Raw genomic sequence first — 72,089 nt, 5'->3', positions numbered from 1 at the left:
CAACTGGTGAGCATCATTTAGTATGCTGAACAGAGAAGATCAAACCCGCTTTCCACAACTTCTATAGTCTCTCATACAACACCCGTCCCTTAATTCAAAAGGCATACGCCTTACTTTCTGACATACAAGGCGGGTACCTTCCTTTATAGGAATAGTATGCACAGCTAGACTGGGAGGAATACCCCGAGTTTTGTCATAGCTCCAAGCAAAGATATCGTAGAACTCTCGAATTAAGGACACATAATCCTCTCTTTCTTCCGAACTGAGCATGGACCCTAATTTAATTGGCCGCAAATCATTTAGCATACCAAGATCTAGCTCAATAATGTCCGCGTCTCTTATTCGATCATGAGGCTCTATCAGCTCATTCAAGGTTATCTGATAAATATCCTCTGTAGTGGACCCTTCCTTAGATCCATCGCTCGATGACGTCTCACTACTAGATGGATCATCTATTGTTTCTAGTTTAGTGGAGGATAGTGGAGCTCTCTCACTCTGAGGAGACTCAGGGTAAGCATCCACTATTACACGATGGGCACTTCAACCTAGAATCACTCAACCAGTAAGTATATCGACTTGATAGTATGTTCGTAGAATCCATGGCCTACCTAGCAAAACTCAATAGCTAGGACATCCTACAAATCTTATCACCCTAAAGTCCAGATAGCATTCCATGCTCACAACTGTAACGTGGACCTTAGTAATGCAACCTTCTGGTTGTCTTAGACTATCATCAGCCACATCGTAAGAAGTGTGGAGCCGTCTTTTTGGATCTCTAGACCTAACCTCTTCATCAAGTTTGGACTTATGATATTGACGGAAGATCTAGTGTCCATGATAGCATGCTCCACTAATATTCCATCCACATATGCTGGAACCCTAGGTCAATGCTTTTCAGCATGATCGAACAAATCTTCCCCCACTCTAGCTATGCCCAAAGGTTCTACTATATACCCTATACGCAGGATTTTCTTGAATTCCTTGCGTACTCGTGGAGAAAGTTTAATCAATTGTAGGAGACTTACATTTGGTTTGACTTCGCAAAGGGAACTTGCTAGATCAAAGTCGTGATAATTAGCCAAAGTTCTCTTCTCTCTTCAAACCATTCTCTCCTTTGGTCTTTCCATCGTCTTTGGTGCCTCTTTTTTAGTCTTTACCTTCTTTCTTGGCAATCCTTTATCCTCCTCGGGATCGACTTTACTACCAACAGGTCTTAACGGTCCACCTTCCTTATCAGGATTCAGGACTCGATTTTTCCTAGCATCTTTCTTAGGGCTTCCCTCGATAGGTTTTACAATTCCTTTGTCACCCTCTTTAATATTTTGACCTCTTGTTACGATTCATAGAAGATTAGAAGTTTCAGCATCATTGGCACGTACAGCCTCAATAAGCTGACTCCACTACCATGAGGTAACTCCTCTACAATAGCCTTTCCTCTTTGTAGTATTTGCCTTGGTCCATCGTCTTGCTAGAGATTATTCCCTTGTGTGTGATGGTTAACTGGACCAGGTTGTTTACTCCCTTGTTGGAGAGAACTAATCTTACTCCAACAGGTAGCAGCTAAGTGGCCAGACTTCCTGCAAATATTACATTTGACATTCGAAGGGAAATGTTGGCCCCCACACCATGTATAGCTGAATCTTGAGGGGACACCCTCTTCAAGGCGTCGGCTCCCTATCAAATTCTGTTGCTTCTTAAGGAAGTTGACATCCATAGCTATTTGTCGATACTGTTCAGAGATCATATCAGTGTAGTGCTTCATCATGTCCTTAACTTCACCAAGGACACTAGAAGCAAGGCAGTGTCGATATCGGCCAAAGCAACACTACTCAACTACACTTGGATATTAAAATCCAATCTATGTAGGAAATATTGCAAATGTGCAGCCGCTGGAATAGGAATATAAGCGTTAAGTTTGCAAAGAACTTGCTTTAGTTTCTTGGCATATGCCTGGACATTCCCATTTGTCTCTTGGCATGTTACATTCAAAACACGCAACCAATATTGTCCACCTTTCTTAGGGGCAAACTCCCTATGGAAAGCCGTAAAGAATTGGGCACTGCTAGTTATGCTTTCGGCTTCTAGACCGTGATACCACACTGTCGCTCTTCCTTTTGACATCATGTTGAAGAACATCATTAGGTGTCCTTCGTCTTGGATTCGATAATTGAACATGAGCGTTTGAAACTCCTTAATGTGGAGTTCTCCATCTTCTTCTGCTAACCCATGGAAAATGGGCAGCGATGCTCCTAATGCCGGTAAATCTGGTGTATCTGCTGGAATTGCGATAGGTTGTGCCATGGCTACAACCGGATTGACAACAGGAGTTTGTGTAGGCAACACTACATCCCCACTTCTTGTGGGTTGATTAACTGGAAATAGGGAAGTACTAAGACTTCCACTTGCACTCCAAGAGCTACTCGTAACACCTAGGTTACTATAACCACTCCCACTTATGTGTAACGGGCTACTTCTTTGAGGAGAATAGCATCTTACAATCTCCAACTGCTGTCTAGCCCTCTCAGCACGTTCTGTTTTTGTATTTCGGCTTGACGGTCCTTGTCAGAGAACATAAACCAACTATTTAGTCCCTAAAAATCCTAGATTGGAGAACCACCACTTGTTGGCAGCTCCCCGCAGACCTACCACTGATGGGACCTAAAATGGGCCGACACTGGCTCTGGCACTAGCCAGCGGACCTCATGCATACGACAGACAACCCCACCACACAACCTCGTGGGCCAGGAGCATCTAAAACTCACTTTGCACTAAATGCTTATGACGATTTTGCGTTTGTATCCCATATGTAGTCCAATGTTCACCTTTCCTTCTCCTCAGAGGGAGATCCCATAACATATAGGCATAATGCCTCGTAATACACACATAGGGAAGCACCTCTCGGCTGATTGCTGCGGCTCCACTGTGACTCTCCTACACCTTGGGGATTGGCCCCAAGATGCCTCGCTCCAACATATAAAACATAACGCAAAAACTCCACTCTTTCATAATTAAGCATTCTTCCAGGAGATTTTTGATTTGCCTCACAAAACTTTCCCCAACGGAAGCACCCATCTAACCAACAGCTTGGGTTTCCTATCCTCTCAGCATTGGTCAAAGTTTATCAATCAATTGCAATGCATTCCAAGAGATACCACGTGACATGCTTGATGCAAGGTGTATGAAGATTGTGCACAACCATTTTATGATTAAAAAAACCAGCCATGTGAGGTGCGGAAAACAACCCTTTCATGAATTTTAACTAAGAGTTACATGTTGCGCTGCTTTGGGGACTAGCACTGGAATTTCCATGATACTAGTCGCCTATATTTAATTATGGAACGATCCCTAAATGCTATGCACAAAGAGGAAAATCAGAATTTGTATCTTTTTAGCAATTAGATCATCGAACAAACTTTATCTCCCCCTTACCGTTTAGGTGTTGTTGCGTTGCATAGGTGTAAATGGTTGTTTTGTATCATTTTTGTATGTAAAAAACAAGTTACTGCCCCTGGAGATGCAGATTGCAAATTATGGCATCAACGATTTGCACAATCCGATTTTGCCAAAATTCTTAATCTTCATCGTCATGGTCTTGTGCAAGGTATGGATCTTAAATCTCATCCACGTATGGGAATATGTGAGTACTGTGCACTTGGAAAACACCATCGTTCGCCTTTCCACACTTCTACTTCATCACATTCCTGTGCTCTCTTGGATTTGGTTCATACCAATATTTGCGGTCCTTTTCCTGCCTCAAAGTCTCAATATCGATATTTTATAACTTTCATTGATGATTTCTCACGGTACACACATGTCTATCTTCTTCGACATAAGTCTGAGGCTTTATCTATATTTAAACAATACAAGATAAGTGTGGAGCTTCAAACTGGATTCTCTATAAAGACGCTTCGCAGTGACAACGGCGGTGAATATGTATCCAATCTATTTGATGACTTCTGTAAGGATCAAGGTATTCATCATGAGTTTACAGTTCCTTATTCTCCTCAGCAAAATGGTGTTGCTGAGCGCAAAAATCGCACGATTCTTAATGCTATACGTTGCATGCTTATACACTCTGGTTTGTCTCGAAAGTTTTGGACTGAAGCACTTTTAACAGCTGTTTTTATTCAAAATCATCTTCCAACTACTGCACCTGCTGGTAAAATTCCTATAACAATTTGGACAGGGAAGACACCTTCAGTCTCTCACTTTCGCACATTTGGCTGTATTGCTTATATTCATGTGTCCAAGGACACTCGACATAAGTTGGATCCTCCAGGTTTGAAGGTTATTTTTCTTGGTTATTCAGATCATTCCAAAGGTTACAAATTTTATGATCCTTCTTCTCAAAAGGTTATCATTAGTCGTGATGCTATATTTGATGAGAAGACTATGGGTGGCACATGGTCGTCAGATGTTTCAGATGATACACAATCTTTGCTTAGTGCATTTCCTTACTTGCTTTATGATTCTATTAATTCTGATGATCATAAACCTCCTTCACCTCCAAAGAAGATTGATGAAAATTTGGAGATCTATGTTGATCTTCCTATTGAGATAGAGCATGGATTCTATTCTATTGAATATGATGTCTTTGATGATGCTATGTCTGTCCAAGAGGATCCCATATCGTATATGGAAGCTATCAATTCGTCTCAAAGGGATCAATGGCAAGAAGCTATGCAAGCTGAGTACGATTCTTTAATATCCAAAGGTACATGGATTCTTACTGAACTCCCCCCAAATCGTGTTCCTATCAAATGTAAATGGGTTTATAAAACCAAGACCAAAGCTGATGGCTCGTTTGATAAGTTCAAAGCACGACTTGTTGCAAAAGGTTACTCACAGATTGCAGGAGTAGATTATCAAGAAACATTTTCTCCCGTTGTGCGCTCCACAACTGTTCGTATGATTTTGGCTTTTGCAACACTATTTGATCTAGAAATTCACCAAATGGATGTTAAAACGGCTTTTCTCAATGGAGATCTTGAAGAAGAAATCTATATGGAGCAACCTGAAGGTTTTATGATTGCAGGAAAGGAGCATCTTGTATGTCAGCTTCATCGTGCATTATATGGATTAAAGCAAGCCTCTCGTGCTTGGTATATTAAGATTGATCAGTTCCTCACATCTAAAGGTTTTGTTGCATGTTTTGCTGACCCAAATCTTTACATCAAAAGGGAGGACAAATATTTTATTATTATTGCTCTATATGTTGATGATACTATTCTTGTGTCAAATAATATTGCTTTCTTGGATGCTATGAAGAAGCTTTTATCGACTGCATTTGAAATGGTGGATCTTGGTGAGATACATTCTTGTTTGGGTATTCACGTTCAACGACACCGACAACAAGGCATTCTTCTTCTTCGCCAGACAAAGTTTATTAATGATATTGTTAAGAAGTTTGGGTTGACAAATGCGCACTCTGCTAACACTCCCATTCTTTCAAGCTCTACCAAGGGTACATCTACAACACGCAATGAAGAATCAGCCATTCATCAACCTTTTGCTAATCTTGTTGGTTGTCTTCAATTTATTGGTTTAAACACAAGACCAGATATTTTATTTGCAGCTAACTTTTTGGGACAGTATCTTTCTTCCCCTTCCACTATTCATTGGAGTGCTGCAAAACGTATTCTTAAGTACCTCAAGGGTACTAAGGAATTTGGTCTTATTTATCATCATCGAGAGGATTCTTCTTTATCTTCTTCAACTTCTCTTGACCTTATTGGATATATAGATGCTGATTGGGCAAGTTCACACTTATCCATGCGATCTACAAGTGGGAATTGTTTCTTTGTAAATGGATGTTTGGTTTCTTGGTCCAGCAAGAAACAACGATGTGTTGCGGTTTCTACAACTGAAGCCGAATATGTTGCTGCATCATTAGCAGCTCGCGAGCTAGTTTGGCTTCAACAACTACTTGCAGATTTGGGATATCCTTCATCCTCTAGTACACCTCTTCGATGCGATAACCAAAGTGCTATTAGTCTTACCAAAGACTATATACAACATAGTAAATCAAGGCATATTGCTATTCATTATCATTATGTTCGACATGAAGTCAAGAAAGGTTCCATTATGGTGGAGCATTGTCCCAGTGATCAAATGGTTGCAGACATCTTCACAAAAGCTCTTAGTGAAGCTCGCTTTAGCTCATTAAGACATGAACTTGGTATTGTTCCAAGTTCTTGTCTCACTGATTGAGGCATGTATCATTGTATTCAAGAAAACTTTATAGTAAATCATTTTTGTATCGTAGGTATGTGTAGGGGCTCGGGTTTTTCCCTTGTTCTCCCCAAGGGTTTTTTCACTCGCAGCCAGAGACCTTTGTTTGAGTGGGGATGTTACAACTATATATATCATCTCTCACTTGACTTGGGTCTCACCTATATATACTAACTCTACATCAATATGAATCATTCTTTGGGAGCATGTCTTGTGTATCTCTCTCGTACTCTCTCTCTCTCTCAACAACATCCACGCACATAAATCTTTTTTTTTCATATTTTTTGAGCGCGAAAACCCTACTTTCCTCTATTTTTCACTATTTTTTCCTATTTATTATTCATGAAAAATAGGTATTTTCTTATTTATTTATGTTGGATTATTATTTTGATTGAAAATTAACATTTTCTTTGAGTTTATCTCATTTCCACTCCTTTTTCCCAACTCAAAATCGAAAAAACCACTAATTTCCATTGAAAATTGACATTTTGCGAGTTTTAAAGAATTAATAACGGCTCTAAATCATTACGAGTTCTGCATTTTTGTAGTTACAGCCCTCAAACATTATGTAAAAAAGATTCAAACAAACATTCATTGCATATGAACAACATTTGGACCATGAAACAACAAAAACAAGAAAATTTCTTTATAAAATTGGAGCATACCGTGTGTCTTGCGTGTTGCGGGTTTTTTAATGATTATTCTGGGTAGCCCATAGACCGCCGACCAGCAACCATTCTTCAGTGCTGAACCTCTTTCCTCAGCCTCCTCTTCATCTTGAAGCAATCCGGACAAGCATTCTTCAGCCCCTCTTCTTCTTGATTTCTTGCACATGAATTGCCTCTATGCAGGAGAGAGAGGGAGGAGAGAGAAAGACTGGTTTTTTATCTCTTTGCTTAGTGCATCATTCCTTGATCCATTTTGGCGATGGAGGGTGAAGGATAGAAGCATCTAAGGGCTAAGAGGATTCCTCTTGCCTCAGACCGATCAGAAAATGATAAAAAATGGGGCACAAAAAAGTGACGCCCCCCCTCCCCCCCAACAACGTTTCATTTCGTGAGCTTCTTTTAAGCTCTCAATTAGAGCTTAAGCTTAAAACCCAAATTATCTAGTTCATGACTTTTGCTTTCACACTTCCGGCAAGTGGTTTTTTTGCTTTTGGAGGGGCAAACGACATCAGATTTGAGATCTATCTGGATGGGTGGTTCCGTGGCATCGAGATCTAAAAAACTCGTGCCCATCACGCTCTTCTCAACTTCTAGATCCAGTAGCTGCTTCACAACCCCGAACGTTGCAAGGATTAAATGGGGGATCAAATGACCTTGGAATTGAGATCTGAGACTTGCGTTGGATTCCTGATGTCGTTTTGCATCTAGGAAAAATCCATCTCGACCATCCGCCATCATTTGATTTTCCATGAAAATTAGCACTAACACTTTAGGAACTTGCCACTTGAAATCGTACTGATTGCCACTATCACCTTCGACAAAGTCTATTTTTTCCCTGAAATTCGTAATTTTTGGCTATTTTTAAGCTCTTCTCGGCATCAAAAATCATTTGTCAGGATGTTTGCAAAGTTCCTTCTTCCATTGAAGAGGTTCTACAAGAAGTTCATCCCACAATGGCAGAAACACATTACCATCATGATGCAGGCTCTATGTGGTGGACTATTTCCTCTTCTTATTGAAGTAGCATAAACTTGCATCTTAGTGGAAAATTGTTTAGGAATAAACTAAAGTGCAAAAACGAAGAGAATGACCATCTATGGAAGATTTGGCATTCATCAAGAAGTTTCTAGAAATCATCAAGTGGGAGATCGTAAAGAAGCTTCAGGAGTCGTGGTTAGTGGAGGTTCACGAAAACAAGAAAGAAAATAGTTGGAATTTATTCATGGATGCTCAATAGTATGACACGTGGGATACATGTTGACAATCTCCTATTTGTTCAATTAGCAACCCAGTGGAAGTTGGTGGATACAGTATTCTTCACAACATACACTATTGAAACCATCAGAAGCTGGCATTATTATAATGATGGCATAGCAAGGATCCTCAAAAGAATAAGTTTTGATACCTTCAGAATGGAATATCTCCCCCTCTGTAGTGGTTTGAAAGCTAAATTGAGAGACATAGAGAAAAAGGAAGTAGAAGAGATATTGGCTAGAGTGCCCTCTAGAGACTGAAGCCCCCTCTCATTCTATTCTGTTGAGTACATACCAACTAGCTCGAGCCAACCCCCCTGATAAATGACGTAATCAAGAGGCAAGCACTAGAACAAGTTTAGAGGTACGTGAGAAGAGAGAAGGCAAAAATCAAGGCAGAGAATGAGTTTGCAGAGCGGAAGCCTCTTTTGACACCTTAAAAGCACTCTTTACAGAAGTCCCCATGGCAACTCAAGGTCCCCTTTCTAGTCAAATTCGTCCTACAAATATTGATGACAGGCTAGCAAATGTAGTCCCATTTCCAATTTTTAAAGCAGAGTACAATGAAGACCCTGATCTTCATGTAGTAGAGTTTATGGTAGCATGTGTGGCTAACAATGCCAGAATCTCTAAGCATTGGTTAGCGATCCCCGCCACTTTCAAGGGTGTGGTGTTTCAGTGGTATGAGAGACAAGTACTAGGAACTTTTGGCACATGGGACGACCTGAAGTTGGCCTTTCTCACTAAATTTAGTCGTGAAGGTTTTGAAGAGCAGATAGGAGAGGAGTTCATGAGTCCTCTGGAGAAAGAGTAGAAGCTTATGTCTCGCAAATGGAATCCATCCTGAAGAAATGGACCAATCATCATTTTGATGAAAGCATCCAGAAAGAAGTGTTCCTCTTAGAGGCCTACAACCAAAAGTTCACAAGTTTGTGGAATTGAGAAGACCAGTCAATCTGCAAGCTGCAATGGAAGGTGCAAGACTGTATGACAAAGTTGAAACAAGGTTGTCAATGATCTCAGGAAGAGGAGTCTTACCTCCTTCCATGCCAGGAATGGTATACCCATCAAATGAAATTTCTAGGATAGTTCCCTGACCCTACCCCCAAATGAAAATAGTGCCGCACTACAATGCACCTAATCCACAATGGCCACAGACAAAAATTCCTCAAATGATGGTTCAACCACAACAACAGTGGCCTCAAACAGTTCCTCCAATAGCGACTCAACAATAGTGGAATCCTACCCACTGGAATCAACAACCCCAAGTCTCAAAAGGAGCTCTTAATGTAATAAAGCATAAATGCCTTAGTCTAGGGTAAGTATAAAAGGTGGAGGTGTAACATGTGAATCATCTTTTTTCCATTTTACAAACATTACTTGTTTGAGGTCTCAACCTCCCACCATCTAAGAGGGTGAATACTCTTGGCCACCGTAGCTTGGGGTGCATATCTTGCTGCAACCACTCATCATTTGATTCTCAGCCAACATTGGTAATATCATTTCATGCCTAGCCACCTTGGCTATGGTTTCTTGGCATTTTATGTCTATTTCTTGTATTTTCAATTTAATGGCTTGCGGTGGAAATTAGCTTCTTTACGTTGGTATCAGAGCATGGACTTTGATCCATGGGAAGAGTCATTTTCATGGAGAACTTAGTCAAACAAAAACTAGTTAATTGAAGCACCAAGATTTAGTTACAGGGTTCAGTATAGTTCTAACCATGACTAGTCAGAGTTCTCTCAAACAAGTCAGGACCAATTTTGAAGGCTTCTTGAAGAAGATCTTGTGGAAGATGGAGGTTCTTGGCCGAGATAGCAGGATGTGGTCAAATGGTTATTGACTCTAAATGGAGTTCAAACTAGCATTACAGGGGTTTAACCTTGATTACTTTTTGGGACCAGCTTCTCTCTCTTCTTTCTCTCAAGCTTTCTCAAGCTTTCATGGAAGATCTTGACTTTGCTCTTCTCTTAGGCCCTTCATTGGTTCAAGTAACCTCCAAGATCTCATTATCCATGCTTCAAGCTTCCCATAGAGTGGCTATATGCCTCTTGATCATGGCAACTATCTTCAAAAGGATAGCATGCTGAATTTGCACATTTTGCATTGATTTTCTTGCTCCTCTTCCCCACGAATTCTACAACAAGTGGCATTGGCTATGGCTTGTGCAATCTATGACAATTATTCTTTGAGTCTCCAAACAAGCATACTCAACTAAATCCCATCCTCTTGAGCATTCTTGATCTCTCAAACCCTAGCTATGGCAGATTCAGGACAGCAGTGATTTTTTCTGAAATTTCTTCAAAGATCAAAGGGCTTTTGCTCTAACAAGTATCCTGGAGCTTCTTCAACTCTCAAGGGACCAACATTGAAGCCTTCTTGGATGTGAAGCTTCAAAATATGGTGGCTATGGAGTCAAAACAGGGCAACAAGCTTTAAGAATCCAATTCTTGGATTATTTCCTTCAATTTCATGGGGCTTTTGTTATCTACAACCCTTGGAAGGTTCAATTGAAGGTATTCTTCAACTATTTGGCTTACATTGAAGAAATTCTTCAAGTTTGAAAGCATTTTCAACCTCTTGAACATGGCAATGTTTGAAAATTCATGGAATCTATTGTTTCTAATGAGAATTTACATGCATCAAAGCTCAAAGTATCTTCTCCAACAAGCTATTGTGGACTTCTATCGAATCATTGACTTCTTTTGATTGCATTGAAGCAATATTATTGATCGAGAGCTGAAGATTACATGGGAGCAATAAAATCTCAAAGGATCTTCTCCAACAAGCTATTGTGGACTTCTATCAAATCATTAACTTCTCCAACAAGCTCAAAGGATCTTCTCCAACAAGCTATTGTGGACTTCTATCAAATCATTGACTTCTTTTGATTGCATTGGAGAAATATTATTGATCAAGGCTGAAGATTACATGGGAGAAATCATATTGGACAAAGCCTTCTTGAAGTTGGTCTTATTGATCTAAAATATTGGTCTGTTGATGGTGGCTTATGCTGAAGGTTGATTGATTGGATTTATCTACTACTTTTCGCCAGCATTAAAGAGGTAATTCTATTGCTTTCAACTTAATCTCTCTTTTGATCCAATTGTTGAACCATTTCTATTGTTCATAAGAGAGTTGAGTGTAATAGAACCTCTTAATTCCTATTGAAGGCATGTAGAATTCAGCCCAAGACTGATTATGATTGCTTGATGAGTTCTTTTCTGCCCATTCAAATGTTGAAGCTCAATTGATTGTATAAATGCTACTCATTGCCTACTTGACTTGCATTTTTGTTGGATGATTGAGCATTGACACTATAGGACTAAAACAATGATGAAAATGGTAAGTGGGAACATTGTAAAAGTAGTGAGTCACTGCAAAAGGGTAATGCCCTATCCATAGCCCTTTCAATTCAGTCATTTTCTAATACCCCACTTGCATTTCATTAAAGAATTCAAAGGCTTTTTCAGTCAATGCATGGCATCCTTGTTTGATTAGCCATTAGATTGTACTTGCCATGTTGGTTCCCACGAGGAAAAGCAAATGCCACGTGAGTCGGAAAGACAAAAGAGAGGTAACCCTCCCTTTCTGATTAAAGACCTTGAAGGGGTGCACAACCCGTCTTGAGGTGGAACTTTGCACACCCCTCTTGTCTCGGAGCCCATGCAATTCTCAAATCTAGGTGCAGGTACATTTCCCATTATCAGAGTTTGAAACTACTACAACATGGATCAGCAATAATCAGGGTTCCATAAGTGGTTAAAGAACCATTGGAAGAGGTGCTGGGCATCTCCTATTTTCAGGGTACCTAGAGGTGTTTGAGAGAGTTTTTACAAATAAAAAATAGATATATACCAATCTATAAGTTATTCTTGAGCCCTCCATGTATCCCATAACCCTCTCCTGGTTGCTACAATGGCTTACAAGGGTTTCCTTCACTCTAGGTATTCCTACAGGGTCAAACAGGATACTTATAGGTGGTGGACAGGGTGTAGGAATTTCCTATTCAGACCTAAAGATTTAGTTACAAAAAATTATGTCCTTATCCAAATTAGGAACTTGATAGCTCTATTTGAAGAGGGTATCCTAAGCTTCGATTTAAATCAAAAATTTTGGTGATCCAACATCGGGAGCTCAAGTTATTGTAGATTTTTTGACACTAGGTATGTTGAGACAGCACCCAGACAACATATAGGGGGACACTATTTGACATTGTTTCATCCAAAATATCCAACCCAAGTACATATATTTTAAAATTTGGTATATCCCCATATATAAGCTTCCTATAGAGCTATTAAGAATTGGTATTGGTGCTATAATGTGAAAGAGACAGGGGATTAAGTGACAAACTGTCTACTACTACATCATTGTTTCCTAATGGCTAGGAATAAGAAGAAAGATCCTATTACTGAGGCATTGAATGATGGTGTCAGAGACTTCTAATAGGATTAAAATTACACAATTAAAACCCATAATTTTGATCAAGTAGAGGAAAAATTAAGCATTGGGATTGCTTATAGCACACATCAAAGACAACATGACATACATGAAGAGCATGCAGGAAATGATTATCTCCTACTGTCAAAAGAGTTGGGACATGTCAATGAATGCCTTTCTAAGGATTTAAAGTATTTGAATGAAGGTTTAACCCATATGAATCAAGGTTTGTTGCAAGGGATGGCACAAGTAAACCAAGGAATCTTTGATTTGTAGCAAAACAATAAATCCTTATTCCAAGAGCTCATCTCAGCCATAAAAGAAATTGGAAGCAAGTCACAAAGAGAACCTGAAACTATTGAAGATTCCCATGCAATTCCCTTTGTTGGTAATCCTTTCCATCCAAGCAAAGAGAATTCTCAGCTAGTAATGCACACTTTTGAAAGGGGAGAACCATCTAGAGTGAGAGGCAACCATCATCCTTTACAAATTCATGGCATTCATACCCCAAGGCCTTAGTTTAGCAGTCCAAAGAATAATCATAGACATGAAAGGGAACAAGACAACACTCGATGAAAGGGAACAAGACAACAAGATAATGATTATCATGGATGTGATCCTTTCTACAAGAATTTTTATCATCGGCCCTCAAATGCACAAAAAGGAAATGCAGTCAACAATCAAGTTCATGAAGGTGGAAGGCATGATGAGTGAAGATCAGCTCATGACATCCCAAACCAAGAGCATCCTTCATCTCATGGTTTTGGACCACCTACTTTAAGGAAAAATTCATGGAATAAAGATTCATGGAGAAAACAATCTCATGGGCAGCCATGTTACAATGAAAAAGAATATAAGGAGAAGATCAATATCACTAATTTCAAAGGAGATAATGCTTCACCTTCGGAATGGGAGGAGTGGATCAATAAGCTTGAATTGTACTTCACCCTTTACCCTAGAAGTGAAGAGGCCAAAATTTATTTCGTGGATATTTATCTTGAAGGTTATGCCCATAGTTGGTGGCGTTACATGCAAAAGATTAGGCAAAATTTTGACTATTGGGAGGAGTTCAAGCAAGCAATGATTAATGTATTTGTGTCTCCTTTGGAAAAAGAAAAGCTTCAATGAAGATAGTATGCTTGCGCTCAAAGAGAAATGTCTGTTAGAGACTATTCCAATACCTACTTGAATCTTTCCATGTATGTTGAAGGTATTTCAGATTTTGCTAAGCTAAACAAATACATTTTTGGTCTTGACCTTGCCCTATCATCGGAGGTAGGAGCTCAACAACCAAAAACATTACATGAGGCCATACAATTGGCTGAAAGATACTCTTTGAAGTACAAAAGAGATGCATGAAATTTTCAGCAAAGAAGTATGGGCAATAATATTTCCAATCAACCTACAAAGTATGGGCAAGTTTTCAGCCAATCAAGAGACTCTTTTAGGCAAGAAAACAAAGGTTATAACAGTCCAAACAATTATAACAGCAAAGTGCTAACATTTTCCACTGTTTATGCCTCTAAACAAGGTGGAAATTTTGTACAAAAACAGGGGCAAACTATCAAAAATGTGGCTGAGCCAAGAGGTACTTTTTTAAGAGCTGAAAATGCTCCTAAACTGCCCCTAATAGCAACTTCCTTCCTCACAACAAGCTTAGGGAAATGCATGCAAAAGGATTATGCTTCAAATGTGGGGAGAAGTAGTCACAAGATCATAAGTTGAAGTGTAAAGCTAAGAATTCAAAAATCAACACGATGATCACTCAAGAAGTGGAAGTTGAAGAAGAAGAATATCAAGAGGAAAATTTACTACATGTTGATGCATACCCAATGGTTGAAGAGATTCATGACGAAGAGGATGCCACCAACGAAGAATTCTATGATCCCATGGATGGATTTCCTTTTGATTCAGGTGGTAATCATGATTCTCATGCTTCCTTGTATACCATCTCACATGATGCATGGACCGGTTGCAAAGGGAAAAATACACTTAGACTCAAAGGTTTCATTAATGGAAGGGTTGCACATATTCTAGTGGATACGGGCAGCACTCGTAACTTCGTCAACACCAAATCTTTGAATGGGCTGAAGTTACTACCCATTGATATGGACTCTTCCTTGTGGATACAAGTTGCCAATGGTGCATATGAGTCTAGTAAATAAGTGTGTCCATGTACTTCAATTGAGTTATCACCCTCTTGCACAATAAAAGTAGACTTGATCACTTTGGATATGGGGCCTATTGACATTGTCATTGGATGTAATTGACTAAAAAAACTTGGCAAATTTACATTGGACTTGGAGCAAATGCAAATGGGATTTAATTGGCAAGGAAAGCACATAGAATTGAAAGGCATAGACCACAAACAAATAGAACTCATTTCCATGAAAAATTTATGAAAAGAAATCAATGCCAAGTCATGCATCTTCACTCTTTTGCTTGCAAAAGTAAATGAAGGGCAATCAAAAAATCACCCATCTTGTTCTTCAAAGAAAAGGGATCCAAGATTAGAAGAGCTATTGGAGGAATACAAGGATTTATTTCAGCAACCATCATCTTTACCTCCAAAGCGAGAGGTTGACCATCCTATTGATTTGTTGCCCAACACAAAGCCCATCAACAAACCTCCTTATCACTTGTCCAAGTTTTAAAGGGAAGAGGTGGAGCGACAAGTCAAAGAATTGTTGCAAATGGGTTTAATTCAATAAAGTCAATCACCATTTGCCTCTCCCGAGCCCTTAGTCAAAAAGAAGAATGGATCATTTTGCATGTGTATTGATTATCAGGATTTGCGCAAGTCAACCATCAAGAATAGGTATCCTATTCCCTTAACTAATGATCTTTTGGATGAACTTAAAGATACCAAGATCTTCACCAAAATAGATCTTCGATTGGGTTATCATCAAATTCAAATGAAGGAAGGAGATGAGTTCAAAACAACCTTTAGGACTGAAAGAGGGTTATACCACTTCTTGGTTATGCCATTTGAACTTCCCAATGCACCCGCTACTTTTCAAGCCCTCATGAATAAAATATTACAGCCCTTCTTGTTTTAAACAATCATTGTTTTCTTTGATGATATCCTAATCTATAGAAAATCCAAGGATGAGCATTTGAAGCATATGAGAAAGGTCTTTGACACCTTACGAAGACACACAATCTTTGCCAAGATGACAAAGTATTCTTTTATGGAAGATGAAGTTGAATAGTTAGGTCATGTTGTGGGAGAACAAGGGATTAGAGTGGACCCCAATAAGGTAAAATGTGTTAAAGAATGGCCTACTCCTACGAATGCAACCTCTTTGAGAGGATTCCTTGGGTTATCATCCTTCTATAGAAGGTTCATCAAGAATTATGCTCATGTGGCGGCTCCATTGACGGATACGCTAAAAAAAGAAACTTTGTTTTGGGATTGCATCGCCGATCAAAGTTTCAATGAGCTGAAATCTCTATTTACCGCAGCAGAGAGGAACGGAAAATGGAGCAAGAGTGCGGAAAAAATGGAAGCCTAGAAATTTGAATGAAGCTCATTCTTGGGTGTGGCTAAAGCTTCTTCTTCTTCTTCTCTTGCTTCTCACCTTCATGCTTGTGCTTGAGTGAGGGATTGAGGGAGTGTGAGGGAGTGATGGAGTGAGTGTGTGAGAGTGAGGGATCGTGGAGAAGAAGCTCCCCATCTTCTCTCTTCATCGTTCCTTCCCTTCTTCTCTTCTCTTGTCTTGCGCAGCTATGGGGGATGGAGCTTGACGGAGGGGGCTTGAGGTTGCTTGAACTTGCCACAAGGATCGTGGAGCTACGGGAGTGTGAGAGAGAGGAGGGGACTCAATTGAACATCAAGGTAAGCTCACTACACCCGCAAGGTAGATATTGCGCATCGGCTATGTGAGAGGTAGCCATGGCCGCTTGGCTTGAAACGCTTGATCAATAAGCAGTATATAGGTCTCTGGGTAGAGCTCCATAGCTCCCCTACATTTTGGTTCCATTGCCGAGACAAAAAAAATCGAGCCTTGAGTGCCACACGTGTCGAATCGAGCATGGCAGTAGGGTTTGTAGCCTAAATCGGTGCTCGAGATAGTTAGGAGGATTAGGAGGTTTTAATCCCTGAAGCAAGTAAGTATTTTGATTTGATGCTGAATGTTAGAGTAGGACCATCTGTCTTTATTTCTATTTCTAATTTTGTTGCAATAGGTTAAGGGTAGGATAGGAAAAAGAAGGGAACAGAAGGGTTCTGTTGCTGTTGGAGACAGGGAAGTTGGGGCGCAGATTCAGACATCTGGCTAGAGGAGTGTATGAGATTAATCTCTGAGTCTACAGTAGAGTGAGGGAGGTAATAAGGGGCCTAGGAGACTAGGGGAGGCCACATTTGACACCCTGCCTTCTAAGAAGACTGTGAGCCTGAGAGCCCGGGAGAGAGCGAGAGAGAGAGAGAGCTGCGGGAGATCGTGAAATGCTGACCGATCGAGCGCCCCATCGCTTTGAGGTATGCCAAACGTTTCCCTCTATTGCTCACATCTATTTGGAAAGCACGGCACAATTTGATAGAGTAGGCATTGACCTAAAGGCGCCATGTGGAACTTGCAGGCCGTCGGCCGCACCATCAGACCAGACCGTCCGATTCCCAGAATGGGACCGTCCGATTTCGAGAGTTGGACAGTCCGACTGCCATAATCGAACTAGCCGAAAGAGAATCAGACCGTTGGTCCAATCTGACTCTTATATTCAGACTAGTTGAAAATCGGACCATTGGTGCGATCTGGTTCTTATAATCAGACCAACGCATCAAGTCAGGCCATGTGCCTAGTCTCGGACTTGAGCCACTCGACCCATTGCAGTGGTCGGGACCATCCCCGTCCGACTAAGGGAAGTCAGACCTAAGTAAGACTGGACCGGTCCATCCGATTCCCAGAATTGGACCCGCTCGTCCGATTCCCAGAATCGGACCAGTCCGTTCGATTCCCAGAATTGGACCAATCCACCAGAGTTTGAATAGAAGGTTGTTTACCTAGGCCACAGTCCTAGGTACCTTGGTCACGTCTCTGATCCCCCAGGGAACCCATTTTAATCTTGGATGCTGGAGACCAGACAAGGTGACCGAAGATTCACCCCGAATAGCTACACACCGGGCGGACCTAATTTGGAATTGGACGTGATGTTCGACGACCAGCCAACCAACTAACCAACCCTGAAGTAGAATAGGGAATGCAGCAGGGTCTTTCTGTACGACTTTAGTTTGGCCAGGACGTGCGCCTAGAGCCACATCATGCTACAAACGTAAGCAGTAGGGTGGAGTCTGCATCAGGCATTTAGTGCATCCTCACCTCACCTTCTGATTTCATCACCTAGGGTGCACTACAAGGAAAGAAAAATCCTACTTCCACACTGAGCACTAGAAAGCATGAAGCACAAGTTGTGGATAAGATTAACGACGGTTTCCAATAATAAGGAGCTCAACAAGAAACATAATAACATCAAGGAACCCACTACTAGGAGAGGATTCCAAAGCATAGCTGGCTACTAGAGAACCCCATCTGTAGGGCCCTAAGAGGACACGAAGATCCGGAAGACAACAACATAGAGAATCGGACCTTGCCAGAGTTAAGTTGATTGACGACCTTGTGGAACTGGAAATGGGAGCAATGTCAAGACCTCAAGGCGGACAAACTAGAATTGGGAGAATTCCCAATCATGGTGCAGGAGTTAGTCAACAAGTATGACTTGCTGGCTAGGATGGTAGTTCAGGGTAGGCCAGTGGAGGAAGTGGTAGCAACCCTAGAAGAGGAAAGAAAGACGATCAAAAGGATGCTAGAGAGCATGATCGCCTATAACCACGAGCAAAAGGCAAAGAAACTCCAACAAGACGTGGATATGTACGAGGCCCGGCACGTGCTAGCCCTGGCTGGAGTAGCAAAAGCAGGACCAAATGCGGAGAGAGAGCGGGCAGTGGAGGCTGACTTATCATTAAGTGGAACTTGTAGCCAGGTGGCTCATGGATAACACGTCTGCTGAGCAGGGCATAGTAGCCTTAGCCACAGCCTTACTCTCAAGATTAGGGGTCACACAAGGGGCAAAAGGGCAATCTAGGATCCCTGTAGTGGCAAAACAACTAGGCAAGTATGAACCTAGCAACCACCCATATAGCTTTGTGGAGCAATTCGAACAAGTTTGTGAAGCAAACGGCCTCACAGACCCTGCACAACGCTCCCAAGCTTTTGGGCTATGCTTAGGTGATAAGGGGAGGGTGTGATACACTAGTCTGGATGCAGTCGAGCGTGAGAACTTTGCCCATCTTAAAGACCACTTTATCAAGAGGTTCTCTGAGGCAGGATACTCTGACAACCTCATCATGCGGTTGATGAATGTCAGTCAGAGGGAAAAGGAGGATGCGAGAGACTATGTCACACATGTACGTAGCCTCTTCAAGAGGATCCTGGCCAATGAGCGACCTAACGAGAAGGCTGTGTCTACAGTGTTCATAAATGGAATCCGTAGCGAGAAACTCTACAAGGCCTTGGCTACTAACTCCACCCTACACAGAGATGTGCTAGCTAGGGTTTTTGATGAAGCAATAAGGGTGGATGACCAGCTTAGGGAGCGAAGCATGAGGAACACCAGTCAGGACGGTACAGGCCAGAGGGCTCCAGAGAGGTCAATGACGTCAGGTGAGAGAGAGAGCTCTAGTGCACGACGGGATAAGGGAAAGGGAGTTGACCAAGGCCAGGACCTGGCTGAGGTGAGGATGGAGCTTGCACATTTACAAGAACAAATAAGGAAGACTATGCGAAATCACGTGCAATGTATACACTATGGTGGAAACCACCTCCCAACCGAGTGTCAAGATCCTAGATCTAGGCCGTGTTCGAACTGTGGTAGGTTTGGTCATGACGCATTGCACTGCAGATTGCCCAGGAGGTTTCCATATGCGCAGCAATACAACCCTCCTTACCTAGGCAACATGCCATCTAACTTCCTTGGCAGGGGAGCCCAGCTGGCACTTCCAGCACCAAACGACGCGAGACCAGTGAGAGCAGAGTTTTGAGCCCGGGATGTGCTTAAAATTTTCCAAAAAAATCCGAAATTTAGGGAAAAAATATTCAACATTGAAGGCAGCGGCTACAGCTAGGACGATTTTAAGCACCAAGTGAAAGACGGCTGTAGCTAGGACGATTTTAAGCACCAAGTGAAAGATGGCTCTTAAAAGGCTCACGAGCAACACTTGTGGATTTTTGATAATTTTTTCGACTGCTGTGTAGGATGCTGGGAGGTACTAGTCAGTACGGGATGCCGGAAGCTGCCAGTCAGTGCGGGATGCCAAGACGGACACGCAGGATTTTTCAGAGGTTGAAACGGAGCCCGGACGTGGAACAGGCCAAAAATGGGCCAAGATTTGAAAGGGTGGACAAAATTTAAGACCAAAAGGGTGGGAGGAGGCACCCCCCCCTCATTTTTTTCATGTGGATATGACGACATGTCGTGATCAGAATGGCGCCGAAAATATTGCTCCCCCTTCACAAATCATGAATGGAGGCTGCAAGTACCCCATGGAACCAACATTGCCCGGCAACTTCTCCCTCTTTCCTGATTCTATCGCCGCCCTTCGCGCGAGATATGGCTGTCTAGATGAAGAGATCAAAATCTATTATTTCTCTCTCCCTCTCTCTCCTCTCTATGGGCTATTCATGTGCACTATCTTGAAGGAGGAACCAGGAGGGAGATTGAAGGAATCGGGAAGGAGATTGAAGGAAACGGTGATGGAGATTGATGGAGATGCTAAAGATTGATGTGCAGCATTGGATTGAGAGCAATGGAGGCTCCGTGTGCTGGTCACGCAGTCATTTAATGCGTCTCGGGGTTCGTAAAAACACGGTATGACCATTTTTATGAAGAAAAAATGAAGTTTTTTGATAGTTTATGATGGTAATGATGTTCTTATTGGATAAAAAATTGTTTGAGTGCTGGTTGCATCATGATTAATTTCTATTTATCAAAAAATGTTGATTTTGCAATGATTTACATGCGCTATTTAATTCCCATAAACCCAAAATGCGGTTTTTACGCGGTAAAATGGTGGTTTTGTCGTTTCGGGTGGGTGAAATGTGTTCCTATGGGAGGAAAATGGAAAATAAATTAAATGTTAGTATGTTGAAGTGATTGCTATAGGAAAAATCAGAAAATAGCATATTTTATTGCCAAATAAATCAAGAAGATGGGAAAGATAAGGGAAAAATAGAAATACGGCTCACAAAAATAAGGAAAAATATAATGATTGTTTGTGGATGTATGGTAGTGGCAAAGCATGAGGTTTAGCAACATTTTTTCCTATCTCTTTGTCGAAGTTTGTGATATATTGCTTTTCATACATCAAAACATGGCAAAATGAACCTCTACACCTATGCAACGAAAGCAATACCTAAATGTAGTGGATTGGGATGTTTGAATGGTGCGATTTGCATGCTGATTGTTGCTGATTTTATGATGCATATCATGAAATAGAGTTTGTGTATTTTAATTAAGAGGATAGTAGCACAAGTGTTGTCTCAGTGCTATTCTTACATCGCCGCAACGGGTTAGTGAATGAACATTGGAAAGCCTGGTTGTACACAACGCGTTTTTGATTGAAATTATGTTTGAGCGCTTTAGGATCATCCACTTTTGCATGTGCATGTCAACCATGGTATCAGAATACAAAGGACTGGATGCATAGCACCTGTTTTCGATGACGATGACCCATGCTTGAGTGTGGAAATGCAACCTAAGCCATAGGATAGACGTTCATTTCTTGGGGAATCATTTGGTAAAGGACACATGGTATCTCCTAGAATACATTCAAAATGAAAGAGTGGAGTTTGTTCGTTGGTTCTATATGTTGAGCAGCACATCAAAGGGCTAATCCTTGCAATGTAGGAGAGCTGCAGTGGGGCCACAGTGATTCCACCGAGAGGTTGCCTCCCATGTATGTGATTATCGTGGTATTTATTGCCAATGTGTATGGGTTCTCCCTCTGTGGAGTTTATAGAAAGGAAAACGTTGGACTACAAAACTATAAACACATAGATTAGGCTTTAGGACAGTTTGTCCTTTAGCAGCAGATAGACGCTCTTGGCCCGCGAGGCCGTGAGGGTGTGTTTGTCTATTTATGAGCATGAGGTCTGGCTAGTGCTATAGCCAGTGTCGGCCCATTTGAGGTCCCATCAGTGGTGCGCCTACCGAGAGCTGCCAACAAGTGGTGGTTGTGAATCTAGGGATTTTAGGGACCAAAAAGTTGGTTTATGTCCTCTAACAAGGACCGTCAAGCCGAAATACAAAAAGCAGAACATGCTCAGAGGGCTAGATGGCGGTTGGAAATTGTAAGTCCTCAAAGGAGTAGCCCGATATGCATAACAGGCAATGGTCTTAGTAACCCAACTGCTGCACACAGTCCTTTTGGTGCAGGAGGAAGCGCAAGTTCTTCCTCTCTTCCACCAAGTCAACCCACTTCAAGTGGGGGTGTGATCCCATCAGTCCAAACTCCTATTGTCAATCCGATTGTCGTCATGGCACAACCCATTGCAATTCCTGCAGGGACGCCGAATCTGCCAGCTTTAGGAGTGCCTTTTCCCATTTTTAATGGGTTAGCCAAAGAAGATGCGGAGTTTCACATCTATGAATTCCAAATATTAATGTTTATTTACCACATCCAAGATGAGGGACATCTTATGATGTTCTTTAACATGACATTAAAAGGAAGGGCTGCAGTATGGTATCACAGCTTAGAGACTGGAACCATAACCACAATCGACCAATTTTATGCATCTTTTCGAGGAGAATATGCCCCTGAAAGAGGTGGCCAATACTAGTTGCGTGTTTTGAATGTAACACGCCAAGACCCCCATGAGAATGTGAAAGCCTATGCCAAGAAGCTTAAGGAAGTGTTTCGTAAGTTACAAACTTACATTCCTATTCCGTCGGCTGCCCAAGTGCAATACTTCTTGCATGGATTGGATTTCAATATTCAGGTACAATTGAGCAGTGTGGCTTTGGCTGATATAGACATTGCCATCACGCGGGCAGAAGGAGTAGAGTCACGATTACAAACGGCCTACTCCTCTCGAATAAATCTTAATGCGGGTCTAGTACCTAGAGGCAATTTACCATTGATAAATGGAAGTCAAGGGATGCCTATGAATAACCCTAATGGGAGAGGAAGCATGGTTCAAAATGTACCTTTGTTGCTAGCTCCTCCCAGTGTGACTATGCCTATGGCTAGTCAGTTGGCTCCACCAAATGTTGGAGGCCAAGTTTCGAATCCTAATGTTATTCCTGTGAGTCAACAACCAATGCCCAATCAAATTTTTAGGCCAATGGAACAACGGATAGATGATCAAGGCTATGAGTCGAGTGCCTCTAATGTCCTTGGTAAAGTTAAGGATATGATGAAGCACTACACTGACATGATTTCTGAACAATATCGGCAAATAGCTGTTGACATTAATTTCCTGAAGAAGTAGCAGAATATGATAGGGAGTCGACGCCCTGAAGAGGGTGGTCCCTCAAGATTCAACTGTAAGTGGTGAGGCGGATAACATTTCCCTAGAAACTATCCAAATGTTAAATGTGATATTTGTGGGAAGTCGGGCCACTTAGCCGCTACCTGTTGGAGTAAGATTAGTTCCCTCCAACAAGGGAGTAAACAGCCAGGTCCAGTTAATCATAGAGCGCAAGGTAATAACCTCCAGCAAAATGATGGACCAAGATAAATATTGCAAAGGGGAAAGACCACTATAGAGGAGTTACCACAAGGCAATGGAGTTAGCCTTATTGAGGCTGTACGCATCAATGGCGCTGAAACCTCTAACCTATGAGCCGTGACAAGAGGCCAAAAGGCTAAAGAGGGTGATAGAGATAATGCAAAACCGGTCAAGGAAAACCCTAAACAACGGGATAAGGGGATGCAAGTTCTTAATCCTGGCATGGAAGGTGGACCTCTAAGACTTGTTGACAAAAAATTCGATCCTAAAAAGGATGAGGAAGTGCCAAGAAAGAAGGCAAGAGCTAAAAGAGAAGCACCAAAGCCGATCGCGAGACCAAAAGAAAGGATGGTTTGGCGAGAAAAGAGAGCTTTGGATACCTATCATGATTTTGATTTAGCAAGTTCTCTTTGTGAAGTCAAACCAGATGTAAACCTTTTACAGTTGATTAAATTATCTCTAGGAGTATGCAAGGAATTCAAGATCCTTCATATTGGGTATATTGTAGAACCTTTGGGCATAGCACGAGTAGGGGAAGATTGGTTTGATCATGCTAAAAAGAATTGCCCTAGGTTTCCAGCATACGTGGATGGAATACTAGTGGAGCATGCTATCGTAGACACTGGGTCCTCCGTCAATATCATGAATTCAGAGTTGATGGAGAGGTTGGGTCTAGGCATCCAAAAAGATAGCTCCACCCTTCTTAGAATGGATGATGATAGTCTAAGGCAACCAGAAGGTTGCATTACTAAAGTCCATGTTACAGTTGCAAGTGTAGAATGCTTCTTAGACTTTAGGGTGATAAGATTTGCAGGACGTCCTAGCTATCGACTCTTGCTAAGTAGGCCTTGGATCTTACGAACAGACTATCAAGTCGATATACCCGCTAGTCGAGTGGTTCTAGGTAGAGGTGCTAATCGAATAATAGTCTATGCTTACCCTGAGTCTCCTCAGAGTGAGAGAGCTCCTTTATCCTCTACTGAATTAGAGACAGTAGATGATCCATCTGGTAGTGAGACATCATCCAGCGATGAATTTAAAGAGGGGTCCACTACAGAGGATATTTATCAGATAACTCTAAATGAGCTGATAGAGCCTCAAGATAGGATAAGAGACTCGGATGTGATTGAGTTGGACCTTGGTACGCCGAATGATTCACGGCCAATTAAATTAGGTTCCATGCTCAGTTCAGCAGAAAGGGAGGACTATGTGTCCTTGATTCAAGAATTCCATGACATCTTTGCTTGGAGTTATGATGAGTTGAGAGGTATTCCTCCCAGCCTAGTTGTTCATACTATTCCTGTAAAAGAAGGCAGTCGCCTTGTGCATCAGAAAGTAAGGCGTATGCCTTTTGAATTGAGGGACGGGCTGTTTGAGGAGTTACAAAAGTTACGAAAAGCTGGTTTAATTTTCCCTGTACAGCACACAGAATGGTGTTCACCAGTTGTCATCAGGAAAAAGAAAAACAACCAAATCCGACTATGTGTAGATTTTAGAGAGCTGAATAAGCAGACGGTTAAGGTTTACTACCTGTTGCCATTTATTGACCAGATTTTGGATCAATTAGCGGGTAGGGACATATATTCGTTTATGGATTGCTTTGCAGGATACAACCAGATGGCAATTGCAGAAGAGGACAAGTTGAAAACAACTTTCATTATTGTCTTTGGTATTTTTGCATACCATGTGATGGCCTTTGGATTGTGCAATGCACCTGGATCATGGCAACGAACAACAGACAAGACCTTTGGTGACATCTCCCTAGATGAGTTGAAAGTATTTATCGATGACCTGGGGGTAGCCACTGTAAGGGAAAGGATGTTGATTATTTTAAGAAAGTGCTTTGAGTGCTGCAGACAAATTTGTATCGCTCTTAACCCACGCAAGTGTGTCTTTGGAGTGCCTTATGGGCTATTGCTAGGCCATGTGGTCAGTTCAGTAGCGATCGCAACTGACCTTGAAAAGATCAAGGTTATAGTCATTATGAGTCCACCACGCACTCCGAAAGAGGTACATAGCTTTCTGTCATCGGTAGGGTACTATCAGAGGTTTATAAATGCCTTGGCAGAAAGGATGTTGCCACTAACGAACTTATTATCCTTCAGCTGTTCATTTGTATGGAGCGACCCTTGTAAGGTAGCTTTCGAGGATGTGAAACAGGAGCTAGTAAAAGCACCAGTTTTAAAAGCACCTAAAAGAGGTGAGGTATTTTACATATTTTCAGCAGCCACCATGCATAGTATTTGCTGCTGTTTAGCCCAAATCTGGGAGGAAAAGTGGTATCATCCGATAGCTTTTGCTAGTCAAAAATTGAGCATATCAGAAATCAACTACACCTACATGGAAAAGTTGTGTCTTGCGATGGTCTTTGCGACTAAAAAATTCAGGCACTACATCCTCTATGAGAAGGTAGTTTTCTATAGGAAGGTGGAAGGGCTTAGATTGCTTATGAACAAGCTACAACCACCTGATCGTTTGGCAAAGTGGTTAATCACTTTGCAGGAGTTCGATTATGAGTTTAAGAGTAAGCCACCGAGGTTGCAGGGTATTGTGGAATGCCTTGTGGATTTTGGGGAGCCGAAAGAGACTCTGGCTGAAGGAAGTGATATTGAAGAAATGTTTAAAATTGATACAGCTTCTATCCCATCTTGGTATGCTGCTATCACGCATTATCTATCAACAGGAGATACTAGAGCTGGTTTATCAAAATTTGAAAAGAGAAAAATCAGACAACAGTCTTTGAAGTTTTCCTTGATCGCAGGAACACAATATCGACAGGGTGTTGATGATATCTATCACTGATGTGTGATGCCTGATGAGGTTTCTTTCATCTTGAAAGAGTGCCATGACTCTGCGTGTGGAGGGCACTTCGCTAGATGGTTGATGGCACAGAAAGCTTTAAGAGCTGGATATTGGCGGCCGTCCATCTTCCAAGATTCCTTTGAGTACGTTAAGAGATGTGATACCTGTCAAGGACATTGACAGCAGAGAGAATAGAAAATGCCCACTTACGCCTACTATTATGGCTATCCTTCCATTTGAGAAGTGGGGCATTGACTTTGTGGATCCTATCACCCCGTCGTCTACTACTCAGAAGAGGTACATCATAGTAGCAACTGATTATTTTACAAAATGGTCAGAAGCGCGGGCAACGAGGCAAGACAATGCAAAAGAGACTACAAGTTTTCTTTTAGAGCAGATTATCTACCGTTTCGATCCACCGAAGGAACTAGTGTCGGACCGTGGAACCCACTTTTTTAATAAAGTGATCAAACGCCTGACTGAAGCTTGGCAAATCAAGCATAACAAAACGACCCCTTATAATCCGCAAGCCAACGGGCAAGTCAAAAGTACTAATAAGCAACTTGTGGGTATCTTGTCTAAAATAGTCTCTGAGAAGAAATGAGACTGGGACAGGAAGTTGTATGTGGCAGTATGGGCATACAATACAACGTTCAAGCGAGCTACCCACCATACTCCATTTAAATTAGTTTATGGGGAAGAGTGTGTGTTACCCCTCGAAATTGAGTTGCCAACTGTACGGTTTGTAATTAACCACTCTTTGGGAGACGATGATGCACTCTTTGAACGTTTCACGATCATAGCCCACCTGAATGAGCTGAACTTGTAGAGCTTATTACACCAGGAGGTAGCTAAATGTCGGATGAAGTAGTTGCACGACCTTAAAGCAAAGAAGTATACCTTTAAAAAAGGGCAATTTGGTGCACAAATCGAATGCCATAAGCGCGCGTAGTGAGCGTTAGAAGGTCCCCAAGAACAAAAGAACTCTACTTTTTGCACAAAACTCAATGTAGAAAGCATGCACAACATGAACAAGAAAGCAATTGGGTGCAATCTCCCCCCATGCCTAGTGTGAGCGCTCCACAAAGCACGTATTTTATGTATTAATCATCTTCAAGCTCAAATAATAGCCCAAATTACAAAATAGCACGCTTTTGGCTTTTGAGTTTGTTTTAGTGCCAAATAGAAATAAAGCTAATGGGCGGGCGTGATGCCAGGAGGCATATTCCACGGTGGATTCCGTGCCACGGTGGATTCCGTGAGGTTTTACGGTGGATTCCGTAAACTTAGATGACCGGGGCTCATACACAAAGAGGATTCTTTGTGCGAGAAGTTGATGGGGACGCCTGTCCTTTTCGGGCGTTTCATTAATTTAGTGTGTACGTGGGTGATTCCATAGTGGGTGATTCCGCAAAATGCATATTAAATTAATAAACGTTTATGAGTTTAGAGTGCGCACTCGTAATAAATTAAGGTTAGGATTTATTTCTAACGAGTTGATTTATTTATGTAGTTGAAGACTGCTAGGTATTCACTTTTGTCGGTTTAATTGTATTATTTTACTAACGATTGTGAATGCTTCAGTTGATGTGTAGAGATAGCAGTAGTGGCGGAGGAAAGCATTGGAGTCTAGTGAGTATTCGACCTTTGGACTATATTTTGATAGGCGCCACGCCTATATTTTGTTATGTCTATTGAGACATTGATTATTGATTATTATTTTGTATGCGCCTATGCGCACGGATATGTTATTTCTATTTTGGACATTGAGATTGGGCGTGCCAGACTCTATGGGCACCGTCCATTAGCTTTATTTTCCTATTTTTGTAGAAAGCAAACTCAAAAGCTAAAAGCTTGTCATATTTTTGTAAATTGGGCTATTATTGAGCATGAAGATTGAAATATACATAAAATACATGCTTTGTGAAGCGCTTACACAAGGCATGGGGGAGATTGAACCCAATTTGTCTCTTGCCTCTTGTCGTGCATGCTTTTACATTGTTTTTTGTGCAAAAAGGTAGAGTTCATTGTTCTTGGGGACCTTCCGGGATTCACTACGTGAGCATTCTACGACCGATCTGTGCACCAGTGGTATCAGAGCGGAGCAGAGATCAAGAGCTTCCAATCGCTACCAATCTCGGGCGAAGGCGGAGCTCCAGGAACGAACGGGCTCTACAGTCAATCTCATCGCGAACCGTCGATACAGGCAGACTTCTGGCGATCAAGAACCCCTGTTTCTACTGTCAGATCGCGAAGGACCAGGCTCTGTAGGCGGAGGACCACGCATTCATCTCCATCAACAAGTCGTGAAGAAACAGTGAGCAAACTCTTAATCATCTTTATCAAAAGCTTAATCTTAAGCTTATGAGCCTTAAAGAAGCTTAATAAGCTTCAAAATTCTCATCGTTATGTAAGAAGGTGCCTCCGATTTTTCTGCGCGGGCAAAAACGGCCCCCCCCCACGAAAATTGACGCCGCCCTATTCATCCTCCATTAAGCTTATTAAGCTTAAGCTTAATCACTTAAGCTTAAGTCATTAAACTCTCATCAAGTCACACAGGGCAGATAAGTCCATAAACTCCGGGTCCTGCACTGCCAAAGTCAAGTTCTACAAGTCAAGTGGAATCAAGTCCTGTAAGTTCTGCAAGTCGGCCTAAGTTCAGCAAGTCAACAACTCTGCAAGTTTGCTAAGTCTGCAACTCTGCAAGTCAGACTAGTCAATTGGAATCAGAACTGACTAGTGCTTAAAACTCCTAGAAGACTTGTTCCTATGCAAAAACTCTGAACTGGAAAGTTGTTCGTGGCAAGGTGTTCTACCTATCTACAAGTTCGTTGAAGTACTTTCAGCAAACGAATACAGAAATATTGCAGATTTTCTGAAAATTGAGAAAGAAATACCCAAAAATACATAGCCTTGTAACCCCAAATTTGAGCTACGCTCATCCCGCTAACCTGATTTTGAGTGAGAAAGGTTTATTGAGTTTTACATGATGACGACCCCACATATGGATGATCCTATGGCTGAAGACGACCTACCTGAGCCTACCATGGAACAAAAGCTGGATCTAATCATGCTGCAATTGGAAGAAGAGCGAAGGGCTAGGCAAGCATTGCAAGCGCAATCGACAAAACTACAAAGAGCATCCACCGACAAAGAAGAACCTCAAGCTGAAGATTTGATTCACCGTACCATCGATGCCACTCTTGAAGCACAAACCATTCGCAAGGAATCCAAGATAAGTAAACGAAGTTTCAAGTTTTGCACTTTCAATGGCATACGAGAAGGAAAGACTGTTTTATCATTCATTAGCCAGTTTGATGACTATTTCCATGAGGAAACTTACCCAGAAAAAGATAAAATCAAGTGTGTTACTAATCATCTGATAGACAGAGCATCACTATGGTGGACTGTAGTCCGCAAGAGCATAGAATGTCCTGCTACTTGGGAAGATTTCAAGAAGAAGTTCATGCAGAATTTCCTTCCACCGCAATTTCATGAGAAGGCTATCAAGCAATGGGATTTACTTCAACAACAGGATCGTGAGCCTATTCCACAGTATACAGAGCGTTTTTGGAATGCACTCCTACAGCTACGCATGCTTGAAGACGTACCAGAGACGACACATAAGCGGAAGTATATGTCTGGACTTCTTGGACATTACTACGCTGAAGTGAACATGTTCAAGCCTGCTACCCTTGAAGACGCCATCTCCTTAGCTCACGACACTGAAGATAAGTTACACGGAAGAGATAGACGACCACAGCAATTCCAAGCCAACGGTAACTATGGATCTAAACAATTCAATTCAAATTTTAGAAGGTTTAATCCAGGTCATTTCTCATCACCATCTTTCTGCAAGAATTGGCCTAAACTACCAGCATTACCATCCACTGTCAATCCAAATCCTAAGCCTATTCCACAAGCAAATCCAAATGTACCCAGACTTCCAGCCATTGCAAATAATGTAACCAAAGCCAAGCCAATAGTATGCTATAAGTGTCACCAGCCAGGGCATCTCGCAGCAAATTGTCATTCAAAGAAGCCACCAGCACATATCAACTATGTTGGAGCCATGGACGAAGACGAGCATGAGGATATGCTAGATTTTACTGAAGATGAGGATGATCCTACTACTACTTCCGACACTTTACCAGGTATGCCTACCCCACATTCATTGTTGACTATGAAATGTATGGTGCATGGAAATGAAAGAACTATTTTACATGATGACGGTAGTACTCATGACTTTATTTCAGCAAAATTGGTAAAGGAATTAAAATTACAGACTGTACCTATGCATTATCACATAAAAGCTGCATTTTTAGGCACTAGGTACAATGGCACACAAGAAGTACAAAATTTAGAGATTCAAATTGGTGCATACATTGAAAGAAGAAATTTCTTAGTTGTTCCATTACAGTCAAGCGACATTATTTTAGGAATGCTTTGGAGACACCAGCATAATCCAAATATAGATTATTCCACGCACACAATGAATATTAATTTTCAAGGAAAATCTATTACATTATATGGTATGCATGCATCTAATATTTTTCCACTGCTTTCGCATACTCAAGCAAAACGTGCACTACGCAAGAATACTAAATCATATCTCATTTGGGTGAATGAATTGCACACAAAGGAAAATCATATGCACCCTAGGCATAAGGAATTTCTTGCATATTTTAAGGACTGTTTTGCAGAAGACCTACCACCAGGTTTACCACCTTCATGTCCAGAAGACCATAAGATTGATTTAATTCCTGGTACACAACCACCTTGCAAAGCACCATATAGGCACAATCAAATAGAGCAAAAAGAAATCCAGAGTCAAGTTGAAGAATTACTAAATAGAGGCTTAATTCGACCTAGCAGTTCTCCATTCGGTGCACCTGTACTCTTAGTCAAGAAAAAGAATAATACCTATCGTATGTGTATTGACTACCGAGCATTAAATAAGATCACTGTAAAGAATAGGTATCCTATACCTAGAGTTGATGACCTTATGGACAAACTGCAAGGATCTTCTATATTTAGTAAAATTGACCTTAAGTTTGGATATCATCAGGTGAGGCTAGATAGATCCAACATATTTAAGACTGCATTCAGGACACAATTTGGCCATTACGAATTCTTAGTCATGCCATTCGGATTGACTAATGCACCTGCTACTTTCAGTAGAATGATGAACCATATCTTTCTGAAATATCAGTATTGTGTGATTGTTTTCTTTGATGATATTTTGGTGTTTAGTCAAAGTGAAAAAGAGCATTATGAGCATTTATAATTAGTTTTTCAATTACTGAAAGAAAATTAATTGTTTGCAAATCCTGAAAAGAGTGAATTCTTTAAGACAGAAATAGAATATTTAGGTCATATTGTATCAAAAGAAGGAATTAAAGTTGATCCTAAGAAAATTGATGCAATATTGCATTGGCCTGTTCCTAAAAATGTGCATGAATTACGCTCATTCCTTGGTCTTGCTAGTTTCTATAGGAAGTTTGTACGTAATTTTTCATTACTTGCTTTACCATTAACCAAACTTCTTAAGAAAGGAATTGTTTATCAATGGACTGAAAATCAGCAGAAATCCTTTGATTTACTGAAACGTGCATTAACTAATGCCCCTGTTCTACAATTGCCTGACTTTAACAGACCATTCTTTCTAGTTGTGACCGATGCTAGCGGATCAGGAATAGGAGCCGTACTAATGCAAGACAATCATCCAATAGCATATTCTAGTTCTAAGCTGAAACCCTCTGAGCTCAAATATTCCACTTATGACAAAGAACTATTAGTAGTTGTACAAGCATTAAAACAGTGGAAGCACTATTTAATGGGTTCAAAATTCATGATAAAGACCGACCAGCAAAGCATTAGACATCTACTTAGCCAACCCCAAATTTCTGACCATCATATCAAATGGGCTTCTTTCATTCAAAGTTTTCATCCTATCATTCAATACCAACCTGGAAAAGAAAATGTAGTTGCTGATGCATTGAGTAGAAGACCTGCAATTCATAATATTTCTATCATATCTTTTGATTCTTTGATTGCTATGAAAGATACATATCACCAGGATATTACTTTTCATTCTGATTGGCAAAAATTAGTTCAAAATAATTTCATTCCTATTGATTCATTGTCATATAATGATGGATTTATGTTTTTTGAAAAGAGATTGTGTGTTACTATTCCATTCCGATCTTTTGTTTTGAATGAAATTCATTGTCCCCCATATCAAGGTCATAGAGGTATCATTTCTACATTACGCATGTTAACTGAAGATTTTTATTGGCCGCATATGGATGCAGATGTATCTAATTTCGTTTCTGAATGTTTGATTTGTCAAAGAATAAAGAGACATCATGGTAAACAGTATGGATTACTAATGCCTTTGTCTATTCCATCTAAACCTTGGGAACATATTTCTATGGATTTCATTACTGGTTTACCAAATACTAAATCTAACCATGACATGATTTGGACAATTGTAGATAGATTTAGTAAGCAAGCATATTTCATTGCATGTAAGAAAACTTTAACAACATCACAAGCAGCACAGTTATTTTTTAAAACTATTTTTACTAACCATGGATTGCAAAAAGTGATTATTTCAGATCGTGATTCTAGATTTTGTAATAATTTTTGGATTACACTGTTTGCAAATCTAGGCACAAAGATTGATTTCTCATTTGCATTTCATCCAGAAACAAATGGACAAACAGAAGCCACAAATAGCACTATTTTAGATCTTTTACGTGCATACACTATCTCTAAACCTCAGACATGGGATACTCATTTGCATTTATTACAGTTTGCATATAACAATATACCGCACACATCTACAAAGAAAGCACCTTTTGAAGTCATTTATGGATATAGATTATCTACACCTGTTGCATCTTTGTCTAATAGAATTCAGACTGCTGATGATATTGCTACTATGCATAATAGTATTTTTGATGAGGTTAAGGATATGATTGCTAAAGCCCAACAATCATATACCAAACAAGCCAACAAGAAAAGACAAGCTATGAATTTCAAAGTTGATGATTATGTTTGGCTTAGAATAGAAAAGCGTAGACTGCAAAGTGTAGATAGACATCCAGTTGTCAAATTAGCTCCTAGATTCTATGGACCATTTAGAATCATTCATAAGATTAATGATAATGCATTCAAGTTAGAATTGCCATCTCATTGGAAAATTCACAATACATTTCATATTAGTTTATTGAGACCATTTAGAGGCCAATTACCTATCCACCCTGTTTATGAAAACCCACCTTTATTAAAAGAAGAGACTGAAATACTTGAACCAGAAGCCATCATAGACACTGATTACATGACCACTAGAACTGGCCGAAGGTATTCTAGATATCTAGTAAAATTTAAGAACCATCCTGTAGAGGAAGCACAATGGATGCACGCTAGAGACTTAAATGCTTTCCCCACTCTGTTAGCTCCACATTGAGCTAATAGCAATTGAGGTCAATTGCTATCCCACCCCGGGGGTATGATGCCAGGAGGCATATTCCACGGTGGATTTCGTGCCACGGTGGATTCCGTGAGGTTTTACGGTGGATTCCGTAAACTTAGATGACCGAGGCTCATACACAAAGAGGATTCTTTGTGCGAGAAGTTGATGGGGACGCCTGTCCTTTTCGGGCGTTTCATTAATTTAGTGTGTACGTGGGTGATTCCATAGCGGGTGATTCCGCAAAATGCATATTAAATTAATAAACGTTTATGAGTTTAGAGTGCGCACTCGTAATAAATTAAGGTTAGGATTTATTTCTAACGAGTTGATTTATTTATGTAGCTGAAGACTGCTAGGTATTCACTTTTGTCGGTTTAATTGTATTATTTTACTAACGATTGTGAATGCTTCAGTTGATGTGTAGAGATAGCAGCAGTGGCGGAGGAAAGCATTGGAGTCTAGCGAGTATTCAACCTTTGGACTATATTTTGATAGGCGCCACGCCTATATTTTGTTATGTCTATTGAGACATTGATTATTGATTATTATTTTGTATGCGCCTATGCGCACGGATATGTTATTTCTATTTTGGACATTGAGATTGGGCGTGCCAGACTCTATGGGCACCGTCCATTAGCTTTATTTTCCTATTTTTGTAGAAAGCAAACTCAAAAGCTAAAAGCTTGTCATATTTTTGTAAATTGGGCTATTATTGAGCATGAAGATTGAAATATACATAAAATACATGCTTTGTGAAGCGCTCACACAAGGCATGGGGGAGATTGAACCCAATTTGTCTCTTGCCTCTTGTCGTGCATGCTTTTACATTGTTTTTTGTGCAAAAAGGTAGAGTTCATTGTTCTTGGGGACCTTCCGGGATTCACTACGTGAGCATTTTGCGACCGATCTGCGCACTAGGGCGCCCAAGAAGTCAGGCATACCCAATACAATGTCCAAATACAAATATCTAGATCGTGTGCCCATGCGCATACAAAAATAATAAATAAATATCAAACGCCTTGATAAATAGGCGTGATAAAATATAGGTGCCATGCCTAAGGTATGCGCCCATCAAAATATAGATAATAACTCGAATACACGCTATCCTCCAATGCTTTCCTCCGCCACTGTTGCTATCTCTACACATCAACTGAAGCATTCACAATCGTTAGTAAAATAATATAATTAAACCGATAAAAGTGAATACCTAGCAGTCTTCAGCTACATAAAAAAATCAATTGGTTAGAAATCAATCCTAACCTTAATTTATCACGAGTGCGCACTCTAAACTCATAAACGTTTATTAATTGAATATGTATTTTGCAGAATCACACGCTATGGAATCACCCATGTACACACTAAATTAACGAAACACCCAAAAAGGATAGACGTCCCCATCGACTTCTCGCACAAAGAATCTACTTTGTGTATGAACCCCGATAATAAAAGTTTACAGAATCCACCGTAAAACCTCACGGAATCCACCGTGGCATGGAATCCACTGTGTAATATGCCTCCTAGCATCATACCCCCGGGGTGGGATAGCAATTGTCCTCAATTGCTATTAGCTCAATGTGGAGCTAACAGAGTGGGGAAAGAATTTAAGTCTCTAGCGTGCATCCATTGGGCCTCTTCAACAGGATGGTTTTTAAGCTTGACCAAATATCTAGAATATCTACTGCCAGTTCTAGTGGTCATAAAGTCAGTATCTATAATAGCTTCAGGCTCAAGGATTTCAGTCTCTTCTTCTAACAAAGGTGGGTTTTCATAGACAGGGTGTACAGGTAATTGGCCTCTAAAGGGTCGTAATAAACTAATATGAAAGGTGTTGTGAATTTTCCAATGTGGTGGTAGTTCTAGTTTAAATGCATTGTCATTGATTTTATGAATGATTTTGAATAGTCCATAGAATCTAGGTGCTAATTTCACAACTGAGTGTTTATCTACACTTTGTAATCTACGTTTTTCTATTCTTAACCAAACATAGTCATCAACTTTAAAATTCATGGCCTGTCTTTTCTTATTTGCTTGCTTTGTATACGATTGCTGGGCTTTGGCAATCATATCTTTAACTTCATCAAAAATAGTAGCATGCATATTAGCAATATCATCAGCACTCTGAATCTTATTTGATAATGAAGCAACAGGTGTAGGCAATCTATAACCATAAATAACTTCAAATGGTGCTTTCTTTGTAGCTGTGTGTGGTGTATTGTTATATGCAAACTGAAGTAAATGTAAATATGTATCCCATGTATGTGGTTTTGAAATAGTGTAAGCACGTAAAAGATCTAAAATAGTGATGTTAGTAGTTCACCATGATGTCTCTTAACTTGTTGACAAACTAAACATTCAGAAACAAAGTTAGATACATCATTGTCCATATGTGGCCAATAAAAATCTTCAGTCAATGTACGCAAAGTAGATATAATACCTCTATGACCTTGATATGGAGGACAATGAATCTCATTCAAAACAAAAGATCTAAATGGAACTGTAACATATAATCTCTTTTCATAAAACATGAATCCATTATTGTAAGACAATGAATCAATAGGAATCCAGTTATTTGCAACTAATTTATTCCAATCAGATTGAAAAGTAATATCCTGATGATAAGTATCTTTCATAGGGATAAGGGAATCCTACTACATTCTCTTTTCCTGGTTGATATTGGATAAGGGAATGAAAACTCTGAATGAAAGCTGCCCATTTGATATGTCTGTCAGATATTTGGGGTTGACTAAGGAGATGTCTAATGCTTTGTTGGTCAATTTTAATCATAAATTCAGAACCCATTAAGTAATGTTTCCATTGACGTAAAGCTTGTACTACACCTAGTAATTCCTTATCATATGTAGAATATTTAAGTTCAGATGATTTCAGTTTACAGCTAGAATAGGCTATGGGATGATTATCTTGCATAAGTATAGCTCCTACTCCAGATCCACTAGCATCAGTAACTACTAAAAAGAATAATCTATTGAAATCAGGTAGTTGTAATACAGGAGCATGGGTTAATGCATGTTTCAATAAATCAATAGATTTTGGTTGATTATCACAGTCAAAGGCAAAGTAAGTAATGAAAAATTTCGCACAAACTTCCCGTAAAAACTAGTAAGACCTAGAAAAGAACATAGCTCATGCACATTTTTGGGTATGGGCTAATTTAATATTGCTTCTATCTTTTTAGGGTCAACCTTAATACCTTTTGATGACACAATATGACCTAGATATTCAATTTATGTTTGAAAGAATTCACTCTTTTTTGGATTAGCATACAATTGATTATCTTTCAACAACTTGAAAACTAAAGACAGATATTCATAATGCTTATTCTCATTTTTACTGAATACTAAGATATCATCAAAGAATACTATAACACAATGCTGATATTTCAAAAATATGCGATTCATCATTCAACTAAATGTAGCAGGTGCATTAGTCAATCCAAAAGGCATCACTAGAAATTCATAATGTCCAAATTGCGTTCTAAATGCAGTTTTGAATATATCAGATTTATCCAATCTCACTTGATGATAACCAGATTTAAGATCTATCTTACTGAATATGGCAAAACCTTGTAGTTTATCCATAAGATCATCTACCCTAGGAATCGGATATCTATTCTTAACAGTTATCTTATTCAGGGCACAATAATTGATGCACATACGATAAGTATTATTATTATTCTTTACTAATAAAACAAGTGCGCCAAATGGAGAACTACCAGGTCTAATTAATCCTCTGGTTAGCAATTCCTCTATTTGATTTTGAATTTCTTTCTGTTCAATTTGATTATGCCTATATGGTGCTTTACAGGATGGTTGTGTACCAGGAATTAAATCTATTTTGTGATCTTCAGGACGTGAAGGAGGTAGTCCATGTGGTAAATCATCAGGAAAACAATCTTTAAATTGAACAAGGAATTGTTTATGCCTAGGATGCATATGTTTTTCTTTAGCTTGAAGTTCATTGACCCAAATTAAATAATATTTACTACTTTTACGTAATGCACGTTTAGCTTAAGTATGAGTAAGCAGTGGAAAATTATTAGATGCGTGCATACCATTCAATGTAATTTGTTTTCCTTAAAAATAAATTTTAATTGAATGCGTGGAATAATCTATGTCAGGATTATATTGATGACGCCAAGGAATACCTAGGATAATATCACTAGACTGCAAAGGTACAACTAGAAAATTCCTACGTTCAGTCTATTCACCAATTTTAATTTCTAAGTCATGCACCTCTTGTGTTCCATTATATCTCGTGCCTAGGAATGCTGATTTAATGTAATAATGTGTAGAAACAGTTTGTAAATTCAATTATTTCACTAACTTTACAGAAATAAAATCATGTGTACTACCATCATTATGCAAAATAATCTTTTCTTTACCATGCACTAAACATTTCATTGTCAACAAAGAATGTGGAGTTGGCATACCTGGCAAAGTATCTGAAGGAGTAGCAATGTCATCTTCATCTTCGTAAAGTCATGCATTTCCTCATGTTCTTCATCTTCCATTGCTCCAAGATAATTGATATGAACAGGTGGTTTCTTCGATTGGCAATTGGCTGCTAGATGTCCAGGTTGATGGCATTTGTAACAAACTATAGGTTTGGCTTTAGATACATTGTTGGCAATGGCAGGAAGTCTAAGAATATTGGGATTTGGCTGTGAGGATGGCTTAGGGTTTTGATTGGTATTTGATGGCAAACCAGGTGGTTTTGTCCAAGACTTACGGAATGATGATGGAGGAAAACGACATTGATTGAATCTTCTAAAATTTGAATTGAATTGCTTGGAACCATAGTTACCATTTGCGTGAAATTGTTGTGGACGCTTGTCTCTTCCTCGAATCTTGTCTTCAGTGTCATGAGCCAAAGAAATTGCATCTTCAAGGGTTGTAGGCTTGAACATATTGACTTCAGCGTAGTAATGTCCAAGTAAGCCAAACATAAACTTGCGTTTGTGAGTCGCTTCAGGTACATCTTCAAGCATGCGTAGTTGTAGTAATGCATTCCAAAAAACGTTCAGTGTATTGGGAAATAAGTTCACGATCTCTTTGATGTAGAAGATTCCATTGCTTTATGGCTTTTTCATGAAATTGAGGAGGAAGGAAATTCTGCAAAAACTTCTTTTTGAAACTCTCCCAGGTAGTGGGACAATCAATGCTCTTACGAACCATGGTCCACCAAAGAGATGCTCGATCGACTAAATGATTAGTGACACATTTAATTTTGTCTTTTTCAGCATATGTCTCTTCATGAAAGTAGTCATCAAATTGACTGATAAATGCAAGTACAGTCTTTCCATCTCGAGTTCCATTGAAAGTACGAAATTTGAAATTTCTTTTACTTATCTTTGTTTCTTTGCGTATGGATTGAGCTTCAAGTGTCGCATCGATGGTACGTCGGATAAGATCTTCAGGTTGTGATCCATCTTTGTCGGTGGTAGATCGTTGCAAATTGGCCAATTGAACTTGCAAAGCTTGTCGGGCTCTTCGTTCTTCATCAAGCTACATCATAATTAAATCCAATTTTTATTCCATCGTAGGTTCGGAAAGGTCGCCTTCAGCCATTAAATTGTCCATATTTTGTTCTGTCATCCTGTAAAAATCCAAAAGACCTCACACTCTCAAAATCTGATTAGCGGGATGAGCGTCGCTCAAAGTCGGGTATACAACTCTTATATATTTTTGTTTGGCTTTTACGGTCTTTGTCTTTTGCAATTGCGGGATTTGTAGTATTCGTAAAAAGAACTACGTATGAACTTCTGCGTGTGCTGAAACTAGTTCAGCAAGTCTGCATATGTGGACAAAGTCTTCCAGGGAACAATTTTGTAGTTCTGTGCTTCTACGCAGGAACAATCTTTATAAGCGTAATTGAAATAAGTCGATTTTGATCTCTGTGGACTTGCAAGACTTGCAGAGTAAGAAGACTTGCAGAACTTGAGTGATTTAGCTTGTTTAAAGCATAGGTAACTTAGGCTCAAGAAGACTTAAGCTAATGTTGACTGTCGACGAATTTTGAGGGGGGGCCCGTTTTTTCCACCGTTTTCGTTCAGAAGATGCCGCTACTATCGCTGATTTTAGAGTTTTCTTAAGCTTCTTATATAGCTTACCAAGCTTTAACTTAAGCCTTTGAACTTTTAGTTATGATGAAGCTTACTGTTCTTTCTGTGGAAAAACAACTTGATGAAGGAGATTTTGACGTGGTCCTCCACCTCCTCAGGCCGGTCCTTCGCGATTAGAGGCTACAAACAGAGGTTCTTGACCATCAGGAATCCACTGGTATCGACCGTTTGCGATGAAACTCACTGTAGAGCTCGATCGTTCCAAGAGCTCCGCCTTCACACAAGATGGGGGTAGCAATTGGAAGCTCTCGATCTCAGCTTCGCTCTGATACCACTGGTGCACATATCGGATGCTGTAAGCGCGCGTAGTGAGTGTCAGTCCCAAGAACAAAAGAACTCTACTTTTTGCACAAAACTCAATGTAGAAAGCATGCACAACATGAACAAGAAACCAATTGGGTGCAATCTCCCCCCATGCCTTGTGTGAGCGCTCCACAGAGCATGTATTTTATGTATTAATCATATTCAAGCTCAAATAATAGCCCAAATTACAAAATAGCACACTTTTGGCTTTTGAGTTTGCTTTAGTGCCAAATAGAAATAAAGCTAATTGGCGGGCGCCTAAGAAGTCAGGCATACCCAATACAATGTCCAAATACAAATATCTAAATCGTGTGCCCATGCACATACAAAAATAATAAATAAATATCAAACGCCTTGATAAATAGGCGCGACAAAATATAGGCGCCATGCCTAAGGTATGTGCCCATCAAAATATAGATAATAACTCGAATACATGCTATCCTCCAATGCTTTCCTCCACCACTGCTGCTATCTCTACACATCAACTGAAGCATTCACAATCGTTAGTAAAATAATACAATTAAACCAAAAAAAGTGAATACGTAGCAGTCTTCAGCTACATAAATAAATCAATTGGTTAGAAATCAATCCTAACCTTAGTTTATCACGAGTGCGCACTCTAAACTCATAAACATTTTTAAATTTAATATGTATTTTGCGGAATCACCCATGTACACACTAAATTAATGAAACGCCCAAAAAGGATAGACGTCCCCATCGACTTCTCGCACAAAGAATCCACTTTGTGTATGAGCTCCGATAATAAAAGTTTACGGAATCCACCGTAAAACCTCACGGAATCCATGTTGAGATGATAAGCTCAACACATGTGGACATTGATGATGGACCGCCTGGTTAGATGGGTCAACACATCTACACTTAGCACGTCGGTGGTCATTATGACTCTCACATGGCCACTGACTCATTACTTATTATATTCAAGTTGTTACACCTATTTACAGTTGGCATAGTTATAGCGCCAGTCGACTAGTGTAGTCGATTATGCATTGTTTGACTTAGTAGGCCACTTTCCTTTATATTGTATCTTATCTATACTTTGTGTACATTGAAAAGTGTGTGGAAGGAGAAGAAGAAACCAGCAAGAAAACGTTTTGGCATCCATCTCTCTTCTTGTCTCTTGAGTGAGCTTCTCCTTGTGTATTCTGTGTGTGTTCGGCGCATCATCTCGAGCAAGTCCCCCCACCACGCGATTCTTGACATGGTATCAGAGCCACGCCACTGAGAGAGGCTGATTTCGAAGGTTGAAGCAAAGGATAAGAAGCAAGGTTCGAGCAAGAAAGCCACGGGTAAGAAGCTCTTCCATTTTTCCATCCTTTCTCTTGGATAGTGCCTGTGGAGGCACCGGAAGCAGGGTCAAGCAAAAATCTTAGATTGCAGTGAGATTTGGTGTGCGCGAAGAGCACTATATATTCTGCAGATTAGCCCTTAAGGGCTTCCGGGCCCATTTTAGAGCTGCAAGGTTGCGGACAGCAGCTTCAGGATACACTGTGACTTCGACTATATTGACCGAAAGTGGTTGCGCAGGTTACAGATTTCAGATCTGTAAGTTCAAAGGTGTTTACCAGTGAGTAAACACAAGGTTTATCTGCAAATAGATTGCAAATTGCATGTATTGTTGAGCAGACAGTGAAAAAGGTTGTCTAGTGTATTGCTGTGTACTACAGGTCGAAGATTGCAGAAGATTTGCTTGCTCTTTGGTATTAATTTTGTGATAATGGTAGAGAACAGTGGAAGCCCCATCATTAAGAAGCTCGACAAGAATAACTAGCCTTCATGGAAGTTCCGTGTCACGAATTTTCTTATTGGAAAAGGCCTCTACGAGTTTGTTTCAGGTGAAGAAAAGGAGCCGGAGGTGAGTGATCCTCCAACGGCAGAAGAGACAAAGGCACGGAAGGAATGGAATGCAAAAGATAAAAAGGTCATGTATTGGTTGTCTACAGTAATTGACAATAATATGCTGGGACACATTAGAAATGCAGAGAGTATGCAGTGAAGGTAAGAAGCATTGCAGATGCATTGGCAGCGATTGATGCAATGCCCGATGATGATGATTTGGTGTCGTCTACCTTGGGTGGACTTAACAATGAAAAGGCTTGGAAGTCTTTTGTAACTTCTGTATATGTTAGAAAGCCATTTCCAAATTTCGATGAGTTGGTATCCCTTACGATCACTGAAGAGATCAACATGCAGAGTGAGACATCTAAAAGAAGTGGTGAACAGGTCCAAGCTTTCTACTCAAGTTTAGGAAGGGGACGTGTCAGGTTCTCTTCAAGAGGTCGTGGTAGTGACAACCAGCAAAACAGATTGAATCATCAATTTGGCGATATGCAGGTTTCATGAGGTCGTGGTAACTTTAGAGGCAGGGGGAGCTTTAGAGGAAGAGGTAGATGGCAGAACAGAGTTTCTAACAACTCTGGTATTGTGTGTCACTACTGTGGCAAAACAGGTCATATTGCAGCCCAATGTTATGCTAAGAAAGATGATATTCGCAGTGGTAAGTTGCAGCAAGGAAACTATGCATCGTCTTCACGACAGAATGAAGACAAAAATGAATGTTTGTTTGTTATGCAGCATATGTTGAATGCTGTTATAGGAAAGGGAACACATGAAGATGTTTGGTATGTTGATTCAGGTGCATCCAATCATATGACCAGCCATGCAGAATGGTTTGGAGAGATGCAGAATTTGCAAAATACAGGTTATGTGCAGACGGGTGATGATTCATGCCACCCAATTTCACACATTGGAAAAGTTCCCTTGTCCTTGCATGATGGTAAGACAAAGAGTCTTTCATATGTATTACATATGCCATCTATTACAAAGAACTTGGTGTCAGTCGGTCAAATGGTAGAGCAAGGGCTGCAAGTTAGATTTAATACAAAGGGTTGCTTTGTAGAAGACTTCAATGACAAGTGCAGGTTGGTAGCAAAGGGAAGTAGAGTTGGACGTATGTTTACTCTGGATGCTGGAATTCCTACTATGAATGCTGCTATGTATGCTAAAGGAAAAGGTGTTGTTGCAGATATTGAAATTTGGCACAAACGCATTGGACATGCAAATGTACAAAGGCTGAAATTAATGCAGTCCAAAGGGTTGATTACAGGTTTGCCTACATTTAGAGTTGCAAAATTTCATAAGGTATGCGAAGCATGTCAGTTTGGTAAGCAAGCAAGACAACCCTTTTCACATGACAGAGATGTAAGCAGAAATATCCTTGATGTTGTGCATACAGACATTTGGGGGCCTACACAAAATGTATCTCTTGGAGGCAGTTCATACTTTGTCACATTCATTGATGATTGTTCTAGAAAGCTGTGGGTATATTTTATGAAGGAAAAGAGTGAAGCTTTTGAGCACTTTAGAACATTCAAGGCTGCAGTTGAAAGAGAAACATGCTTGAAAGTAAAGTACTTGAGGTCAGATGGAGGGGGAGAGTACCTCTCAAATGAGTTCAGTGATTTTCTAAGGTCTCATGGGATAAAGAGACAGTTCACATGCAGGTATACCCCACAGCAAAATGGGGTTGCAGAAAGGAAAAACAGGCATATTGCAGAAGTTGCACGTGCCTTGATGGTTGAAAAGAATATGCGGTTTTCAATGCTTTATCTCGTTAGTCCAAGAGGGCCAATCAATTTTTGTAGTGAAATGCTTTATCTCATTAGGCCAAGAGGGCTAGTTGTCTATTTTGTACAAGTGCGGTTAATGGTTTCTTATTTTAGTCCTGTGCAAGACAGGTTTAAAGAAGAGCTTGGAAGGAGCCTATGTCGTGCAGAGACTTCTCCTGGCCCTATCCAGGTGATATCTCTCCTTTACGAGTAACGTGTTTTTATGCTATGTGTCTGTGTACTTGTAGGAGATTTTTCTTTTCTGTTGGGGACCGGCGTCCAAGGCATGAAGTCCCAGGTTTAGGTTAGGTATGTCTGAGGGAGGTCTGAGTAGTCGTTGCCTCCTGTAAAGACATTGCCGGGCATCGAAAGACCTGTTTCAGAAAGTAGTCCTAGTGACCTTATTCTGCTAGCCTGCTAGGCAGCCGTTCTAGGAGTTCTTGTTGGTTGTGAGGCAGTTATAGAGAAGTTTGCCAAAGGAAAATGATGATGATAGAGAGGAAAAAAAAACCTGAATATCTCAAAGAAAATAAATATATACAAAGGTGTGTAAAAAGGGGTTCTAACCCCTATAAAAATAGAAAAGCAAAGAAAGAAAAATTTATAACCAGTTGCTCATCGCCTTGCGGAGGCCTAGTAGATTCCTGGGGACGAGTCAGACCCCGAGCCGATGCCTTGTCTTCCTAGGGGTGGCGTCTCGCTGGAAAAGAAGAAAGTAAGGAAGGTGTTGCTGCCCTTTCTATGTAGAATACATAAAAGAACATAGAAATACTTCATGAAGCAAATACCTAATCTCACACCCAGAAATCATAGAAACTCAGAACTAACCATATGAAAGCATAGATACACTACATTCAGCACTACTAATCAAAAAACAGAGAATGAATCACACAAGACATGCTGCAAACGAGATCAAGATTCCAGCCATGATGGCGCCAACTGCCAGATCCTCTTCATAATTAGGTAGAAACATCATACATCAAGCATGATCATTATCAGTGATCAGATAGACAAGAAGAATACACAAAATGCCTCATCAGGTCACGTTTTTTCAACTTCCCCCAAAATTGCACTTCATGAGGCAGTAAACTTCATAAGACATATAAAGGTTGCTTCACATAGAAAATAGTAATAACTAAGGTAATGCACCATTCTAAGGGTAAATGTAGTGTCAAGCCAATGGCTAACACCTGGCACAGCCCGATGGATGGCTGGCACTGCCATGACTCGAACCCTTGAATGATCGATGAAGTTCAAATGCCTTATCCAAAACCCGACATATCTAGTAAAAAAGATTATGCCTTACCCACAGCCTTTCACCGTGAAGTAAGCCACAGAGAGTAACCATAAGTAGAGCCTCTCTAGTAGGATACTTATAGCCCTCTACTGCAGTTGCATAAGCCCCTCAAAAGATAGTCAAAAGAAAACATAAAGGCATAATCCTAGAGGCATACATATCAAGTATGATGAACAAAAAGAGAATTAGATCTAACAGTTCTACACCAAAAGAACTTATGAACTATGAGGCTCATGAGCATCATTGCAATCTGTAACAGATTGCTCCTGGACATGATATTTCTGCAATCTAAAAGATGCAATATCATGAACTGTATCAGCTATATGATCTTGAATCTTAATCTGCTGATTTATATCCTGCAAAACATTATTAATATCAGCTTTGACCATATCTACTGCATCCCACAGATAGATTTTCGGAACCTTGAATTCGCTTAACATTCTGCAACCCAGACACTACATCCATCATCCTATGATAGTGAGCCTGCATACCATCCAAATTTTCCTTTAACATATCTTTCTCATGAATCAATTTCTCCATGTTTTCAGACACAAATGTCTGTTGCAAAACTGCATATGGACGAGAAATAACTTGACACATTCTAGCAATTATGCTAACCCATTGATCATGCATAAAGGAAGTCAATGTAGCTCTCATTGATGTCAAATCTTGCTGCATAAAAACAGAGCCATCAAGATCAACCTCCATATCTCTCAAGATTTGCTTTTCCACTTTAAGAAGAGGTTGTAAACGGGCATCCAATAATACCCTTTCAGCCTTTAACTTAGCATTTTCTTTAGCCAACAAATCCAATTCACCACCAAACTTATCCTGCATATTAGCTGTCCATTCTTTAAATGCAATAGAAGACAATTTACATTTAAGCAACATATCGGCATACTCATCAAATTTCCTTTTCAAAGCATCCACCTAATTCTCATGTAATTCCTTCATTTTTCCCATTTCAACTTGCATAGAATCCCTTTTAGTTTTCATGGACTCTAACTGCTCCTGCAAAGATTGCACCACACTTAACTTAACGGCACCATTAGCATGCATATCCTTCATGAACCGATGTAACCCTGCAACCAAAGAGCAAGCTTCACCAAGACTTTGAGGAACATATCCATCATGAACCACTTCCCTATCATAAGACAAACCTATATGCTGCTGCATAGCATCACTGTGCTTTGGTATAGGCATAGTCTCCATCTTCAACTTGGAGAATTTAACCTTCTTCTTAACCCCTGTAATGAGCACATCTTCATGAACATTGTCATTCTTGACATCATCATTTAACCATGCTGATATATCTAAAGGCACAGTGCATCCCAAAGTACTAGCATGTGAAGCTTCAGGAGATGAAAAAGTCATAAACAAAGGATCCACAAACTCCTTTGACTTAACATTCTCAAGATCATTCAATGCATGATCATGAGACAAATCTTTATCATAACCGTCAACCATTATCCCATCCACTAATTTCTGCCTTTTAAATGCAGTAACCTTGTCCATACTCGGAGATTCCCAAAGTGATGGATGCAATGTTGGACATACAACTTGCAAATGAGCATATAAACCAGCCAACATAGGTTCAAGTCTACTTTTCTGCTCTGTTTATGAATTGTTGGCACATGAACTTCCTACATCAATTTGTCATATAAAGTTCCTGACCAATTTGGAATCCCAACATTTTCTGCATACCATAAAATACCAAAAGTGTCCTTTGTTATTACATCATCCTTTATGAACAATAAAAACCGTTGCATGAACCATTTGATGAAAAACCTCCTCTTTGCATCTGCATGCCTTAACACATACTGATTTCTTACACTTGTAGGAAGCCCAAACTCTTGCTGCATAGCTTCATCTGTGCACCGTCAATGTTTTGGCCGATCATTAAGCGCAAGAGAGAAAACATGTGCTAGTAGAGTAGGAGTAAGCTCCAATCTTCCACCAACTTTGCCACTTTCTCGAATCATAAGTAACTGTTGTTGAGCATGTATATTGTTTTCCCAAGCCTCCCATGGTAGCTCCGCATAATCAAGCAACCCAGTTTGCCTTAACTAGTCCTTGGTATTGGGTTCTTTGGTATCCATAAGTATAGAGCAATCAAGCATAGGAGTAGGCAACTCACCGTCATCTTCACTCGACATAACAGAAGGCGTTTTTGGCATGGAGTTCTTGACTTTTGATGGCATTGTGTCAGGTGGACTATCACTAGAGTCATCATCCTGATCCTGGACTGCTCTCGGCTGCTGTCATGCCCTCTTAACAGGGAGCTTTGAATTCTTCTTTTGTCTTGTCTTCACCATGGCTGCATCAGCGACGACCTACTGTGGATTAGGAATGAAAAGAGATGAAGAAAACGATGAAGCTTGATGGCATGAAGTCACAGAGAGACGTTGCTGAATTGGCGTAGGCAACAGCACATGAGTCTTCTTAGCCATAATTTTCCCTTTTTCCACTTGCCTTACCTGACCATGAGTTAAACTCCTTGAAAAAAGAGACATGGTAACATATTGATTGCCACTTGTACTCCCTCTAAGTTGAACATGAGAATCTTGTTGCTTCAACCCCACCTCATGCAACTGAAACTTGATAAGTTCACACCATGAAAATACCAACAGAACTAGAGTTAAAGACAGTTGATCCTCTAAACCATCACATAAACATCCCAAGTTGAAAATTAAATATCTTTTCAAAGCACAATTTTCCATGGCCATGATACCACTTTTCCCAATCATGATTGCAGGACAAAGAAATTTAAAAAGATAATCCTCATAAAGTAAATTCCAAGAGCCAACTTTGAATGTCATATATTTCCACCACTTCATGTAGTACCATTGAACCTTGAAAATGAGATAGAACAATTGCCAAATAGATTGCACTTCATAGAGCACTACTGAAGTTTGCCTCACTTCTTCATGTTCACCACAAGTGATATACAAGATAACATTATCAGCTAATAGCTCACCATAAAAGAGTAGCTCTATTTGCCAAAACTCAAGCCAAGACACCATAAAAACAATAATGAGAGTCATAGAATCATAAAGTGCTCCATGAGGTAAAATGCCACAAATTACTCCATGAGGCAATAGTGCTGGAATTTGAACCAAATTTAGTGCAACTGGTTCTTGTTCAACTCCATAGAGTACCTTATCATAATCCGGTTGAACTAACCTTCTTAATCTAAATCCATTCACTGCAAGCTTAATAATTTCACCCTGTAAAGTAGTCAACACAAAAGTGCCTTGACCAACATCTTTCAAAACTTCATAGGGACCGGTGTACCTTAACTTTAACCTCACTGGGTGCTTCCCAAGCCGTGAATTATACACCATAACCAAATCCCCTTCTTTGATTATCTTCTTTTTAATATGCCTATTAACCCATGCATGTCTTCTTGACTGCACCACCCCTTGAAGGTAGTGAGCTATAATCCGATCTTCCTCAACTGGAACAACTTCAGGAGCCTATCATGAAGTGATTCTTCCGAACACAACCTATAAGAAACCACTATCCTCAAACTAGGCACCAAGAATTCCATGGGAATAAGTGCCTCAAGTCCATAAACCAACTTAAAAGGAGTCAAGCCTGTTGACACCTTATATGCTATACGAAAGGACCATAATACCGAATCTAACTTTGTATCCCAATCCTTACGGTTATCAGCCACAATTTTCTTAAGAATTCGGAGTAAAATCTTATTTGAACTTCAGCTTGTCCATTTTCCTGAGGGTGATAAGGTGTAGACTTCTTATGAAGGATCATATGCTTAGCAGTAAGCTCTTTGATTACTTCATTCAGAAAATGCTTACCCCGATCACTTACCAACTCTATGGGGCACCCAAAACGGGTCATGATAGTAGAGTACAAAAACAGAGCTACACTTGCCGCTTTATTATCCTGTAATGCTTTGGCTTCAACCCACTTAGTACAATAATCGGTACAGACCAGAATATATTGATTCTTACTCTGACGAGTAGCTGGCTTGATGGGGCCCACAAAATCAATACCCCACTTTTGAAATGGTTCCAAAGGTAAAACTCGATGATCTTGCATTTGATCTCGAGATTGAGGTTGACCCTCCTTCATACAAGTAATGCATTCTTTAGCATATTGATGAGCATCTTTGAGTACAGTTGGCCACCACAATCCTGCTTGAAGAATCTTTCTAGCTATAATCTGACCAGAGAAATGCCCTCCAGTTATTCCTGCATGTGCTTCATGGAGAACTGCAGGCTGCTCTTGAATAGTTACACACCTTCTTAGCACATTATCAATGCCTCTCCTGTAAAGAACTCCTAAAATAACTTGATAACTCCTGCTTTGTAATGCCAATCTTCTACGGTGGTCTCTAGACAAATCTGGAGGCATCACTCCTCCATGAAGCAAAAATTGTAACATTTGATCATAGAAGGAATTGAATTGACTTACTTGAACATTGAATAATTCTCCATCAGGCAACTGATCATTCACCCCCAATACATGGTCCACTGACTCAATTCTACTCAGAAAATCAGCCACTGCATGCTCTTTACCTGGTGTATGTATTATTTTGTAATCAAACTCTTGCAATAATAACATCCACCTTGCCAATCTTCCTGTAAGCTGCGGCTTGTTAATAAGATACAACAAAGCCTGATGATCCACATGAAAAATAACTTGGTTCCCCAACAAGTAATGTCTAAATTTTTGCAATGCAAAGATCATCCCCAAAGCTTCCCGTTCAGTAACAGTATAATTATTTTCAACTGTTGTAAGCCGTCTGCTTGCATAATAGACAGGTCTGAACCAACCAATAACCCTTTCCTGCATCAAGATTGCACCTACTGCAATATCAGATGCATCGACAAATACATGGAATAGAATATCCCATTGTGGTGGTTGCAAAATTGGTGCTACAACCAGCATCTTTTTCAATATAGAAAAAGCTTTATCCTGGTCATGCCTCCACACAAACTGAACCCCTTTCTTGAATAACAATGTTAGTGGAGCACAAATATGAGATAAATACCTCAAATACCTACTATGCCATTTGACCTACCCCACAAAGCGCATCACTTCTTGAACTGTTGTAGGTACTACAACCTTCTGAACTGCTTGAATCTTCCTTGAATCAATAGCCATACCCTCTTCTGAAATGATATGCCCAAACAAAACCCCTCTTTTAGCAGCAAAAACAGATTTGAAAGGGTTAAGGAACATGCCAAATTGACGGCATCTTTCAAAACAAAGTCTAAGATGCTGCAAATGATCCACTTTCTTACCAAATACACAAAAATCATCTGTGAAGACCCTCATATAAGATGTAAGATAAGGATCAAAGGTTTTATGAGCTGCACCCCAAAATTCTGGGAGTCCATTCTTCAAATCAAAATTCATGACAGTACTCACAAAGACACCCCATTCGGTTACAAAAGCTGTCTTATCCATATCTTCCGGATGCATACGAATTTGATTATAGCCAGAGAAACCATCCAAAAAACTATAAATATCATGGCCCGCCACATCATCCAATAAAGAATCCATGAATGGAAGAGGGAATGGGTCAGTAATAGTTGCTGCATTCAACTTTCTATAATCTACACAAACCCGTATTTTGCCATTCTTTTTAGGCACCACCACAATTGGTGACAACCAAGTCACTTCATTAATAGGGCGGATAAAACCCACTCGAAGAAGTTTGTCAATATCTTCCTTCACCAGTTTAGCATAATTAGGATTCATACGATACCGTTTCTGCATGACCGGCTTTGCATCTGCCTTTAAATTAATTCTATGTTGACACACCTTTGGATCAAAGCCCTTCATATCCGTATATTCCCAAGCAAAAATATCTTGAAAGTCCTTACACAACTTAATTAATTGCTGTTCGAAATCTTCCTCAATGAAAATACGCACCTTTATTGGCTTAGAGCCTATTTCAGCTTCCAAATACACTTCTTAGACATCATCCTCAAAGACTCTAGCTGACTTATGCATAGTATGCTCATATTTCAGCTCTGCATCTATAATAGCTTGTTGACTCACTTTGTCTAAATCCTCCTCTGCATCCAAAGAAGGCTTTTTTTGGTCTTTAAGTGTTTCCAAATCAATGTTTTTACTTCCCTCAGAAGTAACATTACTTTCCACCACCAAATTACTATTCTGCTGCATGAAATCACTACTCTGCTCCATGAAGTCACTGTCCTGCTAGCCCAGCTATCCGAATAAGCTGATTCTTTAATATTCCCAATGGTTGAATTCTTCTTTGATTTTCCATTTTAACCTGAAATGGTGCTGCCACAAGTCCTTGCAACTTATGTGCCAAATACATCTCTTCAGGCAAAATATTGACTCCAGAACCTCCATCTAGAAGATTATCATCAAACTTGCTATCCAAATAGTCAACTTGAGTAGTCAGAACTTTATAGTCTACCACCTCCATCTGTGTGGGAATCACCGCTTGACAATTTGAAGTCTGCTCTCGATCCATAGCATAATGTTTAAACACTTTATCTTGATTTGACATAATCTTAGCTAAAAGCTTTTCTTTAAACCCTAGAATTAAATCAAGGATTTGTTCCAAAGTCAACTGTAATGAAGATTTGGCTAGTGCAACAAACAACTCATGAGAACCATGCAATGCCTCATAAGGCTTCAAACTTTGTAAGTGTGTACTGAACTGCATTCCTGACACAAACATATCCTTCTGATTTTCCTCATGAAGCAGCTGACTGTCTTGAACTTCATAAGGCAATTCTGCAACTTTATGCTATTTTGAAGACTGTTTTTTCTGCAACTTCATAACTTCATTGGAAGCCACTTCCCTAGCCTTTTCTTGATCTTCCCAATTAATCTTTTGCTTAGCTTTTTCTCTGGTAATGGCCAAAAATGCTATCTCATCCGGACAATCTTCCATAACTATGCAATTTGAATAGTCACAGCTCACTTGCGGCTCTAAACCATGCTTAGTAACATTTAACACACCCTTACATAGCACTTCTTTCTGTATATCTTCACAAACTTGCTGGTTCTTTTGATGACTTACTTCCTCACTCTCCATGACTTCTGCAGGTAACTCTACTAGGACTACTGCTGCAGGTGCCGATGGTTGCTGTCCACGGGGTAGTCCTGTCGGTTGCATTTCTTGTTGCTCCCCAGTCTGCATTCCCCTTTCAGCCCTATGGCGTATCCATAACTCACAGTTAGGTCCAGACATGTGTCCCTGCCTGCCACAGTAATAGCAAGGTCCTCGCGGCCTCTGTTGAACATTATTCCACTGCCTTGGCTGGTCAGTATCCCATTGCTTAGGTGGTTGACCCTTCCTACCAAAGCCTCTAAATCCTCTTTGCTGTGCCAATTCAGGTGCAATTTGGTTAACTAGTGCCACCAGAGATGCTGTTTTCTGCCTTGCATTCTGTACAACTGGATTATACCAGCATTCTCTAGCCTCATGACCCACTTTCTGACAAATGGTACATGACTTTACACTTCTGGAAGTTGTCAATACTCCCATCTCCAACAGTTGCTTCTTAATTTTCTTTTCCAACCTTTTTTCCAAGGCCGTTTTTTCCTCTTTCTCTTTCCCCTTCTTGCTATCCCTAGAAGAGGTTTTATCTTTCCTGGATTTCTTTTTGTATCTCTTCTGTCTACGCTTACTTCGATCATCATTTGAGTCACGATTCGGTTTCCGACTCAGAGCCTGATGAAGTATCTTCCTCCTCACTACTATCCTCTGAATCAGAACCATCAAAGTCAAAGTCTGAAGAGTCATGTTTACTCTTCTTCTTGGATCTACTCTTACCAAGTCTCTTTTCCACCCGATGGGCTGCTTCAACCAACCGATCTATACTATTATTGTTTCCAATTTCTGCATTAGCAATTGCCGCTACAATTGCTTTGTCCAAACCCTTAACAAAATAAGAGTATTGTAACTCCATAGAAGGTCTATCTTCCTGATTCAACCTGTTTAATAGATTTTAAATTTCTGTGCATAATCCTACACTAACATTGTCTTCTGCTTGATTTGCTTCAACCTTTTCAACACATCAGTAGCTGTCTTATGCTTTCTAAACCTACTTAAGAAAGTGGTTTTAAGGTCAACATATGTGGTAAAGTATCCAACATCATAAGTACTATACCAATCCATAGCCTTACCCTTGAAAGTTGCAGCAAACTGATGTAATTTAACTTGATCCCCAAACATATTGTTGAAGCCACTGGCCACCCACCTTATCTCAAACTGAGAGACATGACAATCCGAGTCTTCTTTCTTCTTCCCTGAGAATTTAGATGCCCTAACCTTAGGCTTAAGTGGTGGATTAGGATTCATAATTCGGAACTTCTTCTTCTTCAATGAGGGTAGGGGATCAAAAGTTAAAGACTTCCTAGCAGCCTAGTGGTCTCCTCAGCAGGACTGCACTTCCTAACACCAAATGTTGTAGTCGTTGTGCTGCACAATCCAGAGGAGTTGAAAGATCTTGTAAGTTAAGTACTCCTTTTGCTTCATGACGCGAGCGCAAAAAAGATGAACATGCATCTCACTGCCTGGGCCAAGTAACCTCGATGCAGCCTCGCTGGGAAAGAAAAGCCAGAGGAGAAGGAGAAAGAGAACAAACACAAGGATGACCCTTAAGACTGAGAAAGATACAACCTTAGTGGTGGGAAAGAGGAAGATGCAATCTCAACCCCCAAGTCGACGGAACTAGGTAGTGCCAAGGTGGGTGAATACCCTCATCCCAAATGGCAACTCGAGGCTATAGCCAAGGTTAAGGAGTGGGTCAAGGATGCCCAAGAACACCTTAAAGATGTAGAACCCATATTGGAGGATCCGATGGAGGACCTTTCTAGTGCAAGCACACTTGATTTTCCATCGCGACCTCAATCGGGGAATGCGCCCACACCATGAGAGATGCCACAAAGGCAGGTCTACCAGAGCTAGGTATCCTGTGGATAGGCTGAAATATGATGGATTTACAGCCATTCACTATGCCTATATGGTCAAAGTGATATAGGAACCAGAACCCACTTCTTTTGAGCAAGCCATGGGAAAAGAAAAATGGGAGAAAGCCATGGATGAAGAAATGGATGCCTTGGAAGCAAATGCTACATGGGAATTGGTACATTTGCCTAAAGGTAAGAATGCAATTGGCTGTAAGTGGGTTTATAAGGTGAAGCACAATGCAGATGGTTCTGTGAACAGATACAAGGCAAGATTAGTAGTCAAGGGGTATGCACAAACATATGGCATTGATTATGAAGAAACATTCAGTCCGGTTGCAAGGATGGCAATCGTAAGAGCAGTCATTGCTATGGCTGCATCAAAGGAATGGTCTTTACATCAGATGGATGTAAAGAATGCCTTCTTGCATGGTGATTTGCAAGAAGAGGTATATATGGAGCAGCCACCAGGTTATGTGCATGCTGTTCATCCTGAGTTTGTTTGCAGGTTGAAGAAAGCATTGTATGGCTTGAAGTAAGCACCTAGAGCATGGTCTGACAAGATAGGACAGTATCTTGTGACTATTGGCTTTCAGATTTCCAAGGCAGATTTCTCACTATATGTGAGAAAAACAGAGAAAGGTATTATGCTACTTGTCATTTATGTTGATGATTTGATTATGACAAGTGATAGTGATGAAGATATCCTTCATGTGAAAATGCTATTGAAGTAGAAATTTGAGATGAAGGATTTGGGAGAGCTGCGTTATTTCTTGGGCATTGAGGTGATTAGATCACCAAGTGGGATACAGCTCTTGCAGAGGCAGTATGGATTGGACATGCTGTCCAAATATGGGATGACAAGCTGTAAGCCTATTTCAGTTCCTTTGGAGCAGAATGTGAAGCTGAGCGCAGATGCAAGTGAGCTTCTGGAAGACCCTACTATGTACAGACACATAGTAGGAAGTTTGATCTATATGACTATTACCAGGCCAGATTTGAGCTATGTTGTTGGATTGGTAAGTCAGTTTATGCAGGCTCCAAGGAAACCGCATTTGGATGCGGCTAGACGTATACTCAGGTATGTGAAGTCCACATTGCAGTATGGACTATTTTATGAGACTGGGGTTCAGATACAGTTGTATGGATACACTGATGCTGATTGGGCTGGTAGTATTTCTGATAGACGATCTACCAGTGGATATGTATTCTCTTTTGGGAGTGCTGCAGTCACTTGGAGCAGCAAGAAACAGCCTATAGTTGCCTTGTCGAGCACAGAGGCTGAGTACAGGGGTGCAGCAATGGCTGCATGTGAGGTAGCTTGGTTGCATAAGCTACTTTATGATATGCATCAATCTACAGATGGGCCAGTTGTCATTTATTGTGACAACATGAGTAGTATACACTTGGCAAATAACCCAGTCTATCATGCTAGAACAAAGCACATTGAGGTGCATTATCACTATGTGCGGGAGAGTGTTTTACTAGGTCTTATTGATCTAGTTTATGTCAGTATAGAGGATCAGGTAGCTGACATATTTACGAAGGCATTGGGCACAGAGAAGCTGCGCAAGTTCAGAGACCTGCTTGGTGTGCAAGAATTGGGATTGAGCTCGAGGGGGAGTGTTGAGATATCGAGCTCCACTCGTGATATGCCAGGGTGACCGTTGTGCATTTATGTCACCGACTTGTCAGTTGTAGATGCGGTTGGTACACCGCCCATGAATAATAGCTAGATGACAGCTATCCTTATCTACTCTAGGTCGTGGCTCAGTTAGTATGCCACCTTAGTTAGTTGAGTTTTGGTTTGAGACCCATATATAGGGTTCTTCTATTTTTATGTACTTGAGTTCTTTTGGTTTACACAACTAAGAAGAGGAAAACTGTTTTCAGCCTCCACCTGTGTGTGTATTCCCCCATTGTGCAAGCAAGAAAGCTACAAGTGAGATCCTTTCTTCTCTCCCACAATCTTGAAAATCAAGGCACGCACTTAATTAATAAAGTAATCCCACCTGCTCTCAACCTTCCTAATCATTCATAGAAGGTCCTCTCCCTACTACCCTCAGGCAAATGGCCAAGTGGAGTCCACAAATAAAATCCTGGTGGTTAACGTGCTTACTAAGGTAGTATCCACATTACGAAGAGACTGGGATAATAAACTGATGGTAGCCTTGTGGGCTTATCGGATGGCTTATAAGATGGCTCTCGAACAAACGCCCTTTAGGCTGACCTATGGGATGAAGACCATTCTGCCTTTAGAGTTCTTTATCCCCAGCTTAAAAATAGCAGCGCAGGAGCATTGGGAGGGAAGAGAGGCTTGGACTAACCACTTAGAGGAGCTAGAGCGTCTCATAGAGACTCGACTTTTAGCCACCCATGCTCTGATCTGTGAAAAGGCACGACGAAAGTTGTGGTTTGACAAGCATGTCAACTAGCGCAACTTTGATCAAGGGGACCTCGTCCTACTCTACTCGGTGAAAGGGCACAAACAGAAAATGAAATTTCAAGGACTAGGACCTTTCCGGGTGCATGCAATTAACAGAATGGGAAATGTCAAGTTGGAGACGCTCGAAGGGGAAGGAATAGGCTTCTTCAATGGCAATCGCATGAAAAAGTATTATCCCCCTTCCCATCCATTACACGAGCCACCAATGCATGAAGCCCCCGTCACCATCTGTGTGGCCACAATTACCAAACTAACAAATCAAGATGAAGAATCAGAAGCACTCGCCTACCTCCGAATCACGGTCATTGCAGAACGAACATATTCTTTTTATGCCCTAATCGATGAAGGGGCCAACTATAATGTCTTGACACATGACCATTGGACACACATTGGCCAGCCTAAATTACAGCCCACAAACGTGAAACTTAGCCCATTTGGGGGCAACACTTACCCTCTCTTAGGAAAATGCCAAGTGAATGTCTCCGTCAAGTCTGGAAGTATCCCAGTCGTCTTTTATGTGTTACCAAACACTAAAGGGGCCGGTGATAAATCACTACTAGGGTGCACTTTCAAAAAGCAGACAAACTGCAATGTGGACTACAACCTAGATCGCATTCACCTGACCATGGGCAATGTGCGCATAGTAAATACTTTCAGCAAGGGCCATCTTGCACCTTCTACAACTGCAGAGCCACCGATAGAGACCCCCACGGCCAAGCCTAAGGAGAAGGGCATGGATATCTTATCCCGTGCCCCAACCGCCAGAAGCAAACCCACCCAAGCTATTCACATGGCTAGGGAGCCCACACACATATGGGTGCCAAAACGGCGAGCGCCACCTCCTGGTAGACCGCAGAAGCACGCTCCTAAATGCAAAAACTATCAGTCGCAGCCTAAGAGGCAACCCAGGCACCATCGACCTAGGCACACTGCCACGCCACGATGGATATCGAAAGATATCCTGCGAGCACAAAAATACTATGAGGGCAACCCCTAGATATGGATGCCTAAGCACAGACACCCAAGAAGATCAACTTTGGGCAACCCCACTCCAGCTGGACAGACTGGCACATAGCAAAGCACAAGTCACAAAGAGCGTCGAACTAGCACCGATAATGATTAAGGGCACCCAACACATTTAGTGTCCCAAACGGGATGATCTAGCACCATCCAGGATAGAGGAGGTGTGCACCCCCATACCCGCTCGAATGGATTACAGCACGCCTCCTATGGCACAAGAGCCTGATGCAGCATTTCCAAATGATCCAGAGTGCAATCTCCCATTGACGACGCCTGTAAGGGAATCACCACTTTCTAGCCCAATTGTGCCATCGCCACCAGCAGGTCTTAAGCCTTCGTACGAAAGACAATCCCTCCTTTCAGCAGCCAAGGATCTTGCTGAGACCTCGCGGAATGATGTAGTGACATGCATCAAGGAGTTGGACGACACCTTCACTACATTTGCTAGAAGTTACGAGAGGCTTGACCTAGGACTTCTTGACGAATCCCTCGCTTCTAATGTTCGCTTGTTGCATGCACTTGGGAAGACTACGAGTTCATGACCATCAAATTTCACAAAGTTGTGGCCGAGCTAATCGCTAATGGAGAAATCTCGAAGGAACAAGCTGTTCTCAGACGACTAGTCACCTTGTACCGTAAACCTACTCGCTCTACTCCTGAACGAGAAATGGAGGAGCTCATATAGCTTGCCAGCTCTGCTTTTCCATTCCTACAATTATGGTGCGACTTATGACTCCAATGGGAGAAGAAAGGCCACCTGAACGAGAACTGGAGGAGCTCGTACAGCTTGCTAGCTCCGCTTCTCCATTCCTGCAATTGTGGTATGCCTTACGTCTCCAATGGGAGAAGAAAGGCCGCCAGATCATGACCAATGCTGAGCAAATGAGGGAAATTAAAACAATTGAACACGATCCCACGCACATGGCACCTCTTTCATTCAGAGTTTTGGCCATTACATGCAATTTACACCTAGATGATCAGGTATTGGCCCATCCGTACATTGACCAGTTTCTCACAGAAGAGGAGTTGCACATTGCTAGTCACCTCAACTTGGGGGATATCTTTCATGACGTCTTGACCTACATCACTCAAGCTTCCCTACAGCCATGCAAACTTGATCGTCATGCCCAGTTTGAATACAACCCCAACCTTTATACTTACCTGGCTTATGGCCAAGTAGCTCACCCCACGCAGCCCATGCGAGCCTTCCCCCCTCCCCCGCAAATCCTAAAAAGGATCCCCGTACCATTTAGGAGAGAGGGGGGAAGAGCAAGTGACAACCATTGGACTAACCAAGTGATGTAGCAAAAAGTGTAAAGCTTGATGGTGCTCAACTAAATTCAAAGAGGAAAGAAAGCAAGGAGGAAGTAGATGTGGGTTGTTAATTATTTCTAAAAAGTTTCATCCCCTTAAATCTGCCCGGCAAACTATCACACACATTTTTTCTTGGGATATGCTAGGAATGAATCAAATCATAATGGTCACGTTGACTTGGGTAATGACAGGCACCTACCATGGCGGGACAGGGTAGACTTCCATTTACGGAAGCAGAAATGACGAAGTATGGAATCGAGACGCGGGGATTCAACCAATTCACATTCAAGCATACCATGAACCTGGATGAGGCCATCTTGGAGGAGCCAGCTGTAAGAGAACTGGTGGACAAGTGCAGCCTCCAAAAGTACATAGAGAAAGTCGGGCAGGCTATAGACTACAGCATGTGTGCAGAGTTCTTAAGAAATTTCGATGAAGGACGAAGCTGTGGTACAGTCACGGTAAGGGCAGGTAATCAAGAAAGATGGGTACAGGTGCCCCTTAACGCAGTCACTATTGAAAGAGCCCTGGGACTCATGCCCAAAAAAGAAAGACGCCCAAAAAGAGATGTGTACGCCATGCTGGGAGTCAGAAAAAAACATGTGCACACGGTCGATGGATTAGTCTAGCTGACATCCCAGACCCGGCGATGAGGATGCAGGCTAAGATGATACATTCTCTCTTTTCCAGCCACCACAGATACAACACACTCATGAATAGAATCAACGTGCCACTGCTGGAAAGCATTGCGGCACGAGTCCCAGAGGAGGTGGACTGGAACGGCTTTGTCCAGAAGACTATAAAGAGTTCAGCCGCCCTTCTAGCTCCACTCACAGCCCCAACCAGTGGGGAATCACCGGCCTCCACCACACGATCCACGAGGAAGAATCCTACCATCAAAGCCTCTACCATCAGATATGGAGGTATCCTTACAGCAATCATTGATGAGGCTATCAAGGATGCCGGCGTGGAGGGAGAGCAGATTGAGCACCAAGGCTCACCACATCGTGAGGAGGAAGGCTCGAGTGAAAGGATGACTAGTGATGAAGGAGAGCTTGAAGTACCACCCACGCAAATGACCGAGTCTCAGAAGCAACTGAAGGATGGCAAGAACCAAAAGAAGGGGAAGAGACTAAGAAAAGCGGAGCGGGCTGAGGTGAAGAAGGCTAAAAAAGAGTCAGGTAGGTTAGAAGAGCAACTGCAGAAGGAGAAGGAGGAAGAACTCGAAAGAGTTAAAGATGAGTCAAAAAAGGCAGAAGAGGAACGGTAAAGAAAGGCAGAAGAGGAAGCCCACGAGCTGAGCATGAAGGAACTGGCTGATTTGGCTGAGGCCACTCGTAGGTCTGTGTTGAAGAAATGCATGAAATAGGATAAATCAACCCCTATGGTCCTCACCATGAGGCCGAAGCAAGTAGCAGCGCGAGGGCAACCCCAATAATCGCAGGCAAGGGAAAGTCGCGGTTACACCCCCTTCCTCCCTCCTTCATGCCGGCACCAACAGACACCCCAAATGCCCCACAACCCACGCCCTCTCTAGACACAACCCAGCTGATGAGCATGATGTAGATGCTTATTAGTAAGGTGGCGGAGATTTTCCCAGAACTTGGAGTGAAGAGACCTGCCACTACTAATGCTGAGTCCAGGAAAGACTCGAAATGGCAAAAACTCGAAGCATCAACCACCACAGATCCTATCCCCATGTCACCTGGTGCAGACTACGATGCCTACGTGGCCGAGCCCCTAGCACAGCTGGATATGAAAAAGGAGGAAAATAAGGTGGCCCTACTGGAGCTGGAAAAGAAAAGGGAAACCTCGGTAGCCTTGAGGCTCAAAGTTTCAAAGCAAGTGGCTAATCGGCAAAGGGAGGTCAAGGCATTACAAGATCAGCTGGAGGCAAAAAAGAAAGAGGCCCAGGACAACAAAAACCACGTGAGACAGAGGCTAGAGGATGAAGAACAAAACCTGGTGGCCGAGCAACAGAGCTTAAAGTTGCTAGTGCAGCAATATGCTGGCCTAGAGCAGAGAACAGCCAGACTGGAGGGGTATGGACCGTTGGCAACTCAAGAATGTGATCCGAGCGAGGGGCAGGGGGATACCATGGCAAAGCTTCAATATGAGCTCGAGGAACAAAATAGGCTAGAGAGAGAAATAGAGTTCCTAGCATGGGACCGGCTGGCAACCCTCGCAACAGAAGCACAAGAACAACAATAGGAGGCACAATGGCTGCAAGGTGCATTGGAAGTTGCCAAGGAAGACACGGAGGCCCTCATGGCCATGGCCTTCATGCAACAAAGACTGTACTTTGCAGAGATCTAGAGCCACGAGCAGCTGGCGCAGGAAAGATCAGAATGAATCACTGAGGCAGAACAAAAATTTAGTATTGCAACTCAAGCAAAAGAGATCACTGAAGAACAGCTGGCTCGGAAGTCCAAGGAGTGGCACCAACTCTGGGCCTTAATGAATGAACAGCAACAGATGATAACCACATTAGTAAGTGCGCTAGAAGAGGAAAGAAGAAAGATGGATGAAAGGGCCAACGCTTGGGAAGCGAACAACTTTGAAAGAATCAGGCAATTAATGGAGCGCTTTGGTGATGGCAGAGTGCGAGGGAGTGCTTTTGCTGAATCCAGAGCTGAAGCAGCCGATGTATGCACCCACGCACAGAGGCAAGCCTTCCTTAGCACCGTGCTACATGTCACCCAAGCACAAGGCGATGATTCAGTGGAGAGGGTGAGAAGGAAACTAGAATTGACTACCCGGGCACTAAGGTATGGCCTTCAGGAATGGAAGCTCCCCACCGGCATGAGACTCACCAAGGAGCAGCAACTCCACTACCTACGCAGTGCCGGCCTCTCCAGCGTTGAGCTCAAGGAACTAGGGTTCGAAGAACAGGAGCAGCCTGCACCACCACCACAAATGACCCCAGCTGTGGCAGAACAAGATACCGAGGAGGGCCCGGATTGGATTTGGAGCAGGAGGCCGACAAAGAACAATGAAAAACGCCCAATCCCCCTCTACCAGACCTCCCACCAGACAAGCCTGAAGATGCCCACATGCCGGAGCGCATCATGGCAGCCAGAAGGAGGCAGGAGCTCGTAGAGGATGCACAACGCAGAGCAGGGTCACTACCCAGCAAATTCTCTAACGAACTGGTACCACTACGAGGGGACCCCAACCCTATCGATTGGCCTTAGGAATTTTTCATCTGGCGTGACTGAGAGTTCCAAACGAGACCTTTTGAGCTGTCATTTTCCTATCCACGCTCACTGGACCGTGCGTTGCCTCTACGTATCCTATCCAAGATCAAGGATCTTGGCAATGACCTGGCAAACATATGGATGAAAGAGAGGAGCCTAATCATAACCAGGTGGAGGCAAGAGCCCGCAGATTACTGGCAGGACAAGGTGAACCGAATTCCCAAATCCATCCAAGGCTACGAGGCACAACCGAAGTGGCGGAGGAGGATTTGGGACACCAATTTTGGCACCTGGACCGCCTTCTGCAGCTCATTCCCTGAGGAACGAAATGACCCCACCTACATGCCCTACCCCCACCAGCATGGAGTGGATTATGACCACACTATTCATGGGGATTTTGATTTTCCTAGAATATATAATGTAAATGCCCAAACTCCCAAGGAATGCTTAGTTTTTAGAGTAGAGGATATCCTTCCATCCATCAATCGTTTCCTCGCAGACTTCTCCTCCTACCCGGATCCTGCCTTCCTAACCACCTACAATTATCTTAGGTTGATCAAATTCCTATTAATACAGAATCCTACCGCTAAGGAAGCCCACCTTCCCCCCCTCTTTTTTGACATCAATCTAGGAATAGACAGTAGAGCTATGACTAGATTAATGATGAGGGCGACCCTCCTTCCCTCTTTTTGCTTAGAACTCTTAGAAAACATGAATGACACCCGCTTCACAAGGTGTAACCATCCCTTTTTGTCATCCACACCTCTGAAGCCCCGGGCTGCTATTAAAAAATACCTCCAAAGTCTTGCCTTTCTATCCCAATGCCTGCGACCACCCCACGCTTCAGCTGATGGTGATCAGCACTAGCCAAATGCCTTTTATGTATACTGTCTTTTTTTTAAAAAAAAAGCAAGCAAGCCAAGGTCATGAAGCCTCACGTTGCTCACCGCACCTACGGTTCACCCCTAGCCCCTCTCCCCACTTCACGCTTAGGGCACATCAAGGGCAGAACTTCCAGACCTGTCACCCTAAGCTCTACATTGCACCTCCAACAACACACAAACTGGGTCCTCAAGTGTGGGACATTACTGAGGGCTTGCCCAAGGTAAGACTCATCTCCCAATTCCATTGCACATGCACTTACACCTCACCGGGAGCCAAACACACCCCTTAGGGAGTGCATATCCTTCTCTTGCAGGCTATTTGTAACTCAGTCCGGGCCTACCATTGGCATAGATCTTGGAACCACATGTTGTTCCACAACTTATAGAGCCCCGATTGTGATAGTCATCACCAACCACAAATTCCAACTGGGTAACAACGGCCGAGCACCTTCATGAAGATCAAAGCAAGCGGGAACCTCTCCAAATCATCAGGAATCAACACCCCATCATGTCTCTTTCATAGCAGCACCTTCTTGATCGTGGTCATCTGCCTGCCCATTCCAATTAGCACCAATCCCAACGTTGCTACTGCTCCCCACCCCAGTTCCATGGGACTGGCACTCCACTAGTGTTGAGAAACACAAATCTAGAGCTAGTTAGCTATGGTGGACACAAATCAAACACACGATACGTTATCAAAATGAGAGATTGTAACTCAAGTGAATTAGGTTCCAAGATAGATTAGCTTGGACTCATAAACACAATCTTGAGTGAATCAAATTGATAGTGCCATTACATTGAAATGAATGTCAAGTACATGCCTTTATAGCTTTTTGGATAGTACCACTGTACCTCACTGTGCATATGGGATTTTGGACATCTCTTCTTAGAGCTTCTAGAGCATACATCTTTGTCATATCTCTCATACAAAGCCACTTATGGGCAAGCTTCTTTTGGGCACACATTCAACCTCTATGGGCATACATCATTTGCTATTCTCAACACCCCCCCTCAAATGATGAGTCTCTACCCTTGCTGGCTTTTGCCCCCCCTACATGTAGACATGGACCAGGAGACTAGCTCTTTGGCAGCCTAGTCAAGTTAAGTCTTGAAACTTTACATCTTTGGTAGGGTTTTTACAATATCCACTATGGGAACAAATTCCTTAAAAAGGTTTGTCATAGTTGTTGATGGTAGCGGAAGTATCTTTTTCTTCTTCTTCATTCATGAATTGATTTTGGTGGTGGTTATTCTGCATCTGCTGTGCTCTTTTCTTGTGGAAGCATTCACTGACAATATGGCCAGTTTTACCACAATAATGACATGTCATCCGATTCTTGTTGTCGGTGTTGAATCCTCGACCTCTTCCCTTGGGTCCAGTAGCTCCTCTAGTGTATAAGAGGTTTTCCCTTGAGCTGGTCTCTTTTAAATTTGCTTTCTCCATCAAGCAGTGAGCGCTCAATATCTTTGAGTGAGAGACTTGGAACATTACTTAGAGTAGACACAAGATTTTCATATGGATCCTTGTTTACGCTTGCAAGTAGTACGGCTATTGCTTCATCTTCATCAATATTCTTCTTAAGAGTTGCAAGCTGGGTTTTTAGGCTCTTGAACTTGTTAATGTGCATGGTCATAGAAGCACTGTCTTTGATATCTAGTTTATAAAATTGCATGAGTAGTTTTACCTTTGAGTTCTTTGCTTGGGTACCAAACATTCTGTCAAGTTCCTCCCAAGCGGTTCTAGCATTTCTTATGCCAGATATATGATGTAGCACATCATCACTTAGTCCCCAGGCAATGATGCCTAGTGCCTTGTTATTCATCTTCTTCCATTCTTTGGATTTGAATTGGTCTTCTTCAACAAACCCATCTTCATCATCTTCCTTCTTGTTATCTGCATCATCTTCAAACAAGTCCCATAAGTCTTTCCGCATAAGATGGTACATGGTCTTCTCCTTCCAGGCATGGAAGCCTTCACCATTAAATTTTGCTATATGTTCCACTTCAGTCATCTTTAGTAGGAGGTCTTACCATGAGAACTCTCGGGCAGTGTCTATCCTTTTACAAGAAGATTGAGATTTACAAGGGATTCGATAATTGTGCAAGCAAATAATTTCATGCGGGAAGGTCTTACCAATTGGCAATCTTGCTCAATGGCAGTGTCTAATCCCGATTACAATTTCAAAAATTGATATTGAATTTCAGTGAAGGTTTGAATGCAACCGGAGGTGTGTGTGAACGAGGTTCTCAAGAAAGGACTAGTATGATTTTTTTCTTAAAATGGATAAAACAAGGTGTGAACAGGGCTTTAATAAGGGAGATTTATCAAAACCTTTAATGATAAGGTTTAAAATAGTAAAAATGATGTCATTTTTTGCATTCGATGGTCATCGTCAATTCAGCCGTCGATTATCCTGCCTTAATCAATGGCTTTCACAAGTTACAGAAATGGCTCCAGCTTGTTGTCTCGTGCAATGCTGTGGCTAGAGAGACTGTTGTTGGTGAGCTCTACAATCAATTTCTCCTTGCCATCCCCACCAATTCCTTCAGGCGGAGGGCGCCCCAAGTCTGCATCCCTGTCGGCAATAGTAAGACGACGACACAGCACCGTTTGATGAGGTCCTCACAGACTTCACCTCATAGAAATGCGTTTATGGAGTTTTGCAAAGCCTGTGAGACTGAGAGTAGAGTGCTTGAGGAGCTCGCCAAGGAATTGTATGTGTACCATAAGCTCAAAAAAACAAATTCAAAATTCTAAACTTATTTCTAGTCTCTTTTTTGGATGAAAACCATCTGTACTTTTTGGTGCAGGAGTCAAGATCAAGTAGACTTCAATTGCTTACTTGTATCAGCTTAAAGGCACGCCTAGTCAGATTAAGTTAGCTAGTTAGCTATGGTGGATGCAAATCTTCCTCTCTCCCATTCTCCCATTCTCTCTCCCTCTCTCCCATTCCACCATAGCTAGTTAGCTAGTTAGCTATGGTGGATGCAAATCAAACACACGATACATTATCAAAATGAGAGATTGTAACTCAAGTGAATTAGGTTCCAAGATAGATTAGCTTGGACTCATAAACACAATCTTGAGTGAATCAAATTGATAGTGCCACTACATTGAAATGAGTGTCAAGTACATGCCTTTATAGCTTTTTGGATAGCACCATTGTACCTCACTGTGCATATGGGATTTTGGACATCTCTTCTTAGAGCTTCTAGAGCATACATCTTTGTCATATCTCTCATACAAAGCCACTTATGGGCAAGCTTCTTTTGGGCACACATTCAACCTCTATGGGCATACATCATTTGCTATTCTCAACAACTAGGAAGGGGGTAATGTTTACTGTAGCACAGAGTTTACCGCAGCACAGAGGAACGGAAAATGGAGCAGGAGTGCGGAAAAAATGGAAGCCTAGAAATTTGAATGATTTAAACAACGGTGTCGCCTTGAGAAAAGAAAGAGTAAAAGTGCACCTATGAGGCGCTCTCGAATCTTTGTAAAAAGATCGCTGGGCTCACTCCTGTGCAAATTGTATGCATTAGTGGGAACAGAATGAGTTGGAATAGTGGGAAATAAGAAAAGAGGGCCTAGGCTAATGGTCGGCCATGTAAAAAGTGTGGATGACCGCCCAAAAGGTAGGGCATGTATATAAAGTTCAAAAGTGAATAAGAAGCTCATTCTTGGGTGTGGCTAAAGCTTCTTCTTCTTCTTCTATTTCTTCTTACCTTCATGCTTGTGCTTGAGTGAGGGATTGAGGGAGTGAGGGAGTGAGTGTGTGAGAGTGAGGGATTGTGGAGAAGAAGCTCCCCATCTTCTCTCTTCATCATTCCTTCCCTTCTTCTCTTCTCTTGTCTCGCGCAGCTAGGGGGGATGGAGCTTGACGGAGGGGGCTTGAGGTTTCTTGAACTTTCCACAAAGATCGTGGAGCTACCGGAGTGTGAGAGAGAGGAGGGGACTCAATCGAACATCAAGGTAATCTCACTACACCTGCAAGGTAGGTAAGCTCACTACACCCACAAGGTAGGTATTGCGCGTGGGCTATGTGAGAGGTAGCCATGGCCGCTTGGCTTGAAACACTTGATCAATAAGTGGTCCGTAGGTCTCGGGGTAGAGCTTCGTAGCTTCCCTACAATCTCTTCTAATTTCAACACCCATTCTTGTATGTCCTAATTTCTCTAAGGAGTTTATCATATGTGCAGATGCTAGTGGAAGAGGAATTGGGGCTGTTTTATGTCAAGATCATGGAGTCATAGCTTATAAGAGTCAAAAGCTTGATGACAAGGAGAGTCAACTACATGTTTATGAGCAAGAGATGTTAGCAATATTGGATGCTATCAAAAAGTGGCATCATTATATCCATGGTAGCCATTTCAAGGTCAAAAGTGATCATCATGTGCTGAAATACTTTCTTTCACAACCAAATTTATCTCCCCCCAAGTGACGAAGATGGTTAGCTACTCCTCAAGGATATGACTTTGAAATATCTTATATGGCTAGGAAAGACAATGTGGTGGTAGATGCCTTATCAAGAATGTGGGCATGTTCCATTTCTACTATTTCAACCATGCATAAGGATTGGATCCATGATATTCAAGAGGAGCATTTGCTTGATGAGCAAGCATCAAAGATGATGAAAGAATTTCAATGGCTGGATACTAGGGATTGTCCTTTACGTTTTATAGCTCATACATGGTGATTAGACATTTCTTCTTCAAGTTATGGTCGATCTTGTGCAGTAGCTTATTTTGGACAATTTCCAGCAGTATAGTCAAAATTCATACTTGAACTTCATGGATATATGAGATCTTCTTCAAGTTGGAGTTCCATTGCAACATGGATTCAACATTTACAAAGCTATCCTTGTAATCTTTCATTGTAAATTGTCCCAAATTCTAGCTTTCAGGACAAAGCTCTTTTAGGCCAGGATGCCTTGTAATAAAGCATAAATGCATTAGTCTAGGATAAGTATAAAAGGTGAAGGTGTAACAAGTGAATCATCTTTTTTCCATTTTACAAACATTACTTATTTGAGGTCTCAACCTCCCACCATCTAAGAGAGTAAATACTCTTGGTCACCATAGCTTGGGGTGCATACCTTGTTACAGCCACTCATCATTTGATTCTCAGCCAACATTGGTAATATCATTTCATGCCTAGCTACCTTGGCTATGGTTTCTTGGAATTTTATGTCTATTTCTTGTATTTTCAATTTAATGGCTTGCTATGGGAATTAGCTTCTTTACACTGAATCGGAACTAGAACAAAGGACCTCCTGGATCAATCCAACCCGTGTATGCAATAATTATAGAAGCTTCCCAAAACCCTACAACAACTACTCCAAGAGGTGAAAATCTGAAGGATTACCTATCCAATTCAGCGACAAGCATCAAGAAAGAGCTTATGGATGTGATTACAGAGTAGCTACAGACGACGCTGAAGGTGAATACCGCCAATATATCCACTCCTGCGAGAGGTGGGAGAGATGTGATGCCTTCTAATACATGGTATGGAAAGTGCCATCAAGCGGGACATTTAGCCACTGAATGTTCTCAAAAATCAGCCATTCCTAGAGTCTTTTGTTCATACTATTTGAGGAAGAACCATATAGAGGATATCTGCTCTCTGAAAAAGATGCACAAACAAAGAAAGAAAGATGAAGATGCAAGATTCAACTTGCTGGAATCCAAAATGACAATGCAAGACATTGGACCAAAGCCTAAGGAGTTTGATCCTAATTTCGGTCCAAGGAGGTTTCTCTCTCAAAGTTATAAAGAACAACAGTATTGGAAGTGGTCAAAGATCAGAGGTGGAATGTTACAAATGTGGAGAAAATGGTCATATCTCACCGAATTGTCCAAACCCTAGAAGATCTTTGGATTATAATCCCTTATACAGTCAATGCAAAGAAGAAGGCCACACTGCAAAAGATTTTCCAAGTCCAGCCCCTATGAAATCTACTTCTGATACCCAATAGAAGACCCAAGAACCTGCTTCCAATTTGGTGGAATTGGAAGTGACTGCAATAACGTGAGCAAAGAAAGGAGAACCTCTAGTTCCAAAAGAGAACGTTCCTTCTGCAAAGACTATGAAGTTAAACCTTCCTCGGGAAAAACAGAAAAATGCAATCCATAACAATGTAGTGCAAAGCATTATAGAGCCACAGAGAGCTACAAAGACAATTGCAGAGACAAGACCAAAGGTCCAGGAAATAGAGGATACGAAAGTACCTCCTCATGAAGAAGAGGCACAGATATTGCGATTCCTAGAAGAAAAAGAAAAGATAAAAGTGGGTGTGGCCCCAATCCCAATCAATTGGAAAAGCCTGTGGATCCTATCAAAGAGTAAGAAGAGGCCTAAGAATTGTTCCCTCCATGGTGACCAAGTTCAGAACCCGTGAAGGAAGTAGATGTGGCCAACACCTTCTTGGATCTTGGAACCCCAAAGATTGGCATATGGATAGAAGGATGCTTTATTGTAGATGCATTGATTGATGGAGGCTCATCACTAAACATAATGATGGATGTAACAATCAAGGATCTAGGCTTGCAAGGAATGCAACCTATGCAGTGGCTTATCAGATTGGCAGACCAAGGTAGAATCAAACCATTGGGCGTCCTCCCATATGTAAAAACAACCCTTACAAGAAGAGACTACTGGCTGATGTATTTGGTGGTCAAACCAAATTCCTATGGGACTTGATACCCTCTGTTGTTGGGAAGACCTTGGCTTTTTGAAGCAAGATCAAGAATAGATTGGTTCAAAGAAACCCTAACCCTAGGCAGAGGACCCAATAAAGTGGTGTTGAAGTTGTATGGATCGCAAAAAGTTAATGGATCTACGTCCATTGAAGTCATAACACACTCCTCCAATGAAGTAGCAGATGGTACATTAGGAGACGAAGAGGCTGTCAAACAGATCTTTCCCAAGAAAACAGAGGCACAGTCCCTAACAGTGGGCACTGTAAGCCAACTACCAAAGGAAGCAAAGTCTTTGTCCATGGGAGAATACCTCTTGTGCCTAAACTCGAATAGACTTATGAAATCACCTGTGACTGCGAAATAGAAGCATGGATATATTGTTCTCCCTGCTACATGGCAGTCACAGTTGCAGAGGCAAAGACAGAGTCACAGACAGAGACAGAAACAAAGATAGAGACAGAGTCAAAGGCAGAGACAGAAGCAGAGGACATAACAGAGAACTTGTTCTTCTCTTACAAAACACCCATAGATGTATAAATAGAACCTAAAGAGGACGAAAGTAATAATGCAGATGAAGATTATGAAAGCAATCTAGAAGGATCTACCCTACTCATAGAAGGTAGAGATGAGGAAGTCGTTCCTAACGTTCCTGAAGCCTTAGAAGCAAAAGATCCCTTTCTATTTGACAGAATGATTGTGGTACCCTTTGGACTGATCCATGAATCATATCATACACAGCAAAGCCTTTATAAGAAATGGATTAAGAAGAATAAGCCTTCCTTCGATAGTGGCTCTTGTCGTCCAAAGTTACCCTTCCTTAAAGAAGATGATGATGATGCACCCTACCAACAACCCCCGGCCCTGCAACTCAAACAGAACGCAGAAAAAGTTCATGTTATGTGACATTCTTAGATGCATATTCAGAAGATGAATTCTCGAGCCAAGAAGTAACTCATCCCCAACCCAAATTCAAAACCTCAACAATACCCTTTTAGCCTCCCAAAGAGCAAGCTAAGCCTCCATTAAATGACAATAGTAGTTCAAGTGCATTATCAGAAGATGACACCACTCCCTTGAAGGAGTCATCCAGAAGCAATCCTAGGACATTTATCCGTAAAATGGAAGGTGAAAGGAAATTGACGTTCTTGGATGTTGACGGTACTGAACATCACCTGAAATGTGGATCTAAATCTTCCAGAAGAAGAACTAGTGGTCATGCAAGACCTACTAAAGGAGAACTTAGACATGTTTTCATGGTTGTTTAAAGATCTAAAGGGTATTGATCCCACAGTATGCCAACACCACATCGATCTAGAGCCTGATGCTAAACTTGTGAGGCAAAGATAGAGGCACATGAATCCCAATTATTCTGCTCTAGTGAAGGCTGAATTATTGAAGCTCCTTCAAGTTGAGTTCATTTATCCCATGGTAACATTGAATGGGTTTCACCCATTGTGGTCGTACCCAAGAAGAACAAGAAACTTTGAATATGTGTGGGCTTTTGAAAGTTGAACTCAAAGACGAAGAAGGATCATTTCCCTATCCCTTTCACAAACCAAGTGTTGGACACAATGGAAGGCCATGAGCTCTATTCCCTCTTGGATGGATTCAACGGATACAACCAAGTCCAAATCGAAGAAGAGGACTAATCCAAAACAACCTTCACAACAAAATGGGGAACCTATGCTTACAAAGTGATGTCGTTTGGGCTTTGTAATACTCCTGCTACCTTCTAATGAGTGATGATGGTTGCCTTCCAAAACCATTTGCATGCTTTCATTGAGGTGTATCTCGATGACTTCTATGTCTATAGCCTAATTTGTGAGCATTGGGGACACCTAGAGTAATGTTTTGACAGATGTCGAGAGTATGGGATTTCTCTCAACCTCGAAAAATGTGTTTTTGGCATCTCATCAAGAGCTCTTTTATACCACATTATCTCTGCATCAGGGATAGTGACAGATCCTGCTAAGATTGAGAAGATTGCCACCTTGATAGCCCTAACTAACCTTAAGCAATTGAGGGGATTTCTTGGCCATGTAGGCTATTACAGAAGGTTCATTGCACACATTGTGACGAAGGTAGCCCCTTTGCATAAATTCCTACAAAAAGATGTTGAGTTTACATGAACCACTGATTGTGATGAGGTATTTAACACCCTGAAGCACTACTTGATTGAAGCACCCATCTTGTAGCCCCTTGATTGGGCAGAGTTCCATATTCACACTGATGCATTAGTTGAAGGCCTAGGTGCAGTCTTATGCCAAAGGGCCCCTCTAAGTTAGATCAACCAATCTATTATGCAAGTTGAAAAGTAACCGACAAAGAGCGGAACTACACAGTGACAGAGCTTGAGTGTCTAGAAATGGTGTTTGCTTTGGAGAAGTTTTGACATTATCTGTTGTTGATGCATTTCAAATTCTACGTGGGCCATGAAGCCCTTTCCTTCTTGATAAAGAAGGCTTACGTGAAGGGAAGAATGATGAGATGGCTCCTTCTGTTTCAAGAGTTTTACTTTTAAGTGATTACCAAACCTGATCGCTCTCATGTCCTGGTTGATCACCTTTCATGAATTCCTCAAAGTGATGCTGAAGAAGAGCAAGATGATCCAAACCTTCCTAATGCTTCCTTGTTTCTA

This window comes from Lygodium microphyllum, chromosome 11 (genome assembly GCF_053477565.2).
Source record: "Lygodium microphyllum isolate KBCC chromosome 11, Lygodium_microphyllum_v1.1.10, whole genome shotgun sequence".
Classification (NCBI taxonomy): Eukaryota; Viridiplantae; Streptophyta; class Polypodiopsida; order Schizaeales; family Lygodiaceae; genus Lygodium; species Lygodium microphyllum.
This window is presented reverse-complemented; position numbering follows the sequence as displayed.